Source organism: Camellia sinensis, chromosome 11, assembly GCF_055761805.1.
Source record: "Camellia sinensis isolate YWXY chromosome 11, ASM5576180v1, whole genome shotgun sequence".
Taxonomy (NCBI): Eukaryota; Viridiplantae; Streptophyta; class Magnoliopsida; order Ericales; family Theaceae; genus Camellia; species Camellia sinensis.
Window position 1 is genome coordinate 47,548,308 of NC_138971.1, and position 72,089 is coordinate 47,620,396.

At 40.0% G+C, this 72,089-nt stretch overlaps 2 protein-coding genes across 2 annotated transcripts; both read left to right on the forward strand.

Moving 5' to 3' along the window:
* Positions 1 to 26,753: 26,753 nt before the first annotated feature.
* Positions 26,754 to 30,175, forward strand: LOC145802312 (uncharacterized). The gene is made up of 2 exons (XM_082895002.1): positions 26,754 to 26,772; positions 29,892 to 30,175. Exons 1-2 carry the CDS (start codon positions 26,754 to 26,756, stop codon positions 30,173 to 30,175), a joined length of 303 nt encoding a protein of 100 aa, XP_082751128.1.
* Positions 30,176 to 33,367: 3,192 nt separating this feature from the next.
* Positions 33,368 to 35,210, forward strand: LOC114312617 (putative late blight resistance protein homolog R1B-16). Its single transcript, XM_082895003.1, has 2 exons — positions 33,368 to 34,625; positions 34,747 to 35,210. The coding sequence occupies exons 1-2, from the start codon at positions 33,368 to 33,370 to the stop codon at positions 35,208 to 35,210; spliced, it is 1,722 nt and encodes a 573-aa protein (XP_082751129.1).
* The last annotated feature ends 36,879 nt before the right edge of the window (positions 35,211 to 72,089 follow it).

Sequence of the window (72,089 nt, forward strand, 5' to 3'; positions counted from 1 at the left end):
GCTAAAGAAGGGAAGTGGTACCTTGATAGTGGATGTTCCAGATACATGACCAGAAATAAATCATTCTTTACTAAATTATCATCGAAAGATGAAGGATTTGTTACTTTGGAGACAACAAGAAAGGAAAAATCATCGGTATTGGTAGCATCGGTATTTCTCTTAACCCATCTATTGAAAATGTTTTACTTGTTGATGGACTTAAGCATAACCTACTTAGTATTAGTCAATTATGTGATAAAGGTAATTGAGTTATTTTTGATAAATCACATTGCACAATTGAAAGCACAAATGATCATAAAGCTTTATTCGTTGGTAATCGCCATGATAATGTTTATGTTTTTCATGTTAATGATCTCTATGCTAGTAATGTTAAATGTTTATATGTTAATAATGAAAATAGTTGGTTATGGCATAGAAGACTTGATCATGCTCATATGGATTTAATTGCTAAACTTTTGAGAAAGGATTTGGTCATTGGACTTAGAAAAATTAAATTTGAAAAAGATCATCTTTGTAGTGCTTGTCAACAAGAAAAACAAACTAAAACATCATTTAAATCAAAATCTTATATTTCTACAACTAGACCTTTACAATTATTGCATATGGATTTATTTGGTCCCTCAAGGACATCTAGTCTAGGTGGTAAACATTATTGTCTTGTTATTGTTGATGATTATTCAAGATTTACATGAGTTATGTTTTTAGCACACAAAGATGAAACATTTTCTTCTTTCACAAAACTCTGTCGCTGAATTCAAAATGAAAAATGCTTTCTTATTACTAATATTCGAACCGACCATAGTAGAGAACTTGAAAATGAGAAATTTGATTTTTTTTGTGATGAGCATGGTATTAGACATAATTTTTCAGCACCTACAACCCCTCAACAAAATGTTGTAGTAGAAAGGAAGAATAGAACTTTAGAAGAGATGAGTAGAACAATACTTTGTGAAAATAATCTTCTTAAATATTTTTGGGGCGAAGCCGTTCACACCGCATGCTATATTTTAAATTGTGCATTAATTAAACCTATTCTCAAAATGACTCCTTATGAACTTTGGCATGATAGAAAACCCAACATTAGTCACTTGCATGTTTTTTGTTGTAAATGTTTTGTGCATAATAATGATAAGAATAACTTAGGTAAATTTGATTCAAAATCTGATGAAACAATTTTTCTTGGCTATTTCTTTACTAGCAAACCTTATCGTGTTTTTAATAAAAGAACTCTTGTTCTGGAAGAATCTATACATGTGGCATTTGATGAAACTAATATCTTTACTCAAAAGAAAATTGTTAGTGATAATATAGATTTGGAACCAAATGTGAAAGATTCAAGTATCTACAAAGAAGAGAACCAACCATGTAAGTTGAACAAAGAGATTGAATAACCTATTTTCCCACCTCAAGAAGAAGGAGGAAACAATGATGATTTGCCAAGAGAATGGAAGTTTGTTCATAATCACCCTAAGGATTTAATCCTAGGTGACCCTACAAAAGGTATTGAAACTCGTTCTTCACTTAGAAATATTTGTAGCAACTTGGCTTTTCTCTCACAGATTGAGCCTAAAAACTTTCAAGAAGCTAAATTCGATGAGCATTGGATGATAGCTATGCATGAAGAGCTTAACCAATTTGAGAGAAACAAAGTGTGAGAACTTGTGCCAAAACCTAAAGATCATACCATTATCGGTACCAAATGGATCTTTCGAAACAAGCTTGATGAATCCGGCACAATTATAAGAAACAAGGCTAGACTTGTTGCACAAGGATACAATCAAGAAGAAGGTATTGATTTCGATGAAACCTTTGCTCCGGTTGCTAGATTCAAAGCCATTCGCATGTTACTTGCATTTGCATGTTTTAGAGATTTCAAACTTTATCAAATGGACATAAAAAGTGCCTTTCTAAATGGTTTTATAAATGAGGAAGTTTATGTTAAACAACCCCCAGGTTTTGAAGATCATGCTTTTCCAAACAATGTTTTTAAACTATCAAAAGCTTTATATGGTTTGAAACAAGCACCTCGTGCATGGTATGAATGATTGAGTAAATTTTTGATTGAAAATAATTTTTCTAGAGGAACGATTGACACAACACTTTTTGTTAAAACTAAAATTGATAATTTACTTATTGTGCAAATATATGTGGATGCCATTATATTTGGTGGTACTAATGAAACCTTGTGTAAGGAATTTGCTAAGTGTATGCAAGGTGAGTTTGAGATGAGCATGATGGGGGAATTAAATTATTTTCTTGGGCTTCAAATCAAACAATGTAAGGAAGGAATTTTTATCAACCAAGTTAAGTAAACCAAAGAACTACTCAAAAAGTTTGGTATGTATGACTCAAAAATAGCTAGAACACCTATGAGCACATCCATTAAGCTAGACAAGGATAAAAAAGGTAAATCCATTGATCAAACCAAATATCGAGGTATGATCGGCTCACTTCTTTATTTAACTGCAAGTAGACCCGATATTATGTTTAGTGTTTGTATGTGTGCTAGATATCAATCAAATCCTAAGGAATCACATCTCAGTGCTGTTAAAAGAATTTTTAGATATCTTGTTGGCACTCAAAATTTGGGACTGTTTTATCCTAGAGGTGTTGCATTTGATTTAATTAGTTACTCGGATGTCGGCTTTGCCGGATGCAAACTTGATAGAAAAAGCACCAGTGGCACTTGTCACTTTTTTGATAACTCATTAGTATCTTAGTTTAGCAAAAAGCAAAATTCTGTTACTTTATCAACAGTCGAAGCTGAATATATAGCTTCCAGAAGTTATTGTGCCCAAATACTTTGGATGAAACAACAATTGGAGGACTTTGATTTGCATTATGATCATATCCCTATTAAATGTGATAATACTAGTGCTATCAATTTAAGCAAAAATTCGATTCAACACTCACGAACAAAACATATTGAAATTTGACATCATTTTTTAAGAGATCAAGTTCAAAAAGGAGATACTATACTTGAATTTGTAAACATCGACAACCAATTGACGGATATTTTCACAAAATCCCTAAGCGATGATCGCTTCAATTTTGTTCGTGGTGAGCTTGGAATGTCGATTTCTACTTAAAAAGTTTTGTTATGACTGTGAAACTTGAATTTTTATTAAAATGATATATGTGTATTGCTACATTGATATGGAAACATTTATATCAATTGCATGCTCTCGAGTCCTTCATATATTTATTCTCCTTAACAGTTTGCTATTCTCAACTGTGTAATTTTTCTTTGAGTTCTGCATCTTGAGGTAAAATTAACTTTGCATACATTGATTTTTTTAAACTCTCATGGTATTTTTTTTATTACCATTCCAGCAACACCAACGTCCCATTAAATTTAATTTCTATTGGTATTATTTTATTTTAATTTATTTTATTTATTTTATTTTGCTATTTGGCTTAATTTCTTTTATTTTTATTTTTTTCTCATTATTATTTTTTGTTTGGGCTTAATTTTCTTTTTTTTTTCTTTTTTCATTTTTCAGTATTTAAACATAAAAACAAAAACAAAAACAAATCAAAATACAAATATTTACATAAAAAAAAACACCCTTCATTTTTTTTACAGCTACACGCCGATCAAAATAAACATAAAAAAAAAAAAAACCTTCATTTTTCTACGGCCATACGCCGATCTTACTTACTCGCCTCTTCCATCGTTTTCTTCTTCTTTTTATCACCTTGGGGGACCCTTGACGCCCCTGCCCCTATGCTTTCGTCGAGAGCAACGACTCCCTGCTGATTATCAATGGCCAAGAACGACGTTGCTCCAAATCGGGCCATGGAGGTGGTCTTCCGTTTAAGCTATTTATTTTCGGCCTTTAGTGCGCCTATTTCTGCTCGCGCATCCTTGTACATGCGCTGGAGCAAAGAGAGTTGGGCGTTGACCTGATAGAGCTCACTCGTCCTGTTCTACAGTTGGTGAGCCAATTTTGTGACTGCAGTCATCGTCTCCATACAGGACGTCAGTGTGAAATGATTGGCCTCAATGTCTGATTGAGCTTCCATTATTTGCTCAATCGACATCATAGGAAGGTTGGGAAGAGTAGAAGCCGGGGCACTCGGCCCAGTAACGCTTACCGGATCATTCAAGTCTGGAAAGAAAGTAAGGGGACGGGACGAGGCCATATAGTAAGAGAGAGAGAGATGTAATCGAAAGGAGGGTCGTTTTTTGGTAGCCTTTCTGTTCTGCTCAGTCTCTCTGTTTTGTCTCTCGATGAGGAAGAAAAAATTAAAGAGAGTGATGAAGAAGAGATAGAAGCTATAGCAACCCCGACTTACCTTTCCTTTGTTTATTGTATTCCGGACTTGGTTCTGTGGTTGTGTTGTTGTCTCATTCTCATTTTCATTCTTTACTCTTTGTATTTGAGTCTTGGGTTGTATTGGGCAGGTTTGAAACAGGTTGGCTGTGCATTGAAACCAAAAGTTGATGTCCAGAATTTGGCCTTCACACTCGAGCAGGGCTTTTGACGCTCGAGCGGGCCCTTTGTTGTTACTTCTCTGCTCGAGCGGGCGTTTTGACGCTCGAGCGTAATTTTCCATCTCCCAGTATTTTCTCCGTAGGTCTTCGTACGCTCGAGCGGGAGTTTTGATGCTCGAGCGTGACCCTTTGATTTTGGTTCCTTCGATCGAGCGGGGAGTTGGATGCTCGAGCGAGGACCATGTTTGCAAAACTTCTGGAAGAGTGTAATCGACGCTCGAGCGACGCTTTTCACGCTCGAGCATGAGTCTGTGTCTGACGCTCAAACGGGTGTTTCCACGCTCGAGCGGGGAGACGTGTATATCAATCTGTATTTTGCTTTTTGGATCACTTTTTCAACTCTCTTTCTCTCTCTTACTTTCCCAAACTCAAATTTGAGAGCTCCTCTCTAAAACCTTACCTTCTCTCTAGGGATTAATCTAGTATGAGTGATTTCCTCACCTTGGGCCTTTGTAAAAGTTGTGGGGATTGTTGAGGGCTACACTTTGATCCGAAAATCTTGGGTTTTGGAGCATCTTCGATTTCTTTATCTCCTTCATTTGGGTTCCGAATTTAAGGTAGGGATTCCTACTCATCTTTATGAGCTTTGACATGAATATTGAGCTTTTGTATAAATGGATTGGATTTTGGAAGTTAGGGTTTTAAAATGTGTAAATTTTGAAAAGGGGGTTTTGTTTCCTTTGAACCATAAACGTGTATTTGGGTTCCAAAATGAGTATATTGATGTTATTGATAATATTTGGACCATTGGGGTTAATATTGAGAAAAAGGGAGAAAAATGCCATGTTTGGGTATAATGGGATCATTTAAACGTAAATAATGACATTTGTTGGGAATTATGAAATTGAGTTGAATATAATGGAATTGGCTCATAATAAGATGGAACGGTGGAGTTGGATTTTATTAATCACTCACTTTTGAAAGTATTGATTATATATCTGTTGATGCATTTATTATCTGTTTAGAAATAATTGCTTTGGGCTATCGGTGGAAGATAGTCTTGATTGTTGTAGACAATGCATGATGATTAGGCAAACTAAAACTAATCAAATGAGTATGCCATCGAATATGGCGGTTGAGATAATACATGAATTTTATGTATTGATTTGATTATGTATATGATATATGTTAATATACATTATGTTGTGTGGGAGGAGATAGGGGATGTACTCCACGGTTTAGAGGAAGATAGGGGATGGACCTCTAAACCGGATTTTTGTTTGATATTGATACAGCACCAAAATGTGTATCATTTGTGAAGTATAGAAGTGTTTCGTTTGATATTGATACAGCATCAAAATGTGTATCATTTGTGAAGTATGGAAGTGTTTTGTTCTGAGATTGATACAGCAATTATGTGTATCTAATGTGAAGTACGAAATGTTTAATTTGAGTTATTATCTCAATTGAAATGGAAGTATTAATGATATGAGATGTAATCTCATTCAAAGTATATGGCCAGGTTCTGAGCCAGAGTTATGAATTTGGAAGTTGGTTAAGAAATGGAAAATGGAATAAAACATGGACACATTTGTCATGTAATCGAAATGGACTATGAATTGTTTTGTATGAGTTAAACATTTATCAAATGCTAATTTTTTAGTTATTGCTCATACTATGTTTACCATATCTCTATTGGGCGTTGGCTCACCCTATATGGGACATTATTTTCAGGTACAGGTAGCATGCCACCTCTAAGGACGTAGCTTAGGAGGCTTAGTGGCGGGGACACCTTTTGTTGTCCCTTTCTGTTGTATTACATGTATATCAAGCCAAGGGCTTATTTTTTGTAGAGTTAGTACTCTCTTTTGTAACTAAGTGTTGACTTGGAAAGTTGTAAGCCTATAGGGCATTTACTTTTGTTGTCAACATGTAATACTTTTTGTAATGAATACTCTGATGGAATGTAATTATGTTTATTTCTCTTATGTCTAAGCATGTGTTGAATGTTGGATTATGGGTTTATTTTGAGGGCGTTACAGAAGCAGAGATAGAAAAGAGTGAGGTGAAGAAGAAGAAGCAGACGAGTGTGATTAAGAAGAAAGCTGAAGGGAAGAGGCTGAAGAGAAGAACACAAGGAGGGAACGATAGACAAGGCAAGCGGTAATCGAGGAGAGCTGCTTTTGTCAGCCAATGAAGCAAAAGCTAGGTCGTGTGGCAACCGCGTTTTGCGAAAAAAAAGAGAGACGCAGGAGAGTTGTATGTGTGTGCATATATGTCTATATTGTATAGCTATGTTTTGATTATCTATTTTTTGATGTCATTTATCCCTATCATTTTCCTCCTCCTCCTTCTCCTCCCGATTCTGAGCTATGGTTTCCTTTTTGATAAAGTCACAGGGGGAGAAAACTTATGATGTTATGATATTATGTATTATGGTATTATTTTCAAACTAATTTGATGTTATGTATTTATAGTTTGATATCTTAGTCTCATATCATGTTTCTAATTAAAGCTTATTTATTACACATGTGCTAACCTATGTATTTAGAAATGAATTCAGGGAGTATGACTTGAGGGGGAGCTTTTCTTACTCCCAAATCAAATCAAAACATCATTGTGTGCCATCATCAAAAAGGGGAAGATTTTTAGACTTATTTATTTTGATGATTTATTTAATTATGTTTTAATTTATTTGGAAGCGAAAAATAGAATCAAAATTTATTTTGATGATTTATTTGAAAGAGAAAAATAGAATCAACATTTATTTTGATGATTTTATGTTTTAATAAAATCAAAATTTATTTTGTCCCATTATTTCTCACCTAAACATTTGTCCTAAATATTGTTAGAATGTATCTAATATTTAATTAAATCAGGAGTTCAAATAGCCCAAAAACAGCGGTTCAAACAGCCTAGCACACCAGCGGTTCAAAAGGTTCAAAAGGTTCAAGTGGAAGATATTCAAATTTGTAATAATGGAGTGGAAGATATTCAAATTAGTAATGATAGAGTACAACAACTATAAACAGCTATAAATTCAAATGACTACAACGGCTATGAATTCAAATGAATACAATGGCTATAAACGACTACAATTTTCATTATATATATCAAAGCCTCTAATGTAAACAAGTGACAAAAAACTTGAAAATATTCTTTGATCTATAATCACTTACATCCTTTCTCAGAAATTATACACTGAGTCTTATAGCATTAAGCTCATCTTTCTTGTGTGAGATTTACAGAAAAATCAAAGCTTCATTTTTTATATCTATCTTTGAGAGATAATTATTGTAGCTTTCTGTAAAAGCAAAAACACATTCTTTTCAACCTTGTAAGAGTGTAGTACACTCAGTATTCTTGACTTAGAAAGTCTGTGTAAAATCCGTGGAGGATTGCTCCATTTGTAAAGAGGTTGCTAGCACTCTCGTGAAGCTAGAGCATAATGGAAAATCTCAAGTGAAACTTGAGGAGTGGACGCAGGCCGAGTTGAAGCTGAACCACTATAAATTTGTTTGCCTCTCTCTCCCTTATCTCTTTATTTTATTTAAATTGTTGTAACTATATTTCACATTTTCACTGTGCTAAAATCATTAACTGACATAGTTATTAGAACACTTGTTTTAATTATTTTTATTTCATTAACTATATTTATCTATTGCGCTAGTCATAATTTTTATTAGGGTATTATTAATTTTTAATTGTAAAAATCTAATTCACCCCCCTCTTAGGTTGTCTTTTGGGTAACATGCGTGTCTCCGATGCTCTAATCTGGAGTTATAGTACCGAGAGTGAGGCACATACAACTCAATGGGCCGCATAGATATGAAATATGTATAAACCCACAGCTGCAAAAGGAAAACAAGTTTATGAATCAAGTAGACAAGTGAAGCAGATATAAACAAAAAAATGCAAAATTGAAAGCATGGTTTGTAGCAGAACAGAAAAGGAAGTGTAAGGTGTACCTCCCAGACTCTCCAATATCTACCGAGTGAATCTGCCTTTCGGTGGGATGCCGACCTCATATAATAGCAGAGGGTGGCCAGGCTGGCGCCACCCCAATCATACTCCCCCACCTGTGGGAGGTGCACCAACGCTCCCAAAAATTATAACCCTACGGTATTCTCTTTGTTCGCAAACAGGGTAGTACCGAGGAGATACATAAGGAATCCACGGGCATACTGTGCAATCTCATTTGGAGTAATTGGCTCGAGAGCAGAGAAATGGTCTAGGAACCAGCTATAGCGCACCATCCCTTGTTTGACGACATCTGGGATCGCTCTAAGAAGGTAAAGCTGCGCAGCTCTCCACTGAATCATGTAAGGATAAAAAGGGATCGAGTTGCCAACTCCTACCCACAAGCCGAAGAGCATCGACAAGTCATAGGGAGTCATGGTCAACTCCCAGTCGAAGAGAAGTAGAAGGAGTTAGTGGTGTCCCACCACCGCTCCACTAGAGCACCGTATAGCAGCGGCTTGGCCTTTATCTATATGAGCCCTAAGCAGAAAGGTTCGAAGCTAACATCATCAATCAAAGTGCGGACCTCATGAGAGAGCCTTTCATACCAGCCTTGCGGTCCAATAACAGTCCTATATCTGCTCATCTTCTGGGCCATAACTTGTGGTGAGAAATGTTGTTAGCATTTTGAACAAAGGAACTATAATGCAATTCAGGTAAAATATGCTTGAAAGGATAGATTTCTTACCGTGTAGGCGTCGGCATATAAGTGCTCCATCGGCTCTCGCAGTAGGATGTCCTCATCAATCCCAAGAATGAGGCCCTCGAACCTCAGAATGCCACTAGGAGTCAAGGCATGTGAGCACATCTAGTAGGTAGTTGGGTCAAATGGTCTAAATGCAAGAGGGAGCAACTCAGGCTCTGACGCTAGAGGAGGAATGTCCTCGGCCACCAAATCCTCATTAAGAATGACCCCGATGTTTGCGGTAGGCTCTAGAATGGGCATGGAAACGTCAGCCAAAAGCACACCACCTTGTGGAACCTCATCATTAGCCATGGGGATTGTAAAAGTGAGCAAATGTAAGGGGGTAGTGAGAGAAAAGCAAGGAAAGTGAGAAAAATTGATGAAAAAACCCCAAATCCAAGCCCTAGGAGAGAAAAAATGAAGAAAAAGTTGAAAATCAAGAGGGGGTAGAGGAAATCACAAGAAAATCGTGAGAATGAGCCAAAAAACCAAGAGAAACCCAAAACTCAACCAAATTAAAATCCAATCAGTCCAACATGTAGAGGATTAGAAGGGTTTTCAAAAGATATTTCGCAAAAACCATTGGGTAAGGCAAATGAAGAGAAAATCTAGAGAGATAGAATGCCTAGAGAGGGGGGGGAGAGGATTTTCGCATGGTGTGGGTATGGAATAAGAGCCCAAAAGTGTGTTTTAAATGGCATGGGTCGTGAAATGACGAAGCTGCCCCGAGCTACTATTATGATCCGGCTGTGTCCTTTTGGGTCCGGTCGTGTTTTTTTAGATCTAGTCAGATCTAAATGTTGTTCTGCTTTCAAAATGCTATTCTGCGTCAGTTTAGCCGTGTGCATGGGTAAGCCCTCCTAGCTGAAATAAGGTGTTCACCGCATCAGAGTCTGTCCCAGATTGCAAAAAATTATTATTATGGATCCATGGTTCAAAGTACATTTCTATGTGTCTCGTTATTTTCCCAAGACGTGTTAACCATGGATCTAGGCCCATTTTCAAGAGTAAAAATTAGCAAACTTGTTTCTATTTTATATATGTGTCACTCTCCTACAGTGTGGTACGCACAAGTCCAATTTTGGTTCACATGTGAAACGAGGTAATCTCTGTGAGCATCACTCCTTGGCACATTTTCTAAAAATGTTGCTTCTCGGAACAGTTTAGTCCCATGCATCAAGTTCCAAAAACTCGTTTACCCCTTTAATGTTCGAAGAGCATGAATCCCAGCGTAGCTTTCACCCTTTTCGCAGTAAAACGCATCTAGGCTAGTTTCATAACCATTGCATCTTTCACCCTTATCACACGAGTGTGATTTGGCTTGTATCTTTTACCCTTTCTATGTAATGCGTAGTTTGGCTTTTCTCTTTCACCCTCGTTATGTAATGCATAGTTTGGCTTGAACCTTTCACCTTTATAACACGAGTGTGATTTAGCTTGCACCTTCACCCTTTTCGCATTTCCTGCATTTAGGCTTGTAATTTCACCCTTATCACACAAGTGTGATTTGACTTGTATCTTTTACCCTTTCTACATGATGTGTAGTTTGGCTTGTATCTTTTACCCTTTCTACGTGATGCGTAGTGTGGCTTGTATCTTTTATGCTTTCTGCACGAAGCGTAGTTTGGCTTGCATCTATCCACCCATTCTACGTGATAGGTAGTTTCGTTTGTCCTTCATCTCATCTTTATAATTTTCGATTGGTATGCTTGTTTGTAGTTTTGATTGATCATTGCATTAAATGTCATTTGTATCCTGCCCCTGAACTACGCTGGTTTGATTCCTTGTAAAGGGATACGTAAGCAACTTATGAGTTCAACCAACTGCATTTACATTTTTGATTGCTTGCCTAAGTCTTACAACCTTTTCAAATGGGTCATCTTCGGGTTTTGACATTCACTTACGTCATTTCATGACTTTGAGCTCTGTCAAAAAGGGGCAACTGTAGACACCCCATTTTGACCGCCCTTAAGATTTGGGCACCTCACTCTGAACACTCGATGATGAAACGTTACGATGTACAATTGTTCGAATCTTCATCACAAGAATTTAGTTTTGAGCTTCAAACCCAAACCTTGCACCCTATTTGGACCAAAACCTATTTTAGACCATGAAAAAAATCCTCTTTTCCAAAATTAGAACCCGACCGTGCCTATATTGGACCCGATCGTGCGTATTTAGGGCTGGCCAGCTCTAAGTGGCAATAAAACCAAAAAATGGCAAGCCACTTTTGTGGATCGATCGTACAATTCATTGGTCGGCCGGCCATGTGTGTCGACAACAAATATTTTCTAACAGCCAACTGTCCCCATGCCTATGCTTTGGACCCGCTGTCTCTTTATAGATATTTCCGACGTGAGAAGTTGTTTGTCTATAAATGCAACACCCCCTTCATGGTTTGGGGTTAGAAAAAGTCTCCAAGTGCCTATAGTTTGTCCAACACACTTCCCTCTCTTCTTACAATATATATACACATTGTGCCCGTTTCGTAGAGCTGTAGGAAAGTGATTATAGATTATAGCTTAACGAATTATAGCTTATAACTGTGAACATAAGCTGTTAATCTGTTTGGTACAGCTGTGGGATTATGAATTTAAGCAACAGAGTAGTGTTTGGTTGATAAGGTATAAAATAACTTTTTACTGTGTAATTATCATTTTTACCCTTATATGATATAAAAATGATAATTTTGCCATTTTTTTTTGTTTTAATTTAAAAAAATTATTTCATTAATAAAAGTTAATATAATTAGTATCAACTAATATAAAAATTAATGCATTTGATAAAATTGTAATGGAAGTAATATTGTAACAATTTTTTTCCATTATAAAATTAATTAGTATCAATTAATTGCTTAATTAATATCAATTAATAATAAAATTATTAATTAGTATCAATTTCTTAATCAGTCTCAATTAATTAGTATCAATTATTAATAATTAATTTTTATTAGTATCAATTAATATTAATAATCAACAATTGTTATCAATTAATAATTAATTCATTACAAAGATATATAATATTAATTTATTAATAATTAATACCAATTGATATTGATTTTTTTAATTAATATTAATATTAATATTGATTTTTTTTTATTTTTCTTCAAATTTTTTTTCTAGGGTTTGAATGCCACTGGCAAACAATCGCTGGTGGCTAGGGTTTCAACGCAAATCGCGATCGCGACGGCGACGGCCTTCATTCTTCTAGATCAAGGAAAGATCAAATTTCTTCGAGATCTTTCAGATCTAGAGCTTAACAGAGTTGGATAAGAGAGAGAAGTGCTAGATCGATCTTCGCTCAATTTCCAAGAACAGAGAGAAGATAAAGATGAGAGAAAATAGGAGAAAGTAATGGTTCTAGTGGCAGTGGGCGGAGGAGATCTGATTCACTTAGATCCGTAGGGTGAATCACAGATCTGGTGGTGATGAATGGTGGTTTTGGTTTTGAGGGAAGCATAGATCTGGTTCTGGTGGCAGTAGACGGTGGTTCTGGTTCTGAAAATGTGGTGGCGACACCGCTAGCAAGTGGGGAAAGGAGGCGGTGGTTTTGGTGGCAATGGATGGAGAAGAGGTATCATTGGAGTTAATTTGGAAGAGAGAGAGAGAGAGTTGAGAATAGTGTTGAGAGCTCAAAATCGCCCACGCCGGAAATTGCCCTCGTTGGAAATCGCCTCTGTCTCTCTCTCTCAAGTGAACAGTGCTTGAGAACAAAGCTTATATAAGTGGATTTTTGGTAATAATTGAAATATCTGAGGGGCATCTAAGTCATTACGAATGGGGCCAAATAGCTTCCCGCATAATCCATTTTGAAAAGCACCCCAGAACCAACTTAATAGATTATTGCTGAAATGGCATAAGTTAAGCTATAATTCATCCCTCATAATTTTTTCCAAGCACTCCACCATGGCTTATTTTAAGATATTAGTGGCTTTAAGCTACAAACAAGTTTTACCAAACGGGGCAATTAGATACAACATCTAAGCTTAAACTTGAAGCTTTTGCTGAGGTTCTTGAGCCTTATTTCAAATAGTTGAGAGTGTTGAGAGTGAGGTTTGTTAACTAAGAAGCTTTTCCTCTCTTTCAAGAGGTAAACTTTTTTTCTCTTTTACCATCTTTTCTCTCTCGTTTCTTTACTTTTTCATACTGATTTCAGAGTTATTTTAAGTTTTAAAATGTGATTAAAACTTGGTTACAAATGAGTGAACTATCCACCATTTCATTGGTTAGCTCACTAGTTGTGCACCCCTTTGTTTTTTATCCTTTTTTTTTTTTGCTTTCTTTTCATTTTATTTGGTTAAATTTCAGTCCCTTTTAGCACTGTTTTAGGCTTGTTTTGTGTGATATTAAATGAATATGGGCTTATAAAGGGTCCTAGTCCTCCTCACTACCTGTGCTCTTACTTCCTATGCTTTAAATATCATATTTGTGTTGTTGTAAATCCTTTTAGATATGGCGTGTTTAGGATATAGTAGCCAATCCGTTGAGTTGATCATCTTCACCTTGTTATAGCTTTATTTGGAACCTTGTGGTCATGGGAGAATTATAGCTTAGGCATAACCACCCCGCCACAAGTTTGCTTAACTAGTGTAAATTTTTTGCTTTCATATTCTTGTTGTCCACCTTGAAGCTAGGTAGTAGTTTCTGTGTTCAAAGTGTTGAAAAACTGTATTTTTGATCTCTTTTCGTAGCATGGAAATGGATGTCTCATTCTTGTTCCATGAAAAAGAGGAGTTGTCAACAACTTTGGCAAGTTGTGTGTTTAAACTTTGATAGATAACTTCTTTTTTTTTTTGTCTTTTTTGTCTTCTTCTTCTTCTTCTTATTCTTCTTCTTCTTCTTCTTCTTTTTGTTTGTTTTTTTTGTTTTTTATTTTGTTACTTGCTTTGATGCTCCAAGAGAGCTGTTTCTTGAGAAGTGTTGAAAACTCTCACCTAGTTCCAATTTGTAGCATGGAAATGGATGTTTCACCCTTATTCCATGAGTAGGGAGATGAGTTGACAACAATTTTTGAGTTGTTACTTTGTTCCCCTTTGGTTTCTCTATAATCATCATGTACTATCTTGTGACTTGATGATTTGTGAGTTAAGCATGCCTATTTCTTCCTTGAACAATTTCATGATCGGAAGGAGGTAAGGAGAATAACTTTATTTTCTGTTTAGTTAAGTCTTTCCTATTTGCTTTCAAAGATCATCATGCAACAACCTTGCTATGGTTGATTATTTGGGAAGCAAACCTACTCCCTCCTAGAAAATCCTCATGACAGGACAGAGTTAGGAGGGAGCAGGAAGGATGAACAGCTTTTGAAAACCCTCTGTTCTGCTCTGTTCCAGTTCTGCTGCATCAGAGGATCCTTAAAAACGGTGGTCGGCCGGACATTACTCTGTACGACCGACCATCTCATCAGGCCGGCGGCCAAGCATCTTGTACGTCAATGATGGTTTTACAACAAAACAAAACAGGTTTTTTTTGGCCAAACAGAGACACTACTGTGTTTAATTGGATCCGGTAGGGCCTTATTGTGGGCTGGTCAGGCCTCAAAGTGTACAAAATAGAGGACTGCTGTCAGCAAAACAAAGCAGATCCTGAGGCCAAAACAGAACAATTTTCTGACTGTAAACAGAACAGGTTCTGACAACAAACAATGAGGTTTCCGGAGGATGTTCTCAATTGTGCGCATACAGTTCCTCGCCTCCTGCTCGAGTCCATTAGATTAATAGCTCTTTAAAATTCATATTTGTAATAATTTGTAATTAATTAGTTGTTTTTCTTTCATTTGAATTTGTGATAGTTAATTAGTTCATTCAATTTGGTATTGTAATAATTAGTAAATTAGGAAATTTATTCGGACCTTCTTGTGCGAGGGCAAACTTGTAATATTTGTATGTCTTCCAACCCCCATTTCTTTCTTCCTTTTACTTATATGCTTACCGTGGTAGCATCATATTTTTTTGTTTCATATCATTGCCATACTTTGTATCCATTTTTCCATGCACAGGTTCGGTTCGTCATTTTTTAATATCATTGTCATTTCCTACTTACTTGAATATGTGTGTTGCCGCATGTTTTGAATTGATCAATCTGACATGTTAATAAGCCGAACCTAGTAGTTGCATTTTGTATGCGTTGCATTAGCCACTTGCATATTTAGAAGGTAAGCATTTTTTGCTTTAGCATATTACATGTGTGTTTGTGTTGCCATACTTAACATCTTACCATGAGGCTATATGCTTACTCGAAATAAACTGTTTGAATGTTCATGGATGAAGGTTGTTTTATTTGCATTTGGGGATGATTTTGATCAAAATGTATGTATGAGCTCATTACTTTCCTTTTGAGTTGTGTACACTCGAAACTCTTTCAAAATCACATAAAATCAAGTCATTTCCAAAGCAAGTGAAATAGTCTATACTTGCATGCCTCACATAGTAAGTGAGCACAATAATCAAAACATGAGCATATACTATAAATAAAAATCACATCATTATTAGTAGAGACCGATCTTTGATCGAGTGAGTGGGGTGCTTAATTCATGATCTTCTCCTCTCATACCTAAGTTCCCGAGCCGAGACACTTTGGTTATGATGGACAAGTAGCATTTGGTACAAATCACGGGTTTCCTAAATTTTCAAAAATATTTAGGTGGCAATTCTGAAATCTGAAAATGTAGTCCATGTTTGGCATCTCTGATGATTAATGGATTTTTAAGATTTGTCGAATTTGGACTCTCATTTGTGTTTTTCTATTTCACATTGCACTTGTGAAATCAGATTCAGAACCACGGGAGTCTGAACTGTAGGGCTATCATATTCGAGGAGACTAAACCCCTCCGAAGAGCACGAAAAATCAGCTACAGGCTCTCAGTGGCAACAAAACCAAAAAATGACCGGTGGCCAATTTTTTAGGCCGGTCGTACAATCGATTGGCCGGCCGACCATGTTTAGCGAAGCAGATATTTTGTAGCGGCCACCTGCTCCCATCCACATGCTTTGGACCAACTGTCTTTGTTGCAAATATTTCCAATGTGAGAAGCTGTTTGTCTATAAATACAACACCCCCTCATGGTTTGGGGTTAGAAAAAAATCTCCAAAAGCCTATAGCTTGTTTAATACACTTCTCTCCTCTCTTGCAATATGCATACACAGTAGATACACCATACAAGCTTAAACTTGAAGCTTTTGCTGATGTTCTTGAACAAAATTTCAACTCCTTGAGAGTGCTTAGTTTGTGGTTTGTGAACTAGGAAGCTTTTCCTCTCTTTCAAGAGGTAAACTTTGACGTTTTTCACCATTTTTTCTCTCACTTTTCTTTGTATTTGCATAGTGATTTCAGAATTATTCTTGAGCTTAAAATGTGATTCTCCTTAAAAGTGGGTAGGCTAGCCATTTTTCTATTAGCTAGCTCACTAGCTGTATATCATTTGGTTTCTTTGTTCTTCTTTTTTTTTCACTTTCTTTTCACTTTATTTAGTTAAATTTTAGTACCTTTTAGCACTGTTTATAGACTTGTTTTGTGTGATATGACTTGAATATGGGCTTATAAAAGGGTCCTAGTCCTCCCCGCTACATGTGCTCTTACTTCCTATGCTTTGAATATTATATTTGTGTTGTTGTAAGTCCTCTTGGATTTGGCGTGTTTAGGATATAGCGGCCAATCCGTTGAGTTGATCATCTTTACATTGTTATAGCTTTACTTGGAACCTTGTGGTCATGGGAGGATTAGAGCTTAGGCTTAGCCACCCCACCACAAGTTTGCTTATCTAGCGGTAAATTTCTTGCTTTCATATTCTTGTTGTCCACCTTGAAGCTAGGTAGTAACTTTCGTGTTCAAAGTGTTGAAAAACTCTCTTATCAGTCATTTTCAAAACATGAAAATGGATGTTTCATTCTTGTTCCATGAAAAAGAGGAGTTGTCAACAACTTTGGCAAGTTGTGTGTTTAAGCTTTGATTGATAGCTTGCTTTGTGTCTTTTTTTCCTTACTTGTTTTGTTGCTCCTAGAGAGCTCTTTCTCAAGAAGTGTTGAAAACTCTCTCCTAGTTCCACTTTGTAGCATGGAAATGGATGTTTTATCCTTATTCCATGAGTAGAGAGATGAGTTGATAACAATTCTTGAGTTTTTACTTTTTTTCATTTTAATTGCTATATGATCATCACATACTATCTAGTGATGTTTGATGATTTGTGGAGCATTTCTACCTCTTCCTTGAATGATTTCGTGATATGAAGGAAGTAAAGAGAATATCATTTTTAATGTCTAGCTAAGCCTTTTCCTTTTGCTCTTAAGATCATCATGCAAGCAAACTTGCCATGGTTGATGATTTGGGAAGCAAACCCTCTTTGAAAATTTTCATGACATAAGGGAGTAGGAAGGATGAACAGCTTTTGGAAACACTCTTTTTGATCTGTTCCAGTTTTGTTGTAGCAGGGTTTTCCTCAGAAACAGTGGCCGGCCGGCCATTATTATGTACAGTCGACCACCTGATTAGGCCGGCCAGCCAAGCATGTTGTACGATAGTGGTAATTTCTCAGCAAAACAAAACAGGTTTTTTGGGCCAAATTGAGGCACGACCGTATTTCATTAGATCTGGCCAATCCTCATTATGGTCTGGCCGGGCTTCAAAGTGTGCACACAGAGGACCGTTGTTTGGAAAAACAGAGCAGCTTTTGGTAGCAAATAGAGAGGTTTTCAGAGGATGTTCGCGCTTGTGTGCGCAAGCGACTCATCGCTCATTTAAGCCCATTAGATTAGTATCTTTGATATTTGTATTTTGTAATAATTTGTAATTAATTAGTTGCTTTCAGTCGAATTTGTAATAATTAATTAAGTAGTTAATTCATTTGGTGTTGTAATAATTAGTTGATTAGGACATTCAGACCCTCTTGTGCGAGGGCAAATTTGTAATATTTGTATGTTTTCCAATCCCAATTTCTTTCTCCCTTTTATTTATATGCTTACCGTGGTTGCATATAGGATCATGTTTTCATTTCATATCGTTGCCATGCTTTGCACCCATTTTTGCCTACATTAAGGTTCAGTTCATCATTCTTGAATATCATTGTTGTTTTCTACTTACTTGAATATGTACATTACCACATGTTTTGAGTTAATCCATATGACATGTTAATAAGCTGAACCTAGTAGTTGCATTCTTGTATGTGTTGCATTAACCATTTTGCATATAGGTTCATGCATTTTTCTAACTATATTATTTTTCTTTCGCTTACCTCGGAGTACTAGGTGAGCAATTTTTGGCTTTAGCATATTCATGTGTGTGATTGTTGCCAGGTCAAACATATTACCATGAGGATACATGCTTATTTAAAATACATCTTTGAATGTATGTGGATGAAGGCTATTTCGCTTAAGTTGGAATGACTTTGATTAGTGTACATATGAGCTCGTTTTTCATTGAAGTAGCACACATTCAAAACTCTTTTTAAACAAGAATGAAATCAAAGTATTCCAAAGCAAGCGAAACAGACTATACTTGTGTGCCTCACATAGTAAGTTAGCATAATAAAATCAGAACAAGAGCATATAATGTTGATAAAATTCACATCATAATTAGTAGAAGCCAGTCTTTAATTAGGTGAAGGGGGTGATTAATTCATGGCCTTCCCCTTTTATACCTAAAGTTCCTGAATCGAGACAACTTTGGTTACGACAAACAAGTAACCTTTGGCAGGAGTCACAAGTTTTCTAAATTTCCCAAAAATATTTAGGGGGGGACTCTGAAATCTAGCAATGCAATCTATTTTTGGCATCTCTGATGATTAATGGATTTTCTAGGATTTTTCGGATTTGGACTCTCATTCATTTTCTGTTTCACATTGCACTTGTGAAACCAAATTTAGAACCACGGGAGTCTGAACTATAGGGCTATCATACCCGAAGAGACAAACTCCTCTAAGAAGCGTGAAAAACAAGCTATAGCGTGCCACTGACTGGCTTTGGTGAGGCCTCAAATCTAGTAAGTAATGCGAATGCCACCTCTGACTAGATATTTGGGGCAATTAATGACGCAGCCATTAGAGATGTCTCTTGATTTGGGGAGGGCGAACTAATGAGAGCGTTTGGTTATGCTCAAATAGAGGCTTTGACCCTGGTGGTTGCCCTGCTGGGCAAGGGGTTGATGGCAAGGCTAGACGTAGAGCACACCATAGCTTAAGTCGAACAAGCCAATGTTAAGCTGCAAATGGCCAAGGCTAACATCAAACGCCTACTTAAGATGGCAGGGAGCGCCTGCGGAAAAGGAATTTTGCATGCTCAGAACGGTAAAAGGTTTGAAGTGCTAGCCCTTGTACAAAGCCACGTAGTTGATTGTGCCAAAGTTGAGATGGCTGAGGCTGTTACTGAACTAGCGGATGTTAGGGCTCGGCTTGGTCAATCCACTTCTGACTTAGAGGTCGCTCACCGCAGAACAGTGGCTTTGGAGTTTGAGGTGGCGACCGAGCGAAAGAAGACCGTCGAAGCCCAACAGGCTTGCTCTACTGCCAAAGAACAACTAGAAGAAGCCATCATCAACAATGAAGAGTTGCATGAGGGCCCTAGTTTCTGAGAGAAGAGCTCTAGAAGTAGAAATGGGCAAAAGTGCAAAATTTACCAAGACTTTGGCCTTTGAGCGAGCCGCTTACCCTGACCTCTATGCAGCAGCTGTTGAGCAATTCAAGCAATCTACTGAATTCCAAATAACGGTAAATGCAGCTATGGAAACAAGCTTGGCTAAAAAGGGAGGGGATGAGGCTGGGCCATCTAGCTCAAGGGCTGCCGAATTGGTAGAGGGTTAGACCAAGGCACAAATCATTGAAAACTTCCAACAATCAGACTATTTCAAGCACTTGCTGAGCAATTATTGGGATAGTGACTGAGTGAAGTTCAAGCAGAGGGCTGAGGCAACCTTTCTCGACATTGACTTTGACCTCATTCAACTAGGAGATGGAGACATTATCTGCACTCTGCTGGATAAGGGGGTAGACGAAGAAGACCTGGTCTCCAGTGATAAAGAGGGAGATGGAGGGGGGAAACATGAGCCTTGCCTTGTATTTTATTTTATGTGATTTGCTTTGTAAAAATTGTACATTTTGTAATAAACTTGGAAATGTTTGCAATATAAGTTTTTCCATCTAAAGAATGTTGAAATGTAAATAATACAAAGTTTTGCTGTTCCACATGTTGCAATTTATACTTGTATTTGAATGATCTTTAAGTTGAAATCGAAATAAAGTGACAACTTGTCACGACCCAAACTCGCCCCTATGGGTTTAGTATCGTAACCGGCCAGTAATCCTTGAATTACCAAAGGCCTCTTGACAAATTAACATATAGTTAGAGGCTGCAGAAGCAAATATACAAAATATACGTAGTCCATTGAGCTGTGGAAACATACATGAAACGCATGTTTTAAAACTTTTATAAACTTACAAGTGAAGTCAAAAGATATAACATTTACATATCACTCCTAGAAGTATAATATCAGAAATCTTGTCTAAAAACTTAACAAAACAAACAAAGTATAATATGATTACAAAAACAGCCACAAAACTTGACTCTAGGCCTATAATATGATTATAGGCCGTCAACTCTAGGCCTGGTCACATGCCTGCTCACCTACACACATAATATAAATAATGAGCTAAAGCCCAGTAAATAATAACAAAGTAAAGAATTTTAATGAATGATGCCCAAAACAGATTTCAAATCTCATAGGAAATCAGAATCATAATCAGGTAGCAGAAATAGAGTCATAGTCTTATTCATATTCAAATCATGTGTGGTACATCCATTAGCATAAACATGTCTCTTTGGTCAAGCATATCAAGTTCCATAAAGGAACCTCCGGTACCGGGTAACATATCTCATACATCGGCCACGGTATTGTTTCCCTCGGGCTAGGGCCTCATGACCATAAGCCACAGTATTATGTCCCCTGGGCGAAGGCCTCTGCTAAGGATACCACAATTACGTTTCAAAGAAAATTGGACAATCATTCATTCATACAAAACATAGCATTTCAGAAAACGAATCATTTCATATCATCAGAAAATAATTAAAGTTAAACATAACTTTACAGAGTTATTACTCACAGATAACCGGTAGCTCCAAATAGACGAGTAGAGTAGGTAATTCACTTATCTTGAGGTGTGTGACCTACATAACAGGATAGATTCATACGTTGAATACACATGCTCGGGTTGAACATAACTTATTTCATTTGTTCTTAGTGTGTTTCTAGCCTTTAACCCCATTATGGTGTCTTAATCATGGTCTAGAAATGCCTAGGATGGAAGAAGGTTGCAAAATTGCACTTGAAAATGTTTTTCAAAACTTGCTGAAAACAGGGGTCTCGCTTGAGCGTAGCTTTCTTCGCTCGAGTGGACACACTGAATGTGAGTGGTCGCTCAAGTGCACACTTCTTCGCTCGAGCGGTCTACAAAATGTGAAAAAGTTCTGGTTGCATGCAATTTCCGCTTGACGGTCGCTCGATGGTCGCTCGAGCGTAAGACACAAGTCTTTACTCGAGCGCAAGTCTTGTCACTCTAGTGTGCTTCGAAACACGCAAACTTCTGAGAGCATGCAATTTATGCTCGAGCCAACCTTTTGTTGCTCGAGCGAAAGTACAAAAATAACGTGGTCGATCGAGCGTGGAAGCAAAATTCTGGGTTTTCTAGATTTGCTTCCAAAGTTCAAAACATGGATTCAACACTCCAAAACTCATCCTCTTGGGCCAAAATTCTGAAAAACATTTAGAAACTCACAAAACATCATGATTTAAAGATCATTTCATAAAATCAAGGCTCAAAAGCATACCAATTGTTCACAATTTCAACTTAAACTTTATGGATGTTCCAAAAACATGACATGCATGAAATTATTTGAGTTTCAAGTCTCGAAATCATGATCAAATGAAATGAGAGGATGTAAAATATGATGAATTCTCAAAACATAGGTGAGATGAAGACATGCACGAAAGAATTCTTTGAAATCATGCCCAATTTGTGAAGAAATGAACATACATGCTGCTATGGCTCAATTCTCCTCAATTCTAGTACAATTCCCTCATGAATTCACCTAATTCACTTGAAGTCTTGTAGAGTCTAACTCAATTACACAATTAATAGTTTGATTCCTTACCTAGAGACTTGAATCTACAAGAGTTGAAGTTGAAACTCTCAAATCTTCTTCAAATGTCAACAATTCCTAGCAATTCCTTGGTTTGAGTTCAATTTTTCTTCCCTCTCTCTCTCTCCCTCACGTTTGGTTCTTGAAGGTGGGAAGTAAAAGTGTCAAAAACATGTATAAAAGTGTAGAAGTAGTCTTGCATAAGCCCACTTAGTGGCATTTAAGTAATTGGCTTAAGCTAAGTTAAGTAGCATTAGTTATTCTAATTTAATTGTTCTAAATCAAATTTTAATTAAACTTACCATAAAATCCTATAAATCTTAATTAACATATAAATCAAGTCAATTTCTGAATCGAATGCCGATAAGCCCTTCAATTCGCAAATCGAAACTAAAATATGAACAGATCTTTCTACGTCAAACAGATATAACCACAAAATGATGCAATGCACATATAATTAACTCAGGATTTCTTCTTAATTACTTATTTGGCATACTTAAACATGAATTAGCGTTAATCACGGGTCGGGGTTGTTACATTCTTCCCCCCTTAAAGAGTTTGGTCCTCCAAACTCGATTTGCCTTCATTTTAGAAGAACATCGGATTCAAAGGGAACAATTTAGGATATCTTTTCATCATGTCTTCTTCCGTTTCCTAGGTTGCATAGGTTCCCCCATGATTCTGCCAATCAACCTTCACTAATGGGATTTCTTTGTTCTTTAGTCTTTTGATTCTTCGGTTAACAATTTGAATTGGTTGTTCTTCGTATGTATAATTATCTTTTAAAAGCACGTGAGTTGGCTTAATCACATGTAGCGAATCTCTCAAATACTCCCGAAGCATAGAGACATAAAAAACATTGTGCATATGCTCTATTATCTCAAGGCCACTCGATACATCACTGGGTTGATCTTCTCTAGAACTTCATATGCCCCAACATATCAAAGTGTAGTCGTGCTGAGCACTAAGGACTTAATTTGCACTCAAATTGAAACTAAAATTAAATTTTCATGGTTAGCATTGACAAATTGCACTTGACTGACCATCAATCAAGCAAATTGAACTGATCAAATTTTTAACAGCATCAGTTGTGAAAAGTTTGTTTAAGAAGGAAAATTGAACCTTGCAAAAAGGATTCTAGTTGAAGAGGTTAATCCTTCATTTTGTCACACTGTTACAATGGCGACCTGGACAGACCACATACAGGCTTGTTTGATGACCTTGCTCGGTTGATGGGCTGACCGGTTCTAGACTTAAGCCTGCCGAATGCCCTCATCGATCGTCTTGGTCTGAACTTATTGTTGCTGAGACTTTTGGACTCAATCTAGCTGAGATCTTTAGGCTCAGTCTTGCGGAGGCCTCTAGACTCTGTCTTGCTGAGATCTTTGGGCTCAATCTTGCTAAGGCGTCTGGACTCAGTCTTGTTGAGATCTTTGGGCTCAATCTTGCTAAGGCTTCTAGACTTAGTCTTGCTGAGATTTCTGGACTCAATCTTTAGATTTAGTCTTGCTAAGGCCTCTGGACTTAGTCTAGCTGAGATCTTTAGGCTCAGTCTTACTGAGGCTTCTGGACGCAATCATGCTGAGATTTCTGGACTTAGTCTATCTGAGATCTTTGGGCTTAATCATGTTAAAGTGATCGGATGGTTTGATTTAGAATATTTGAGATTTACAACATAGATAAAGGAGGTGAAGACTTTTCTCATTAATGTTTAGTCCTGCCAAAGTTAACTTGTAAAATGCTTTGAAAAGAATGGCAAAATACAATAATAATTTGGGCCAAATATGACAATGAAATAAAGGAAGACATGAGGAAAAGACTTCACATTTTATTGAAAATACCGCATGAGTTGTTTAGCATTCCATGGGTGAAAGAGATGTCTGTCCTCTATGTCTTGCAAGCGGTAAGTGCCTGGGCGTGGTCTAGACTTGACGATGTATGGCCCCTTCTATTTGGTTATTAATTTGCCCTCGGCTGGGTTCTTGGTTGCTACAGTTGCTTTCTTCAAAACTAGGTCGCCTACAGCGAATTCTCTAGGTCTAACTCTGATATTATAATGCTTCCTCATCCTCTGCTGGTATGTGGCCAGTCTAACGGCGGCTAACTCCCGTAGTTCCTTAATATGGTCTAGTTCAACCTATTGCAGTTCTTCATTCAGTTCTAGGTTTGGATGCATTACCCAAGGGGTTAACAGGCCGATCTCTAGAGGGATGACTGCCTCAGTGCCATATGTCAAGTGAAAAGGGGTCTCCTTCGTGGGGGTTCGTGCTGTTGTCCTATATGCCCAAAGTACGGTCGGTAATTCCTCTGCCCAGAGTCCCTTAGTAGCCTTCAACTTGGTCTTAATAATCTTCAACAGAGTCCAGTTGGTACTTCGACTTGTATATTAGCTTGGCAGTGGCCTGGAGAGGAGAAACATGTCTTGATGTTGAGTTCCTCACAGAACTCCCTAAACTTAGCATTGTCAAACTGCTTCCCATTATCTGACGCAATGGCCTGAGGTATTTCAAACCTACATACGATGCATTGCGAGATGAACTTAGTAGTATTTTGCTTAATAATCTTGACGAGAGGCCTTGCTTCCACCCATTTAGTAGAGTAATCGATGGCAACAACGACGAACTTAAATTATCCTTTAACAGTCGGCAGAGGGCCTATGAGATCGATCCCTTACTTAGCAAAGGGACAGGAGCTGCTAAATGTGATCGATTCAAATGGAGGAGCATGAGGTATGTTGACAAAGCTCTGGCACTTATCGCATTTTAACACAAAATCATTAGCATCTTGGCTAAGTGTAGGCCATAATTAGCCCGTGCGGAGGATCTTATGAGCCAATGATCGTCTCCCAAAATGGTTTCCACAAACTCCTTCACGGATTTCCCTCATAACATAGGTTGTTTGGTCTGCATTAATACACCTGAGATATGGTCGTTAAAACCCTCGCTTATATAAGATTCCTTCAACGATGACATAGTTAACCGACCAAGCTCTGGTCTTGTCTGCCGCTTTTCTATCTTCTGGCAGTATCCTATTTTCCAAGAATTAAACTATGTCCTGCGCCCATGGGATGTGTTTGTTTTCGAGTAGATAACCTTCTTGCTGGTTCTGGAAAATCACTGGGTGTTGCAGATATTCAACTCTGACCCTACGACTAAGGTCGGATTGGTCAGCTGAGGTTAGTTGGGCCATCTCATTTGCTTGGAAATTCTCTGACCTTAGGATATGCTTGATGTGAAAGCTGTTGAATAGATGTGTGAAGAGTAAAGCAATGGTCCTATACGATCTCATTTGCTCCTCCTTTATGTCAAATTCTCCGCTGATCAGACCAACTACCAGCTATGAATCACTGAACACCTGAATTTGATCTACCCCAATATCTTTAGGCAACCAGAGGCCTGCTATTAAAGCTTCATATTCCGCCTCGTTGTTACTTGCCTCAAGCTGGAATAGGAGGGCACATATGAAGTCCTCACCCTCTGGGGTGGTAAGGATTAGTACCGCCCCACTTCCTTCCCTCCTGGAAGAGCCATCAACATTTAGAGTCCAGGAGTGGGGGTTGGTCTCCTCAAGTGTTGTGCTGACTGGTGGGGGAAGTATATCTAGAGTGTCATTTGTGAACTCGAGGATGAAATCTGCTGTAGCTTGGCCTTTAATAACTGTCTGAGGTCGATAAGAAATTTCATACTGACTTAACTCAACAGACCATTGCATAAGCTTGGTAAATGACTCAGGTTGTTGCATAGAATTTTTCAGGGGTTGGTCCGTGAGGGCCACAATGAAATGGGCTTAAGAAGTATGATTGGAGTTGTCTGGAGGTGGTAACAAGAGCTAATGCCAATTTTTCCAACAAGACATAGTTCTATTATGCTCCCTTGAGTGCTTGGCTGATGTAGTAGATAGGCGTTGGACTGAATTTTCCTCTATGATTAAGGCTACACTGACTGTCGTGTTGGAGACGACCAGGTAGAGAAAAAGTGCTTCCCCTGGAACTGTTTGAGAGAGGAGAGGAAGGTTGGCCATACATTGCTTCAACTGTTGACATGCCTCCTCAAATTCATCATTCCCAGTAAAAGCCTTCCTGAGAACCTAGAAAAACGGAAGACACTTGTCCGTTGCCCTGGAAATGAATTGATTGAGGGTAGCCACTCTGCCCGTGAGCCGTTGAACCTCTTTTACAGTGCTGGGAGACTTCATTTCTACCAATGCCTTGATCTTCTTTGAATTGGCCTCGATTCCTCTATGGCTAACCATAACAATCAAAAGCTTGCTAGACCCTACGCCATAGGCACACTTCCTTAGATTCAAATTCAACTTCATTTTGTACTTGCATAAGGTCTGGAAGGTCTCTCGGATGTCAGATAGGTGATTTGAAGCAAGCTTGCTTTTAACCAACATATCATCTACATAGACTTCCATATTTCTACTGATTTGATTCTTAAACATTTCATTGACCAGCCGTTAATAAGTGGCCTCTGCATTCTTCAAGCCGAATGACATTACTGGGTAATGGTAAGTCCCCCGATCAATGGTGAAAGATGTGTGCGATTGATCTGCTGCATGCATAAAGATCTTATTGTAGCCTGAAAAACCATCCATGAAACTAAGCATCTAATGACCTGCAGTTGCATCAACCAGTAGGTTATTCTAGGGAGAGGGCAGCTATCCTTTAGACATGCTCTATTAAGGTCTGAGTAGTCGCAAAGTCTCCACTTTCCATTACTTTTATAGACCAAGACCATGTTAAATAACCATCTAGGATAGTCTACATTTTTTATAAACTTGGCTTTTAACAGCTTGTCCACTTCTTCAGTGATAAGACCGTTATGCTTGAATTGAAAAATGCACTGCTTTTGGCGAACTGGTCTAAGAGTTTTTTTATAAACTAATTAGTCCCATTAATTTTAAAAAGATAAATTTAATATATTATTTAAAAATTAGATTTATGGTTATACCCTCATTTCTATTATGTTTTCTTTCTTTTTTTTTTCCTTCTTTTGTGTTAGAAAAGTAAGATACACAACATATGAAAATCAAATTTATGATCAATTTTTATATAAGAATCTTTTTTATTTGGAATGACTTGAAATGTAAGATTTTTCAAACATTTGATAAGGAGTAAAAAATATGACTTGAAATATGAGATTGTTCAAACATTCTAAAATGATGTAAAATTCTTTAAATATTTCAAAAGGAGTATAAAAACTCCTTAGTAAGTTTTGAGCAAATGTAAAATTTTAATCTGTAACACTCCAATATGACACTCAAACATAACAGTCCAAAAAATTCATTATTATATACTTTTTCCAAACATAACACTTCAATGTAACACTTTAAAAAAAATTCCTTAGTGTAACACACAAAAATTTCTTAGTGTACTTTTTTCCAAATATAATGTTCCAATGTAACACTCTAAAAAAAAGATGTGGGATTCTTCAAACTATTTCAAACTGAGTACATAAATTCCTTAGTAAATTTTGGGTAAATGTATAATTTTAAGTTGTGAGTGTTATGTTTGAAAAAAGTACACTAAGTAGTTTTTTAATGTTTTTATGGATGTTATATTGGAGTATTACGTTTGAAATTACATTGAATGGAGTGTTACGTTTGGAAAAAAGTAGAATAAGTAGTTTTATTGTGTGTTACATTAGAGTATGTTACATTAGAGTGTTACGTATGCAAAAAGTTTTGAGTGTTACATTGTAAAGTTCACTAAAGAGTTTTTTAGTGCGTTACATTAGAGTGGTACATTGAAGTAATGCATTCTTGTTCGTAACGTGAGATTTGTTTTAGAAAGACAGAAAATTCAAAACTTCTATAGTGTGATTGTCCAAATGTGTAATTTTACATTTGAAAAAATCAATTTTTATCCCTAAAAAACTAAACCAAAGTGTGTAATGACTATTATTTTGTGTAATTTTTACTTTAATAAGATTTTTTAGTTCATAAAAAAAATAAATAAATAAACAATTCATAAAATTAAATTTTGAGATTTATTAATATTTTACCTTAAAAAAAATATTATTATATTGCGTAAGTCAAAGACAGCGAAGCTTACGGATGGACGATTCGGTTGTCGGATGGAACTGCTCATGTGCGGACCACCCCAATTATAAAAATGTTTGAGAGTTCTAAATTATGAGTTCTAAAGGAGTTTTAGGGGGGTGGACTTCACTCATTGATGTGATATGAAAAGTGTTTGGGACCCTACAAAAGATGACTCCCATGACCCCCACTGATATATTGATTATTGATGTGTTTGAATTTTTTTTTGGAGAGTTGTGTCTGACAGTGACATGAATGGTTTAAATCATTTTAAGGGTTGTGGGGGTTATATTTTGTGTGGGTCTCTATCATTGTTGGATGTGATATTATGACCTTAGATTTTATTTTTTTTATTTTTTATTTTTAAAATTTTCACCTCATTAGTGTTCAATTAATACTTCCAAATTAGGAGAATAAATCATTATTAACCCCAATTATCAGGAATTGGGGCGGCTGATGTGAACAATCCACAGCTGCTTCCTGTGGTGTTCTGAGATGTTCTGGGAGAGGAATTCTTTGATTTTTTTTTTAAATTTAAATTATACATATTATAAGATTTGTTAATTAGATCATTTATATATATATAAAAATTAAATTAATTGAATATCTATAATTTCAGAATAAGAGTATATTTATTTATTTTATAAAATAAATGGTTAACAAAAATAATTAGATTAACTTCATAGGGTTATGAATTTTGATTAACTTTATTTTTTACATAAATAATATTCAATAAATTCTATAATATATACAATTTAAATTATTAAAAAAACAAAACTCACAAAAAAGCCCTCTAGCATCATAAGAGGCCGCTGCGATTTGCACATAACAGGATCGCCAAATCTCAATTATTATATAGGGTAAATTATAAATAGATTTTTAAGTTTTACTTAAAATATAGATTAGTTCTTCTGATTTAAAAATTATAAATATCCTTTTTATTAGAATTTTTTATTTAATAGAATTAATTAAAAAATAAAATTCATAATTACTCTCTTATATAATAATAAAATTACCTAAATTATTAATTAAAACACATTTTAATATCATTAAAAATTATTAATTGACTTGATGATTTATTAATTAAAGAGGGGATTTGTATGAAATTAAAAATCTCAAGAGGTAGAATGTAATTTTCAAAATTACAAAAAACAATTCATATTTAATCAAATATCAGAAAGTATATTTGTAATTTAGCCTATTATATAGGGAAAATTGGTCTAGGGTGCCTCTCCCACTTTTCGTAATGGAAGAGATCCACAAAATTATTTTTTGATGTCTAAGGTCCCTAAACATATATCAGAGAAATTTCAATCCTTTATACAATCTTCATCATCTGACCCATTTTATTTCTCAACCAGAGAATAGCCCTAGCTTGCTCGCAAAGCGTCTTGATCTCAGCTTTCGTTAGAGGCCTGAACTCCATCAAGTGCTCGATCTGCCGATCCAAATCCGCGTGCGAAGGCATTCTCTCTCTCTCTCTCTCCGATCTGAAACACCGAATGGGCAACTTACGCACCTGTGTTGCAGAAACTGGAGGAAAGCCAGAATCAGAAAGGTTAAAAGATGAATACGATCTGCTCTAGATTTTGATGAAGCGAAGTACAGTGCATTTAAGGATATATCAGGAGAATATCGACAGGGCTTGATGGATGCAGAGACTTATGTAGGTTATGTGAATCAGTTTGGCTTGTCACATCTTGTTATTGAGTTGGCTGGACTCTGTCCTGATGCTGAGAAGCAGAGAGCACTTGTTGAGACCTATGATGCAACTTTGCGAAACAATGGCCTACAAGAAAAGTTTTGGAGCAAGGACAGCTCACATATGAAAGATGGTAATGGTTCCAAGAAGGTAAAGGGAAGTGCTTAGATGCTGAAGACACTCAATATTGGTGAAATCAATTTTCTTTGGCTTGGAAAGTCCGGAATTTATCAATTTTTTCTGATTTGAAAATTGGTCAAACTTTTCTCTGGGTTGAACCCTGAGAAATTCTTTGGAAGTCTAGAATTTCTCTGGACTAATTTTCTCTGGATCAATATTCTCTGACCTGAAGAAAGCTTCATTATTGTTATTTATTTATTTGACCTGAAAAAAAGCTATATGATTGAAAATATAGCTTTTATATCCAGTTCAATTCTTAAAAAATACTTATTTGTATTTATGTTTGCTTAGAAAAGAGCCTTCTAGCTATGACTTTGAAGCAACATAGAATTTTTGCTCACTCAATACCTGCATGTATGTATCCTACACTTGCCATAATTTAAGTGTGTATGTAAGGGTATGTGTATGCTTGTGTATAAATGTAGTGCCATGAAAATATTCTTCTGCTTATTACCTTTAAAAAAATAGTTAATATTTTAATGGTAAAAAACACACTGCTTCATCAAAAAAAAAAAAAAAAAAAATTTCGAACTGTCAGTAGCAACAATGGTGGAGGATCAAACCCACGACAGAAAAATTTGAAATTTCTCTGGAGTCCATGAAAGGCTAAGGAGGCAGAGAAATTTTGAATTTCTCTGGACCAATTTTCTCTGAGTTAAATTTTCTCTAGACCAATTTTCTCTGGACTAATTTTCTCTAGATTGATATTGAGGGACCTTAGATATCATGAAAATATTTGATATACTTTATACTATAAAATCATAATATCCGCGACCTTAAAAAAAATACCCTCTATTATATATTACTTGGAATAAAAAAATAATAATAATAAAATAAATATTATAATGCGTGGGTCAAAGGCAGCGAAGCTTACGGATGGAGGATACCCCTCTTAATGTTTCAAAAATTAAACTACTTATTGATTTTTATTTTTAATATATATTTTTAAAATTTTAAATAATTTTTTTTTATTTTTTTAAATATACCTTACTTAGATATATCTAAAAAATAAAATATTTGTAAAAATATATTTTAAAAAATTAATACATATACAAGAATATGAAAATATACTAATTTTTATTTATTTTTTTATATTTTCGGTATTTAATAAATTTTTTTAAAAGAAAATTCAGAAATATTATACTTTTTAAATATATTTATGTTAAGTGTATGTAAAAATTAAAAAATTACTTAAAATAATAAAAAAAAATTAATAAAAAATATATATATAATTTTTTTTAATTTTTAAAAAAGTAAATTCAGAATATTAGAGCTATTTTTGAAGCAACATTTCTTTTGCCTTGGAACATCAAATGGTGAAAAATATCACCACTGGGATGCTCTTATAATTTATTTAACAATAATTTATCTAACTGACACCTCTCATAATTTATTTTACAAAATAAAATATATAATTATTCAATGTAGGTGCATCTAAATTTTTTTATTTAGAAAGATACACAACTCCATACTTTATGTGTAATAATTAAAGTTATAAAAAAAAGTCATAACTAAATATTATATAAGATATAATTAAAATTTTTAAAATAATATCATAATTAAAAACAAATTAATTATAACTAAAAAAAAAATGACAAAATAATACATCTAGCTAGGGTGTACGATAGAATTCCCCAAAACGTTGAGTGAAAAAACAACACCAGTTTTCAGATGTCTCCCTTACCTCACTCTCCAGCTTAATAAATTAAAGGAATAACAATAACCATTCACTCTGCTTGTTCCTATTTTCATAATTCACTTTTTAAAAAATTTTATTTATTTTTTATTTTTCATATTTTTTTGAATTTTTTTTAATATGTCAAGTATTTTTTTTTTAATTTTTAAATACACTTAACATAAATAAATTTAAAAAGTATAATATTTTTGAAAAAAATGTTTAAAAATTTCACTAAACACCTAAAATTGAAAAAAAAAAATTGAAAATTTAATACATTTTTTTTTAAAAAAAATTTGTATTTATTAATTTTTTAAAATAATTTTTCACAAATATTTTACTATTTAGATATATATAAATAAAGTGAATCTAAAAAAATATAAAAAAATACTTTAAATTTTGAAAATATTTTCTAAAAATAAAAATATAAAAAATTAAAAAACTAAATTTGAAAAAATTAAATTCAAAAAATTGAAACTAACAGCAATGAATAAGAAAAATGCTTCATACCACTAATTTAGCACCACTAATGCACCACTAATGATGTGGTATCATGTGGATCCCACCATTGATGTGATAATTTGACTTTTTTTTTTTTTTTACATTATCACCATGTTTTTAAAGTTCCAAATTTAATGCTCTGAATCACCGCTCAATGAATAATAACAGCAGCAAAGCTCCTATCTTTTCTCAAGGAAACATTAGAGAGAGAAATGGCTGAGGCTGAAAGTGCAATCAGTTTTCTGATGGAGAACTTGGAGGAGTTAATGATCTCTAAAAGAGATATGATTTCAGAAGTAAAGGATCAAATTGAAAGGCTTTACAAAGATCTCCGATTCTTCCATGAAGTTCTGCTTGAGTTTTCTGAGCTTGACGAAGTGCAAAATCTGAAGGCAAGAATAGGAAATTTGGCGTACGATGCAGAATATACGGTTGACTTGTTTGTAGTTGATTCTATCTTGAGCAAGAAGAATATGATGATGATGCCAAAGAAGGATCGCTCCTTAAATCTTGACCATGTCAAAAAAGAGATTGCGGCCATCAAAACAGAGGTGAAGGAAATTTATGACAAAAATATTTATGAGAAAGGGAAGGGGAAGGGGAAGGGAAAGGGGATGGCGAACATACAAGTTGGAAGTTCAAGAGCAAACACAATCACTTGTACATGGGATGAAGAAATAATGGTGGGCTTTAAGGATGAAGCAATGAGCTTAAAAGAGCAACTTACCAGAGGACCAAATCAACTAGAGGTTATTTCGATTGTCGGCATGGCTGGACTAGGTAAGACCACTTTGGCCAAAAATTTGTATAATGATCCTCTAGTGGTATACCACTTCCATATTCGTGGGTGGATATTTGTTTCTCAAGAGTACCGAAAGAGGGATTTGTTACTTGGCCTTCTAAGTTTTATGCAGCATAAAAATGAGATTAATCAAATGAAAGATGATGATAAATTATGTGAGCAATAGTATAAAGGCTTAAAGGGAAGGAGATACTTCATTGTGATGGATGATATATGGAATGGTAAGGCTTGGGATGATTTGAAAATTTTATTTCCAAATGATAACAATGGAAGCAGAATTATGTTCACTAGCCGGCACAGAGAGGTTGCTTTGCATGCCAAATCTAGTATTCCTATTTCTCTACGCTTTTTAAGAGATGATGAAAGTTGGGATTTGTTCAGACAGAAAGTGTTTGGAAGAGGAGAGAGTTGCCCTCCAGAGTTCACCGAGATTGGAAAGCAAATAGTCAAAAGGTGTCAGGGTTTACCATTAGCCATTGTTGTGGTGGCTGGGATGCTAGTAAATGAAGGGAAGAGCCTAGAAGTTTGGAACCATGCAAAGGAAACCTTAAATTCACAGATGGATGTCGATCCACAACTATGGATGAAAACACTATCATTGGGATACAACCAGTTGCCTCATCACTTGAAACCATGTTTTCTATATTTCGGGACATTCCCAGAGGATTTTGACATTCCAGTGCGGAAGTTGATTTGGTTATGGATTGCTGAGGGATTTATCCGAAAGACTGCAGGAAAATGTTTGGAGGATGTAGCAGAGGAATACTTGATGGATTTAATTGATAGAAGTCTTGTATTAGTTTCAAGAAGAGGGTACAATGGTAAAATCAAAGCGTGTTCTATCCATGATTTGTTGCATGATTATTGCCTAAGAAAAGTTGACGAAGAGTATTTCCTCCAACGGATTTCGAATATCCAACATCTTCTCTCTTCATCAAAGATCTGTTTCGAGCGCATGCGTCGTATAGGCGTTGATACAGACAATTTGAAGGCTATGTCTGAAATCAATTCTTTTTCAGGCATCCGATCTTTGTTGAGCTTTAAAAGACACCACTATACAGAATGCCATCTTGAGTCCCTTCCTTTACGCTTTCAACTTCTTAGGGTGTTTGAAGATGTAATTCCCATCTCCATTTGCAGTCAATACCATTGGGTGAATGATCTAGTTCTCTTGAGGTACTTATCTCTTCATAATTTTCAGCCATACTCACTTTTTATCCCAATTTCAATATCCAACCTCTCGAATTTAGAAACGCTTATTCTTAGTTCAGAATCATCTATTACTCTACCACAGAGTATTAGGAAGATGGAAAAGTTGAGGCATCTCCATTTTGTTGGAGGGGGAAGGTATGTAATTGAAAGTCAAGATCCTTATGATTGCTATCCCTTCTCATTGGATAACCTACAAACTCTCTCCTTGGTAGATCCACAGTCTTGTGGTGATTTCTTGGGTGGGACTCGTAATCTCAAAAGGCTAGGATTTCAGGGACATGTAGAATGTGGAGGATGTTTGACATTTCCTCGTTTAGACTCTCTGAACAATCTCCGAGAGTTAAGATTTTAATACTATATGGTATTTAGATACTGGAATAAGGTCAAACAACCTTGGAGGAATTAAGTTCCCATCAAATCTTAATAAGCTGACTTTGAAGAAAACCTATCTAGGTTGGGATGAGATATCAACCCTCAGCAAGTTATTACCCAACCTAGAATGTCTAAAGTTATTAGAAAAGGCTTGCAATGGACAGAGTTGGGAAACGAGTAGGGATTTCTCTGGACTGAAGTTCTTGAAGCTTGCATCTCTTAACATTGTGTGGTGGAATGCTTCTAGTAATCACTTTCCTAGTCTTCTGCACTTAGTGATAAGTAAGTGTCATTGCCTTGCAAAAATCCCATCTGAAATAGGGTATATACCCACACTACAAGTGATTGAGGTCGATTTGTGCAACTCTTCCCTTGCCAATTCTGCTAGAGAAATTAAAGAAGAACAAGAAAGCTTGGGAAACAATTGGTTGCAGATTATTCAGTCCTACAACCAGTTTTAAAGTAAGTGCTTAACTTGATCAAATCATACTTCTTGTTTACATGTATTAGTTTTTTGTTTGTCCATTTCATTTTATGTTTATTATAGTTGTTATTGTTTTTTTTCCCCCTCCGTAAGCACTTGATCTAGCAAAAATAACATTGTTTCAATAATTCAAATTATTAAAAGCATCCAAGTGACGACCCCGAACATGCATATTATTTTGGGGTTATAGCTATTCTGGTTTTGACCCGACCCTTGTTATATTCCGGGTCGAGTTTCATGATTCTGTATTGTTGTTCTTGTCTCTTTTTCCTTATTCCTCATTGAAATTGAGTTTTGGAGTGTCTTGGTTGTGTTTGGAACATGTTAGTTGCTAGTTGGTTTAAATTGTTGTTGTCCAAATTTTGCCCTCTTCGTTCGAGCGAGGCTTCTTGCGCTCGAGCGAGCTTTGTGAGCTCCTAGTACTTTTGCAGGCCTACAAATATACTGAGAGGGTAGTATTCTTCGCTCGAGCAAGGACTCTTGCACTCGAGCGATGGTTTTCTATCTGTAAAACTTCTGGGAGTGTGTATTCTACGCTCGAGCGAGGTGACTTATTTGTGTCCGGTCGCTCAAGCGACAACTCTTGCGCTCGAGTGAGCTGCGCGTATATCAATTCACAGCAACACCATTTTACTTAACTTTTTCATACCTTTTGTTCCAAAAACCCTAGATCGGGACCTCCTCTCTCTAAAACTCTCTCCCTACATTTTTTACCTAGATCTAGTGGGTTCTCTACTCGTGTCCCTTTGTTAAAAAGTAGTACGTCTCAAGAACTACCTTTTGATCCGATTAAAGCTTGGTTTCGGCGTTCTTGAAGATCCTCCATCTTTTCCTTTGGTCTTCTAAGTTTGAGGTGGGATTTTCTATGCTTTCATTTGTATTTTAACTTAGTTATGAGTTGTTGTGTAACAATGGTGAAATTTGTGTGTACTATGAACAAACCTAGGGTTCGGATATTAAATCAAAAAGGGGGTTTCCAAATGAATGAGTCATGAATGGTTATGGGGTTGAATATTGCGACAAAATAGTTGATTTTTGGCATTTGGGTTGATACATGGGAATGAGGGAGTTTGCCCTAAAATGAGTCAAATATTTATTTCTTATAAATAAATCGAATTAGTATTGAAAATATGAAACTTAATAGATGTTGATATATATGATGAAGAAGAATATGTATTATCACTCACTTATGAAATTTTGAATAAACTATCTGTCTTGAGATTGAATATCTGTTTAGAAATATCTATATTGTACTATCGGTGGAAGATAGCTATGATTGTTGTAGAAATTGCATGATAATTAGGTGAATTGAAACTAATTTCTTGTTGGCTGTCATTGAATATGATGGTGTTTTAAATACATTGTATATGTATGATGTTTGGGAGGAGAAAGATGATGGACTCCATTGAATTAAGTTGGCATGTGTGTCCAGGGTGAAATCTCGAAACCGCACGTATACATGGGTGTTGATTCCTGCGAACGAAATTTCCGTAAAATGGCAACTTAAAGTATTTGCGTGATTGTTGTGTTGATTAGAGAACCACTGAGTTGTAGTCTCAGTTAGGCGTTTGGAAAGTAGTGAAATTGGCTCATGACTTGAGATGAAATGAAATGATTTGAATTGAATTGAAGAACAATGCATGGAAATATAAAATTTGTTACTTTACAATCTTGTGGAATATGAATGACTTGTCACAGGCATTGTGTATGCACGTTGTCCTTATACCTTTGTTAAGACTCATATATTGTGATAGATTATTTCTACTAGGTTTTAGCTCACCCTACTTGGGATAAAACCATTTTTCAGGTGTTGGTGACATGCCTCCGCCAAGGCAATAGCTTGAGGGGAATAGAGGCTGAAGGCTTCTCTTTTTGTATTGTGCTAATCGTTTTAAATTCTAGCCAAGGACTTTATATGTATTGGATTTGTATCCTTTTTGTTGTAACCAAGCACGACCTTGAAAAGATGTAAGCCATTAGGGCATGAGAATATCCGTTGACTTTTATTTCGTAATCACTTGTAACACATACTGTAGATTCAGGATGAGTCATTCCCTTAATTTAAATTGTATGAATTCTATTATCTTAAATTCATAGTCATAGGCCTTATCAATCTCGTTGTGTAATATTTTTTAAAAAATAAAAATGAAAGGCACCACTACATATAGCATGATGAGAGCAAAATTTCACCACACTAATTGGAATCTTTACTGAGAGGGAGATTTATGATCTGGTTTGGGCCGTGATAATGGCCAGATAGATTTGGGGCGGACGGATTTGGCCGAACAAGGTTAGGCCGCGGTAACACGGCCCCATCCTTAGAGGTTTTGCTCGGATAAGGGAAGGCATGGTTGGATCGGGCTGTTTGGCTTCACGATTTAGAAGCCGGTCAAGCGGGATGTCTAGCGCCAGGCGACGCGTGGTTGTTCCACGGTTCAAGAGTTAGCTCGGTAGGAAGGCCGATGGTAAACCAACATGAGCTGTCCCGAGCTTGGCAATGCCAGGATGCAACCGAGCTCGGTCGAAACGGAGCGCGGCGAACGGAGCGCTCTGGCCAACTGCACAACACGGTCGTTGACAGCCGAGATGCTGCAGCCCGACTGCCGAGCTCCCAGTAGAGTGGGCTGGCAGTCGGGTTAGGTGATGTTCAGCAAGATTTGTGCTGACAGATGGGATAACAGTACCACGTGTCAAGAGATCACTGTGAGTAGATTTGCGGCGCAGAAGGTATATAAGCATGTCTGCGCCCCCCATGCTTGGCAGATGACACAATTTGGTAAGAAAAACACTAAGCACAACTCAGTCCTCTCTCTCTCTCTCTATCCCTGTGTGTGTGTCTAACTTGATCGTCGGAGGGGTTTTCCGGCCACACACCACCGGGTAGCTCTCTGCCGTTGTGCTCGCAGGTCGATCGGACAGGCAGGAGCTTGGAAGAAATGAGTGTGAGTCTGCCTGAATATTTGCTCCCCGCACAATTGGCACCGTCTGTAGGAAGCTTTGAAAGAAAAAACCTTGTCTTCTAAGCTCATCTGATCGCCGTCCATGGCGAACAACGACGAGATTCTATTGTCTGCCATCGACGGAGTGACCCTGCAGTCAGGCAGACGGAGAGAAGAGCATCCCACCATCGTTCCTCCACTGGCGGACCTGGAGACTTCTCCAGGAGGACATTTAAGAGATGCGCGGGTGTAGACACCCCATTTTTGACCGTCCTCAAGACTTGGACGTCACCATTGGAACACTTGGTGATTACCCTTGTTTGTGTTCGTTTGGAGTTCCCGGAGGTCTCGGCTACGCGCCTTGCCTCAGGATCTCCGAACTCGACTGTTTGGTGTCTGGTTTTGCACCAAACACTTGTGTTTTGCCTTGGAGGGGCAGGGAATGCCTTGTGAGGCATCCCCACACATCACCGGCCATGGCCAGAGGCCACCGGCTAGTGTTTTGCTGCCATCGGCAATCTATATTGCCAGCCGGCATTCTTTGTTGCCGGTCGGCACTCCCTTTTGCCAAAATGGCATTTTTGGGCAGCCGACTACTGTTCATCTGCTTTTGCAGATATTTTAATATAGTTGTCTTGCATTTGGCTCCCCTTCATACTCGTGTATGGAGGGATCTCTCTCTTAAGAAGCTTGTCTTGTAAGCTTTACAAGACAAAAAGCTCTATAAGAGGAGCCCTTCTCTCCCTTGCTTAGGGTTAGACACTTTAGAGATTTTAGACAGCCATATTAGGGTTTTGAGTTCTAGGGTTAGGATTGATACACATTCTATCTCTATACCTCTCTCTTTTTACCTTTGTGTGTGTTTAAGTGTGTTTGTGTCTTACTATTGCACACAAACACATAGTGTTTCACCTTCACTTAGCTACTAAGGTTCTAAGAGGTTGTTTTTGAGGTTTTGGAGCTGGTTTCAACCTAAAAGAGGCTGCTGGTCCACCATTGTTGAAGGGGTCTTCAAGGATAAGAAACTAGTCCCTTTATTTCCTATTTTTGCATTGTATTTTTACCTATCTTAAAATTGTTTTTGAGCTTGGTGTATAATATAAAAAAGTTCTGTTTTTAGGCCCTCTAAATAGTTTGTTTAGAGTGTTTTGTGGTTTGGAGGTGTTTGACCCCTCTTAGGCCTTGAGAGGCCCCATTTTGTGCTATTTTGAGTGAGCTCCGAGACCTTGATGTTTGGGCCTCCTCACCACTGAAATCTTGAGGGATTTCAGAGGTGAGGATGGTGCCTTGAGGTCCCAAGAAGGAGAGGGCCACCCCCTCTCCTTATTGTCCTTGAAATGGACCATTTTTTGCCTCTTGAGGGAGCATCTAGCTAAGCTTCATGTTGACCATGCCTTGGCTATTTTTTGTGCCTATTATATCATAATATGCCTCTGTTTATTATTGGTTTTGGTACACCATGCATTCTTAGCATACCTACCTTGTAATGCCATGTTTAGGCCTTAACATGCCTTAGGTTGTAAACCTTTGTTCAAACTTGTTTTAGGTCTAGTTTTGTGAAGCTTCTATGCTTATTTTACCATGCTGGAGGTCTGTCCATAGTTGTTTGGGTCGGCCATGACATGCATTGTATAGCCCCTTTGCATTTTTGGCTTGTCGGCCTTAAGTGTGTGAATGTATAGCATGCATCATTGCCTTAATTTAGTGGGTTGGGACCATTTGTCATGTAATTTCAGTCCCTTTGACATGCTTGTATGCTTGCCTTGGACACCTCTTTAATGCTTTGAAAGCTTGTGTAGCATGTTCCATGTTTTGGCCATTGTATATGCCTTTGAATTTGAGCCACTTAGATGCCATCTAGGGGGTCCCCTTTGCATAGTCTAGGTCTGCCTTGAACCTATTTTAAGTCCTCTTAGACTTGTGAGGCTTGGTTGACTTGGTCATGGTTCAAGCCCCTTTGACTTGCTTCAAGTACTTGGGCCATTTATTGCATGCTTAGTATATTTTGTTTGCTTGGTTTGGCACCATCCTTACATGATTTTCAATGCTTACCTTGCATGCCATATGTCCATGATTACCCTCTTTCAAATGTGTTTGAGAGTTGTCCCATTTGTGCCAAGTGTTGGCCCCTTTAACATGTGCATGTGTGTATGTGTTTAGTCCTTTATTTTGGTCACTTTGGCCACTGTTTTGGGCCTTATTAGAGTTGCCCAAATCATGTTTAAGTCCATTATTTGTTTTCTCGCATGCTTACCTTGTATGTTTGTTTGCATGCTTGCATGTGCATCTTGCATTTCCACGTTGCATCCTTAGCTTGTATGCCTAGGTTGCATTACATTTGGCATGCATGCCTTACTCCTTGATCTAGTGATAGGAATTGGACTTTGGTTTGATTGGTTTGCATTGCATTTGACATCAAAACGTGCACACTTGGTCTTTTGGGCCATCACGCATGGAAATGCGCGATTGATGGTCCGAGAACCAAGGAGCATGTCCCTTTGAGTCACTAACATGATAAGGGACATGATTGGTGCATATATGCCTTGAATTGCATTGCTATGCTCTGCCTTGCCCTCTGTTGCTGTCAATTGCAGATTCTGCAAGAGCTTTCTGCCGACCGGCAGTGCTAAGTGCCGACCGGCAATCCTATCTCTGCCGATAGCTTCACCAATGGCCGGTGATCACATACCACTGCCGGTGAGCATTCTACCCAGCCGATGGCATTCTCCAGTATCCAGAAAAGCAATCCTGAGGTTTTGGCAGCCTCCAGAGGAGTAAAGAAAGGAAAACAGAGGCAGCCTATGCATGGCGATGCACTTCCGATCAAGACCCGAGCACACATTGCATTGGGTTCTTTTCCCGAGGTAGTTTACTGTTTTTCTTAGCTTAGATAGTTTGTTAATTAATTAGGTAATTTGTAATATTTAATTAGCTCGTAGGTTAATTATTTGTATTATTCTTTTGGTCCCTCCGAGCGAGGACGAATCTGTAATAAGTGTGGGTGAGTGTGTGAATGTCTTCCAACCCCCACTTCTTTCTTCCCTTTTATTTACCTGCTTATGATGGTAGATTAGGGCATGTTTAAATTAGCATACCTTATGCTATGCATGCGTGCACCCATACATTTGTCTTGCATGCACCGGGCTCGGTACATCATGCTAACTACATTTGTACTTCAATTCCAAATTGAATACGTGCATCAATTGATTACATTTCACATGTCATCCTTAGATTGGCCGAGCCTATTCTAGTAACATTTTGTATGCGATGCATTAGGCACTTAACATGGACTTGGATCATGCACTGATCACTAACATGTTCTTGTTTCGGCACGGAGTACGATGTAAGTATTTATGCTTTAGCATATCGCATGCGTGTGAGTGCTATCATAACAGCATGCTTACCATGTGGCTAGATGCTTATGTGATAAACTGTTTGAATGCCTGTGGGTGAAGGTTGGGTTGCTCGAGTTGGAATAACTCGTTGAAATCCGTATTTTAGCCTACTTGCGAGTAGCAAATTCCAAAACATTCTCCAAAACAAACGGATATGCAATGTTTCTTTCCAAATTAGGCAATCTAGTCTATACTTGTTTGCTGTGCGCATAACATAGTAATTCTAGGCTAACAAATGGAATAAGAACACATAATGTTTTCAAAAACGGATATCACGGTTAGTAGAGGCCGATCTTCGGATCGAGCGAGAGGGGGTGCTCATAGCTGACCTTCCCCAATCGTACCCTAGCTCCCGAGCCGAGACAACTCCGGTGATGACGGACATGTGGCCTTCGGCACCGAGTCAGGGTTTCCTAAATTCCCCCATAAAAAATATTTAGGTGGCGACTCTGTATCTGGCAAAGCAGTCCATGTTTGGCACTTCTTTTCAAAAATCTGTTTCTCAAAACGATTTGCCAGATTTGGACTCTTTGGTTCAAGATTAAGAACCGTGACACAAATCGAGTCCGAGCTGTAGTGACCCCAAATGAACAGAATGGGACTCACCCTCCCGGGGCGTTCGGGGACGATCTCACTATTAGAGGAGGAATTCCTTGTATTTTATTAACAAATGGGGACAGTAGTTGGTTAGATGCAATGTTCCCATTAATGAGAGAATGGTTTGATGTTAATGTAACCATTGTTATGATTAATGAAAAATTTTATTAATTTTATTCACTAGCCGGGGGGGGCGCTATATATAATATTACTAGCGCCCCCCTGTTGAAATTGTACCCGATAGGCAATTTCATCCGTCGATGGACGTACGGACGGTGACGTGTAAGGTGGAGATTAAAACCGTAATCACACCAAATAGTAGTCACTATTTGGTGTGAGTGGTGTGAGTAGACGTGGCCGGATCCTGTCCACCCACGTGTCACGATCGTAGTGGTTTTGCTTGGAGATAAAGCAAAGGTGCACAGAATTCCGCTTGACTGAACAGTAATGGAGAAAGTGGTTCAGTCATTCATGAACGCAGAGGTCGTCTGAGTTTGTCAGAGATTGATGTACACAGAGGTGGTGATGAATCTAGTGATGTTGATCCTGGTCCATCGATTTCAGAGGTTGGTGAACGCAAAGAGGAAGTTGATCGTAGATGATCAGTTGTTATGGATGCAGCAGAATTTTCTAATGTTTTACGAAATGTAATCATCAGTGTAAAAAATAGTGATGTGACTCAAGATGTAATAATGGATGATAAGGGAAATGTAGTAAGTAAATAAAACTTTGAGCGGTTTCATAAATAAAATTAATAAAATTTTTCATTAATCATAACAGTGGTTACATTAACATCAAACCATTCTCTCATTAATGGGGACATTGCATCTAACCAACTACTGTCCCCATTTGTTAATAAAATACAAGGAATTCCTCCTCTAATAGTGAGATCTGGTTGGAACTTAACAAATACATGGAAATCTCTCTGGCAGCCTACTAAATTCTTCATTAATTCGGTAGGGACTGTTGAGTATTTGATGTCGTCTATGACGTTGTAGACGGCGTCTTGGTCGTAGTCCTTGAAGCTTATTCTGTCAGAGAAGTAATTGTGTCGTCCGAGGCTTCTGGCCCAGGCGGTTTTGCCTGTTCTTGAGGGTCCTTCGAGGTAGAGAGAGATTGGGCGGATGGGCCTCCGCTTTGGTTCCTGTTATCAGAGGAGGAGGAGAGTTCTTCGTCAGTATATAAGTTGTTTATATTATTTTTGTGTATCCCTAATCTAAGGAAATCGTCTTCCCTCCAAACGGAGAGATAGCAATTTTGACATAACTCGTACTGAACGCAATTTCGACTTACAAACAAAATATTATTTTCTGCCCATTTTTTTACTTCTTCATTTAAAAAAGGAAATGAATTAAAAGGGCTAGTATATGGGGGCCTCTCTTTTTTGTAATGATCCCTGGAAAATGTTTTTAATTGGGGGTATTTTGTGACGTAATCGGTGGGACATCTTTCTTTGCAGAGAGCAAAGAATTGTTCCTCCGTTTCTGCTTCGCCAAGTATTCCCTTCCAGAGTTCGTCTCTGTTTTTCGAAGGACTTCTCCCCTTAGATGAAAATTCTCCCCATTCAACGAACTCGCCCCCTTTCTGTATATACTGTCGACTTGTTGTTGGCGAGTGGAGTTTTTCTATATTTGGATGGTAGATCCTCCCATTGGTTCCACTAAGATCGAAAAATCTCGGGTTGGAGGTTTGGATCTTCTTCGTGCATTGGACCATGGCATGAAGGTGTGGGTTTCCATCATCATGGAGCTCCTTTGCGACAAGTATGTAGTATGGCTGACAGGCTAGTTGGAGGAGAGACTGGAGGAGTTCTAAGAGTTGTTCTTTTGGGCATGGGCATTGTGGGTAGGTGAGGAAGACATTCTTGGCATAAAAACGGAAAGAGGCTTGGCGAGGCATTATTTAGCTTATTTAGTGATTAACACTTAACTTACACCGGTGCGAATGTTGTTAGTCGAGGCTTTATATAAAGGGAGGTCACACCAGCCGGGGGGGGGCTATATATAATATTACTAGCGGCCCCCTGTTGAAATTGTACCCGATCGGCAATTTCATCCGTCGATGGACATACGGACGGTGACGTGTAAGGTGGAGATTAAATCCGTACTCACACCAAATAGTAGTCACTATTTGGTGTGAGTGGTGTGAGTAGACGTGGCCGGATCCTGTCCACCCACGTGTCACGATCGTAGTGGTTTTGCTTGGAGATAAAGCAAAGGTGCACAGAATTCCGCGTGACTGAACAGTAATGGGGAAAGTGGTTCAGTCATTCATGAACGCAGAGGTCGTCTGAGTTTGTCAGAGATTGATGTACGCAGAGGTGGTGATGAATCTAGTGATGTTGATCCTGGTCCGTCGATTTCAGAGGTTGGTGAACGCAAAGAGGAAGTTGATCGTAGAGGATCAGTTGTTATGGATGCAGCAGAATTTTCTAATGTTTTACGAAATGTAATCATCAGTGTAAAAAATAGTGATGTGACTCAAGATGTAATAATGGATGATAAGGGAAATGTAGTAAGTAAATAAAACTTTGAGCGGTTTCATAAATAAAATTAATAAAATTTTTCATTAATCATAACAGTGGTTACATTAACATCAAACCATTCTCTCATTAATTGGGACATTGCATCTAACCAACTACTGTCCCCATTTGTTAATAAAATACAAGGAATTCCTCCTCTAATAGTGAGATCTGGTTGGAACTTAACAAATACATGGAAATCTCTCTGGCAACCTACTAAATTCTTCATTAATTCGGTAGGGACTGTCGAGTATTTGATGTCGTCTATGACGTTGTAGACGGCGTCTTGGTCGTAGTCCTTGAAGCTTATTCTGCCGGAGAAGTAATTGTGTCGTCCGAGGCTTCTGGCCCAGGCGGTTTTGCCTGTTCTTGAGGGTCCTTCGAGGTAGAGAGAGATTGGGCGGATGGGCCTCCGCTCTGGTTCCTATTATCAGAGGAGGAGGAGAGTTCTTCGTCAGTATATAAATTGTTTATATTATTTTTGTGTATCCCAAATCTAAGGAAATCGTCTTCCCTCCAAACGGAGAGACAGCAATTTTGACATAACTCGTACTGAACGCAATTTCGACTTACAAACAAAATATTATTTTCTGCCCATTTTTTTACTTCTTCATTTAAAAAAGAAATGAATTAAAAGGGCTAGTATATGGGGGCTTCTCTCTTTTGTAATGATCCCTGGAAAATGTTTTTTATTGGGGGTATTTTGTGACGTAATCGGTGGGACATCTTTCTTTGCAGAGAGCAAAGAATTGTTCCTCCGTTTCTACTTCGCCAAGTATTCCCTTCCAGAGTTCGTCTCTTTTTTTCGAAGGACTTCTCCACTTAGATGAAAATTCTCCCCATTCGACAAACTCGCCCCCTTTCTGTATATACTGTCGACTTGCTGTTGGCGAGTGGAGTTTTTCTATATTTGGATGGTAGATCCTCCCATTGGTTCCACTGAGATCGAAAAATCTCGGGTTGGAGGTTTGGATCTTCTTCGTGCATTGGACCATGGCATGAAGGTGTGGGTTTCCATCTTCATGGAGCTCCCTTGCGACAAGTATGTAGTATGGCTGACAGGCTAGTTGGAGGAGAGACTGGAGGAGTTCTAAGAGTTTTCTTTTGGGCATGGGCGTTGTGGGTAGGTGAGGAAGACATTCTTGGCATAAAAACGGAAAGAGGCTTGGCGAGGCATTATTTAGCTTATTTAGTGATTAACACTTAACTTACACCGGTGTGAATGTTGTTAGTCGAGGCTTTATATAGAGGGAGGTCACACCAGCCGGGAGGGGGGGCGCTATATATAATATTACTAGCGCCCCCCTGTTGAAATTGTACCTGATAGGCAATTTCAACCGTCGATGGACGTACGGATGGTGACGTGTAAGGTGGAGATTAAATCCGTACTCACACCAAATAGTAATTACTATTTGGTGTGAGTGGTGTGAGTAGACGTGGCCGGATCCTGTCCACCCACGTGTCACGATCGTGGTGCTATTTAGTGATTGACACTTAACTTACACCGGTGTGAATGTTGTTAGTCGAGGCTTTATATAGAGGGAGGTCACACCAGCCGGGGGGGGGGGCGCTATATATAATATTACTAGCGCCCCCCCTGTTGAAATTGTACCCGATAGGCAATTTCATCCGTCGATGGACGTACGGACGGTGACGTGTAAGGTGGAGATTAAAACCGTACCCACACCAAATAGTAATCACTATTTGGTGTGAGTGGTGTGAGTAGACGTGGCCGGATCCTGTCCACCCACGTGTCACGATCGTAGTGGTTTTGCTTGGAGATAAAGCAAAGGTGCACAGAATTCCGCGTGAATGAACAGTAATGGGCGAGAATTCAAATTTTAAATTCCGAATCTCCGTATTTACAGCTGTCTATATATCTGGGTCCAGCCTCAGATATTTGTCGGTGGAGAGAGATATGCGAGATATGCTTTTGCAGTTGGAGAGTTATTACACTGAGGTGATTTTCTGGTACCTTGTTTCGTCCCTCCTTTTCTTTCTGCCATTTTTGTCGATTTATTTGGTATACAATGTTGTACTCCTTAGAAGAGTATCCCGAGAATTACGGGCAGTTCACTCAAATGTGTGTAGATCGCTTTTTGACATGGCAACTAGGACTGTGGGAAGAGAGCCGACGGAGAGCTCCGGTGAAGTTTGTTCCGGTGTACGAAGATCAGAGGGCAAAAATATCAAAGCTAAGGTGTCTGAACAGAAGGGTTAGCAGAGGTAACAGATCTTGTAAAAGTGTTCGTATAAAAGATTTGGAGTTATTTATAAAAAATGGAAGGAATAGGAAGCAGCCATTACCGGACCCCCCTTGCGTACCGGAGGTCAAGGACACCGGCAGCCAGTGGATATAGGCGTAGTTACCGTAGTCGTGCACCTTTTAAGACCCAGTATGTTCGCAGACGGTACGTTCAGAATATTCCCCGATTTATTAAGAAGACTAAGAGGGGAGTAAGGAAATTACAGCTATACGATGAACAATTAAGGGACGTTAAGTTTGATAATAAAGGCGTGGCGAGATTACTTAATGGTATTGAGTTGGGTAATAAGAGATCTGACCGTCAATCAGACAAGATCGTGGTTAAGGGTATCAAATTCATTGGTAATGTTCAATTGGGACAGGATGCTAAGGACGAAGCTGTGGTCCACCACGTGTTGTTTTTTGTCATCAGTGATAATAGTCCGTCAGACTCCGTCCCTACACCTGACAAGATATTTATTGGAGTTGGTGAGGGTAATCCTGAGACCTGGATTGTTGATCCTGACCAGTCTGACCGTTTTCGGATGCTAAAGAAAATGAGATTCAAGCTCGTTGGTGGCAAGGACAAAGAGTACGTTCGTCACGGGATAGAAGTTGTAGACCAGTTCTTCCCAGTTGATGTTTGGACGGCCTACAAAGATACACTGTTGGGAAATGTTGGAAGCATTCAAAAGGTGCCATATATTTAGTGGCTGCTACTGTTAGTGGAAAGGAATGCAAAATTACTTTAAGGAGTCAAATGTACTTTAAAACTGTTTAGAATTGTAATTTGATGTATTTTTATTTTTAATGTTCAGGTTAATGGAGGTGGACGATATAAAAACTGGGGTTGTTGAAGGTGTTTCGGCAAGTGATTTCAGTCCTTGAAGCTTATTCTGCCGGAGAAGTAATTGTGTCGTCCGAGGCTTCTGGCCCAGGCGGTTTTGCCTGTTCTTGAGGGTCCTTCGAGGTAGAGAGAGATTGGGCAGATGGACCTCTGCTCTGGTTCCTGTTATCAGAGGAGGAGGAGAGTTCTTCGTCAGTATATAAATTGTTTATATTATTTTTGTGTATCCCTAATCTAAGGAAATCGTCTTCCCTCCAAACGGAGAGACAACAATTTTGACATAACTCGTACTGAACGCAATTTCGACTTACAAACAAAATATTATTTTCTGCCCATTTTTTTACTTCTTCATTTAAAAAAGGAAATGAATTAAAAGGGCTAGTATATGGGGGCCTCTCTCTTTTGTAATGATCCCTGGAAAATGTTTTTAATTGGGGGTATTTTGTGACGTAATCGGTGGGACATCTTTCTTTGCAGAGAGCAAAGAATTGTTCCTCCGTTTCTGCTTCGCCAAGTATTCCCTTCCAGAGTTCGTCTCTGTTTTTCGAAGGACTTCTCCCCTTAGATGAAAATTCTCCCCATTCGACGAACTCGTCCCCTTTCTGTATATACTGTCGACTTGCTGTTGGCGAGTGGAGTTTTTCTATATTTGGATGGTAGATCCTCCCATTGGTTCCACTGAGATCGAAAAATCTCGGGTTGGAGGTTTGGATCTTCTTCGTGCATTGGACCATGGCATGAAGGTGTGGGTTTCCATCTTCATGGAGCTCCCTTGCGACAAGTATGTAGTATGGCTGACAGGCTAGTTGGAGGAGAGACTGGAGGAGTTCTAAGAGTTGTTCTTTTGGGCATGGGTATTGTGGGTAGGTGAGGAGACATTCTTGGCATAAAAACGGAAAGAGGCTTGGCGAGGCATTATTTAGCTTATTTAGTGATTAACACTTAACTTACACCGGTGTGAATGTTGTAAGTCGAGGCTTTATATAGAGGGAGGTCACACCAGCCGGGGGGGGCGCTATATATAATATTACTAGCGCCCCCCCTGTTGAAATTGTACCCGATAGGCAATTTCATCCGTCGATGGACGTACGGACGGTGACGTGTAAGGTGGAGATTAAAACCGTACTCACACCAAATAGTAATCACTATTTGGTGTGAGTGGTGTGAGTAGACGTGGCCGGATCCTGTCCACCCACGTGTCACGATCGTGGTGGTTTTGCTTGGAGATAAAGCAAAGGTGCACAGAATTCCGCGTGAATGAACAGTAATGGACGGGAATTCAAATTTTAAATTCCGAATCTCCGTATTTACAACTGTCTGTATATCTGGGTCCAACCTCAGATATTTGTCGGTGGAGAGAGATATGCGAGATATGCTTTTGCAGTTGGAGAGTTATTACACTGAGGTGATTTTCTGGTACCTTGTTTCGTCCCTCCTTTTCTTTCTGCCATTTTTGTCGATTTATTTGGTATACAATGTTGTACTCCTTAGAAGAGTATCCCGAGAATTACGGGCAGTTCACTCAAATGTGTGTAGATCGCTTTTTGACGTGGCAACTAGGACTGTGGGAAGAGAGCCGACGGAGAGCTCCGGTGAAGGTTGTTCTGGTGTACGAAGATCAGAGGGCAAAAATATCAAAGCTAAGGTGTCTGAACAGAAGGGTTAGCAGAGGTAACAGATCCTGTAAAAGTGTTCGTATAAAAGATTTGGAGTTATTTATAAAAAATTGAAGGAATAGGAAGCAGCCATTACCGGACCCCCCTTGCGTACCGGAGGTCAAGGACACCGGCGGCCAGTGGATATAGGCGTAGTTACCGTAGTCGTGCACCTTTTAAGACCCAATATGTTCGCAGACGGTACGTTCAGAATATTCCCCGATTTATTAAGAAGACTAAGAGGGGAGTAAGGAAATTACAGCTATACGATGAACAATTAAGGGACGTTAAGTTTGATAATAAAGGCGTGGCGAGATTACTTAATGGTATTGAGTTGGATAATAAGAGATCTGACCGTCAATCAGACAAGATCGTGGTTAAGGGTATCAAATTCATTGGCAATGTTCAATTGGGACAGGATGCTAAGGACGAAGCTGTGGTCCACCACGTGTTGTTTTTTGTCATCAGTGATAATAGTCCGTCAGACTCCGTCCCTACACCTGACAAGATATTTATTGGAGTTGACGAGGGTAATCCTGAGACCTGGATTGTTGATCCTGACCAGTTTGACCGTTTTTGGATGCTAAAGAAAATGAGATTCAAGCTCGTTGGTGGCAAGGACAAAGAATACGTTCGTCACGTGATAGAAGTTGTAGACCGGTTCTTCCCAATTGATGTTTGGACGGACTACAAAGATACGCTGTTGGGAAATGTTGGAAGCATTCAAAAGGGTGCCATATATTTAGTGGCTGCTACTGTTAGTGGAAAGGAATGCAAAATTACTTTAAGGAGTCAAATGTACTTTAAAACTGTTTAGAATTGTAATTTGATGTATTTTTATTTTTAATGTTCAGGTTAATGGAGGTGGATGATATAAAAACTGGGGTTGTTGAAGGTGTTTCGGCAAGTGATTTCAGTTGTATTGAACTTGCGTTGCCTAATTTATTTGCTCAATTGAGGTTAAGATACAAACAAAAAAGTATTAAAGTTGATAAAATATTGATAAAATATTCCCCCCTTTGCGCACCCAATGCTAGTGGGTTGGTCAGAGTAAATGTTTATGATCGGAGGTTAGACGGTAATGACAGTTTACAGGCATGGTTTATTTTCCCAGTAGATTGTCAATGTGAGTTAGTCTATTATGGGAATGGTTATTGTTCAATTAATGACAAACAGTTGCCATGGATGGTGAAGTATCGACTTGAAAATTCCAATATTAAAAGGGGGGTTACGTATTGTAAAATGAAGGGGCATCTGAAGTATTCTACAAGTGACATGCCAGAAGATTCGCAAATGAGGGCCCCCTCTATTGTTGTGTTATCTAAAAAATAATATTTAGTGGCTACTACTGTTAGTGGAAAGGAATGCAAAATTACTTTAAGGAGTCAAATGTACTTTAAAACTGTTTAGAATTGTATTTTATTAACAAATGGGGACAATAGTTGGTTAGATGCAATGTCCCCATTAATGAGAGAATGGTTTGATGTTAATGTAACCACTGTTATGATTAATGAAAAATTTTATTAATTTTATTTATGAAACCGCTCAAAGTTTTATTTACTTACTACATTTCCCTTATCATCCACTATTACATCTTGAGTCACATCACTATTTTTTACACTGATGATTACATTTCGTAAAACATTAGAAAATTCTGCTGCATCCATAACAACTGATCCTCTACGATCAACTTCCTCTTTGCGTTCACCAACCTCTGAAATCGACGGACCAAGATCAACATCACTAGATTCATCACCACCTCTGCGTACATCAATCTCTGACAAACTCAGACGACCTCTGCGTTCATGAATGACTGAACCACTTTTCCCAAAACCTCCTAACAACAAATCTCTTCACCTCTCCGGTAAACCAACAGACTTAGTCCGTGTCAGAATCGGAATGGACTTCGTTGGAGGACAATGCCAGACATCAACATTATCATTAGTATATTTTTTAGATAACACAACAATAGAGGGGGCCCTCATTTGCGAATCTTCTGGCATGTCACTTGTAGAATACTTCAGATACCCCTTCATTTTACAATACGTAACCCCCCTTTTAATATTGGAATTTTCAAGTCGATACTTCACCATCCATGGCACCTGTTTGTCGTTAATTGAACAATAACCATTCCCATAATAGACTAACTCGCATTGACAATCCACTGGGAAAATAAACCATGCCTGCAAACTGTCATTACCGTCTAACCTCCGATCATAAACATTTACTCTGACTAACCCACTAGCATTGGGTGCGCAAAGGGGGGAATATTTTATCAATATTTTATCAACCTTAATACTTTTTTGTTTGTATCTTAACCTCAATTGAGAAAATAAATTAGGCAACGCAAGTTCAATACAACTGAAATCACTTGCCGAAACACCTTCAACAACCCCAGTTTTTATATCGTCCACCTCCATTAACCTGAACATTAACAATAAAAATACATCAAATTACAATTCTAAACAGTTTTAAAGTACAATTGACTCCTTAAAGTAATTTTGCATTCCTTTCCACTAACAGTAGCAGCCACCAACTATATGGCACCCTTTTGAATGCTTCCAACATTTCCCAACAGCGTATCTTTGTAGTCCGTCCAAACATCAACTGGGAAGAACCGGTCTACAACTTCTATCCCGTGACGAACGTACTCTTTGTCCTTGCCACCAACGAGCTTGAATCTCATTTTCTTTAGCATCCGAAAACGGTCAGACTGGTCAGGATCAACAATCCAGATCTCAGGATTACCCTCGCCAACTCTAATAAATATCTTGTCAGGTGTAGGGACGGAGTCTGACGGACTATTATCACTGATGACAAAAAACAACACGTGGTGGACCACAGCTTCGTCCTTAGCATCCTGTCCCAATTGAACATTACCAATGAATTTGATACCCTTAACCACGATCTTGTCTGATTGACGGTCAGATCTCTTATTACCCAACTCAATACCATTAAGTAATCTCGCCACGCCTTTATTATCAAACTTAACGTCCCTTAATTGTTCATCGTATAGCTGTAATTTCCTTACTCCCCTCTTAGTCTTCTTAATAAATCGGGGAATATTCTGAACGTACCGTCTGCGAACATACTGGGTCTTAAAAGGTGCACGACTACGGTAACTACGCCTATATCCACTGGCCGCCGGTGTCCTTGACCTCCGGTACGCAAGGGGGGTCCGATAATGGCTGCTTCCTATTCCTTCCATTTTTTATAAATAAGTCCAAATCTTTTATACGAACACTTTTACAGGATCTGTTACCTTTGCTAACCCTTCTGTTCAGACACCTTAGCTTTGATATTTTTGCCCTCTGATTTTCGTACACCGGAACAAACTTCACCGGAGCTCTCCGCCGGCTCTCTTCCCACAGTCCTAGTTACCATGTCAAAAAGCGATCTACACACATTTGAATGAACTGTCCGTAATTCTCGGGATACTCTTCTAAGGAGTACAACATTGTATACCAAATAAATCGACAAAAATGGCAGAAAGAAAAGGAGGGACGAAACAAGGTACTAGAAAATCAGCTCGGTGTAATAACTCTCCAACTGCAAAAGCATATCTCGCATATCTCTCTCCACCGACAAATATCTGAGGCTGGACCCAGATATATAGACAGCTGTAAATACGGAGATTCGGAATTTAAAATTTGAATTCCCGCCCATTACTGTTCATTCACGCGGAATTCTGTGCACCTTTGCTTTATCTCCAAGCAAAACCACCACGATCGTGACACGTGGGTGGACAGGATCCGGCCACGTCTACTCACACCACTCACACCAAATAGTAATTACTATTTGGTGTGAGTACGGTTTTAATCTCCACCTTACACGTCACCATCCGTACGTCCATCGACGATTGAAATTGCCTATCGGGTACAATTTCAACAGGGGGGGCGCTAGTAATATTATATATAGCGCCCTCCCCTCCCGCTGGTGTGACCTCCCTCTATATAAAGCCTCGACTAACAACATTCACACCGGTGTAAGTTAAGTGTTAATCACTAAATAAGCTAAATAATGCCTCGCTAAGCCTCTTTCCGTTTTTATGCCAAGAATGTCTTCCTCACCTACCCACAATGCCCATGCCCAAAAGAACAACTCTTAGAACTCCTCCAGTCTCTCCTCCAACTAGCCTGTCAGCCATACTACATACTTGTCGCAAGGGAGCTCCATGAAGATGGAAACCCACACCTTCATGCCATGGTCCAATGCACGAAGAAGATCCAAACCTCCAACCCGAGATTTTTCGATCTCAGTGGAACCAATGGGAGGATCTACCATCCAAATATAGAAAAACTCCACTCGCCAACAGCAAGTCGACAATATATACAGAAAGGGGGCGAGTTCGTCGAATGGGGAGAATTTTCATCTAAAGGAAGAAGTCCTTCGAAAAACAGAGACGAACTCTGGAAGGGAATACTTGGCGAAGCAGAAACGGAGGAACAATTCTTTGCTCTCTGCAAAGAAAGATGTCCCACCGATTACGTCACAAAATACCCCCAATTAAAAACATTTTCCAGGGATCATTACAAAAGAGAGAGGCCCCCATATACTAGCCCTTTTAATTCATTTCCTTTTTTAAATGAAGAAGTAAAAAAATGGGCAGAAAATAATATTTGGTTTGTAAGTCGAAATTGCGTTCAGTACGAGTTATGTCAAAATTGCTGTCTCTCCGTTTGGAGGGAAGACGATTTCCTTAGATTAGGGATACACAAAAATAATATAAACAATTTATATACTGACGAAGAACTCTCCTCCTCCTCTGATAACAGGAACCAGAGCGGAGGCCCATCCGCTCAATCTCTCTCTACCTCGAAGGACCCTCAAGAACAGGCAAAATCGGGGAATATTCTGAACGTACTGTCTGCGAACATACTGGGTCTTAAAAGGTGCACGACTACGGTAACTACGCCTATATCCACTGGCCGCCGGTGTCCTTGACCTCCAGTACGCAAGGGGGGTCCGGTAATGGCTGCTTCCTATTCCTTCCATTTTTTATAAATAACTCCAAATCTTTTATACGAACACTTTTACAGGATTTGTTACCTCTGCTAACCCTTCTGTTCAGACACCTTAGCTTTGATATTTTTGCCCTCTGATCTTCGTACACCGGAACAAACTTCACCGGAGCTCTCCGTCGGCTCTCTTCCCACAGTCCTAGTTGCCACGTCAAAAAGCGATCTACACACATTTGAGTGAACTGCCCGTAATTCTCGGGATACTCTTCTAAGGAGTACAACATTGTATACCAAATAAATCGACAAAAATGGCAGAAAGAAAAGGAGGGACGAAACAAGGTACCAGAAAATCACCTCAGTGTAATAACTCTCCAACTGCAAAAGCATATCTCGCATATCTCTCTCCACCGACAAATATCTGAGGCTGGACCCAGATATATAGACAGCTGTAAATACGGAGATTCGGAATTTAAAATTTGAATTCCCGCCCATTACTGTTCATTCACGCGGAATTCTGTGCACCTTTGCTTTATCTCTAAGCAAAACCACTACGATCGTGACACGTGGGTGGACAGGATCCGGCCACGTCTACTCACACCACTCACACCAAATAGTGATTACTATTTGGTGTGAGTACGGTTTTAATCTCCACCTTACACGTCACCGTCCGTATGTCCATCGACGGATGAAATTGCCTATCGGGTACAATTTCAACAGGGGGGGCACTAGTAATATTATATATAGAGCCCCCCCCCGGCTGGTGTGACCTCCCTCTATATAAAGCCTCGACTAACAACATTCACACCGGTGTAAGTTAAGTGTTAATCACTAAATAAGCTAAATAATGCCTCGCCAAGCCTCTTTCCGTTTTTATGCCAAGAATGTCTTCCTCACCTACCCACAATGCCCATGCCCAAAAGAACAACTCTTAGAACTCCTCCAGTCTCTCCTCCAACTAGCCTGTCAGCCATACTACATACTTGTCGCAAAGGAGCTCCATGAAGATGGAAACCCACACCTTCATGCCATGGTCCAATGCACGAAGAAGATCTAAACCTCCAACCCGAGATTTTTTGATCTCAGTGGAACCAATGGGAGGATCTACCATCCAAATATAGAAAAACTCCACTCGCCAACAACAAGTCGACAGTATATACAGAAAGGGGGCGAGTTCGTCGAATGGGGAGAATTTTCATCTAAGGGGAGAAGTCCTTCGAATGGAGATTAAAACCGTACTCACAAACCCCGGTTTTACCGGGGCACCCTTTTTGACCATTCGACCTAGTGCATATTCGGATCCATAGTGACCATTCCAAGCTAGGACAGGTTGCTTACCCAATGTTAGGTTGTTTGAAAACTGCTGCGTGCATAGTGGAACCCTAGCTCCTGATAAAATAGGATAGGGAAACCCTACCCCAGCATAGGGGTGTTTTGGCTCTCTTTACTTGCTATGTGCTTTTAGAGTGTATCTCTACAGGGAAAGTACATATCAGTTTGCAAGGTTGAGTATCAGACCTGAGGACACCAGTATCAGTGTTGTTGAGAAATCAGTTATCTACGGGTATCAGGTTCAGTTTTTGGGGACAGTGATTTCTTGGGAACAGTGATCAGCAGTAGAGTGCAGTTGTTCAGCTACACCCGTGTTTGATCTGTTTGGGCTGAAATGCTGTTTGTTGTCTCTTTCAGTTCGGACAGCTGGTACAGAATAGCCAGTGTTCCCCTTGATGAGGCAGGACTTATGATGACGCAGAATTCAGAAGAGATCGTGGTTATGACAGCTGCATTAGATCAACGGATCACTCTGCAAAGTGAGGCCAACATTGATGTGTCACATCCACCCAGGTCGCCTGTTGCGCACCCGGTTTGGGCCCCCCAACTATACCAGGCTCGCGAGCCTACTACATTTGAACTAATGGGGATGATAGGTGATCTCCAGAGGTCTGTGGCGGATCTTGCCTACGGAATGTCGGCTTCACCTCCAGCCGCACCATATGCCGAGAGTTTTGTACCCCAGGAGCCCCCGCTGTTGGGGCGAATTGTGATTGAACTTAGCCAACCGGAGATGGCCTCCAGCTATGGTAATGACATATCAACATCAACTCAAATCCTCGATCATGCTGAGGCCAGAGGAAAAGACAAGATGAAGGCAGATGCCGATCCCATTGAACAGCTGCTGTGGGCAGTCGAGGCTTTGAAAGCCGCGGGGATGAACAAGCAACAGATATCCGCAGTTGTGGCAAAAACTATGGAGGATGCTTTCCCCACTCCACCTGAGGGTAGTTCAAGCCAGTTAGAAAATCGGGATAGGCCCCGTCATGCCAAAACAGTTCCTCCTGTTCCCGCCCCTGCACCCGGGAAAGATCAGAAAGCTAAGGTGGCGCCTGCCAACCCTTTCGCTTATGCGGCTAGTAAGAGCGCTCCGACTCCAAAGTACCTGCCCCGAGGGCGCAGGACCTTTCATGCTCTCTACATGCCTCTATCCAAGGCACTTCAGATCCTTGCCGAGAGGGGACACCTTAAACCCTTGGAACCTCGGCCTCTCCCGAAGAATCTCCCTGCTACGCATGATGCTGCTCAGTATTGCGCGTACCACCAGCAGACATGCCATGCTACCGACAATTGTTTCTGCCTCCATCATGAGGTGCAAGATTTGATTGACAACGAGGTTATCCTCCCGCCCACCTCAGCCAAGTCCGTTACCACCTAGTTGTTGGATTTTGAGGACACAGATACTGTAAGTATGTAATCAGAAAGTGAACCACCTGCGGGCGGCATATGGTATATTTTGAATGTGGCGTCTGGCACGCATTTTTGAGCGTCTGTGAACGCTAGCTTTGTAAATTCTGGTCCGGGTATCGAGTCAGCCTTTTGTTTTGAGTCTGTCTCTTTTTCTTGAGTCAGTCTTTTTGCTTAAGGGTCTGTCTTGTTGTAGCGAGTCAGTCCCCTTTGTATAGAATACCAGGTGATTCTGGGGTTGTTGCCTCGAACACCGTTTTGTCTTGTAATTACCCGTTTTGTTTTTTAGTCTGTTTCTGCCAAGGGGCCAGTTATACCAACAAATCTGAATGAAACAGCTGTTGCTATCTCACTTTCATGCTTGCCTTCAGTGTAAGTTAGTTGTGCCAGAGGATTTGAATGGGCCAACAGTACATCTCGTCTGCTCTCCTGCGCGCCAAACTCATTGCATTAACCTAAGTTTTTCAAAAACCTTTTGAACACTGCGGTGATAAAAACGAAGAGGAAGGAAATTCCTCGGGTTTTACAAAACTTTGATCGTTTTGAGAGAAGGAGAGGCATGCTAAGCCTTTAATGAATGAAACCATGCTTGTTAGCGTGAGTACTGAGAAGGACCCTGGCTTAATCCAGATTGGTTCCATACTATCTTCGGCACGAGCGATTTGTCGCTTTCTTAAAAACTTTCAAAAACAAATGGTTACACGACACTGTGAAGACCTGTGTGGAATCGCTCTTGAGATCGCGCAGCCCAGGATCGCTCTCAGCCTCAAAGATTCGACCTGTTTGTTCTGAACCACGGACTCATCCGGAACATTCAACGGTCAACTGTCGGAGAAGGCCCGCGTGGCCAAATCAGAAGCAGCCCTCGAACAAGAGGCAGCAAAGCCGAATCAAAAAGATTAGATCTCACCAAAAGAAGCTCGTGGAGCAACCATGATGGATTCTTCCGCAAATCAGTGCAACAGTCGTTCTCCTAGACACAGAGAGGCTTCAACTTCAAAAACCATTTGGCATGGACTTGTTACACTTTTACCCTTTGAGAGGCTCGCTGGGCCGAAAACCCGGAAGAGCGACCCAGGCAAAAGTTAGAGCAAGAGAAAAATACCAAAAAAAAAGAAGCAAAAGAAAAAAAATACAAAAGAAAAGAACAAAAAAAAAAGAAAGAAGAAAAAAGAATGAAAAGATATGAAAATTGAAAAAGAGAAATAAAAAGAAGCTCGCAAGGTCGAAAACCCGCATCGGGCACCTTGGCAAAAGTTAGAGCCTGAAAAGTGAAGGTTAAAATACCCGAGTGTACCTTAACCGGAACTACGTAAGGCTTGATTCCCATGTTTGGGATACGTAGGCAACTTCATCATGAAGTCCAGTCCCCAACGCTTTCATAGTGTCTCAGTCCATGCAATGGTTTCAATTTCATCATCCCAAAGTCCAGTCGCCAACACCCTCCAAGGTGACTGTGTCCATATATTTGTTGTGACCGTCTTCGTCATCTCTGTGTCCAAGAGCTCGACCACTGCCAATAAAGACTGTTTGCGGACTGCTGCGGCACCATCCAAACAAGGGGCAACTTTCCGTTGCCACGAGTCGCCGTGAGCCGCCATTCAAACCAGGGGCAACTTTCCGTTGCCATCTACCCCCTTTAAGCCGGGGGCAATTTTCCATTGCCTCCGATCTGAGGTTACGCATCTCAAAGAGTAAGTTCCATGCTCGTTGAGCATTGACTGTTTGCAAAATAGTTTTTGAAAATTTTTACTGAGGTTGACCATTTTCTCGAAAACTATTCCATTTTCCAAAACTGGACTATTTTCTTGGACCCAAAAAGGAAAATTTTCAGCGCTCATAGCCTGACTCGCATGATTTTCAAATCAAAAATCGAACAAGTGTGTTAATCTAACTCTCATTTTGATCAAAACTGTTTTAATAGAAAGAAAAAACAAAGAATGGTTAAAATGATGAACTAGGGGCACAGTTGAGTCAGGCATTCTGTCTCCCCCCCCCCCCCCGTCGTCAACATACTTGCCAGGAGAGCATTCTACCCACCAGAAAAAATAGCCGTGAGCTAACGATGTTGAGCATGAACCCACACCTTCCTATTTATCCATTAATCACCTTGGGGAGGGACGAAAAATGAGAGAATAAAGAATAGAGAGGTGTAAGTTGAGAGAAAAGTGAGGAAAAGGGTTTTGAGAGAAAAAACCGAGCTTGAGTGCCCGAGCGATGTGAGAATCACAAATCAGAAAGGGTGGGAAACAATACCCAGATAAACTGGCTCCTCGTGATCTGAGGTCCCCCGTTTTCGTTAACGCGTCTGTATGTCGTCTTTTGTTTTTAGTCTTTCCCGAGCGTGTCTCGTTGTGTTTAGGTCGTGTACCTTTGTCGAGTCCTTTTCCGCTATATCCAGCTGTAGGCTCGATACCCTGGATAAGAAAACCCCTTTTCCAAAAGATAATCGTTTATACTCAGAATGTTGTGTCATTCTCTATATTTGATTGTGTTTCAACCCTAGCCGGTTTCACCTTTGAAGGCCGTCTTGTCAGATTGGGCTGTTTTGTTTAAAGTTTGCCGTGTGCAGAATAAACCAAATGTTGGGTTATGGGCTGCATGCAGATTAATCCCCAGTAGAGTGAGGGTTGTGTGTCCAGAATCAGGCAGTGGGTTGCTTGGGTTATTTTGCTGCTGGCTGTTTAGTTATCTGCTTATTACAGTGCAAGTGTTCAATTTTCAGACAACTAATCATATTTCATTCACATTGAGGTGTAACATGGTGTGATGCAATGCAAAGTATGGAATGTAAAGATATACGGATGTAAACACTTTTTTAGATAAAAAGCCTGTTTCATTTCATCATCTTTTCAAATACACAAGTTTTGGAGACAAAAATCTGTCTGCGGCAGTACAAAGTATCCTAACTACCAAAGAAAGGGAAAAGTACAAGAAAGAAGAAAAACAACAAAAATCTGTATCCATGTCAAGCGACTCCGGGGGCTATCAGTCTGTCCTAGTCCTCTTCCTGGACGAAGGTCCAGGAGCATCATCAGCATCGTCATCAGAGCCCGAGCTAGAACCGCCTCTGGTCTCCTCCTCAGATGACCCGGTCTCTGTCTCTGCCTCTGCCTCGGACTCATCATCGTCATCATCGTCATCGTCATCAGGGGTCGGCGCCCGAGAACTACTCCCGACATGAGTACGCCCTCCCCCTGGTGCGGGGACGTGCAGCGTCTCCACGCCCTCCTCGAGCAGGGATAGAGGGCCCAGCCGGAGCACCACCCACCGGAGGAATCTGGAAGGGAGGCTGAAAAGCACAAAAAACAAATACATTAGAATACAGTATATGTAGTTTATCAGTGCAGAATGCAGTGTATGAGTACAATGTATGAATGCCGTGAGCAGTGTATCAGTGCAGAATGTAGTGTACAGTGTGAGAATGCCGTGAGCAGTTTATCAATGCAGAATGCAGTATACAGTGTGTGAATGCCGTGGGCAGTTTATCAGAGCAGAGTACAGTGCAGAATGCAGTGTATGCAGTGTATCAGGTGCTGTGAGATCAGTGTGTTAGGTGTTGTGTCGTGCATCAAATAATGTGAAGCAGTGTATGAGTGGTTTGAGACCGTCATCAGAAGAACATACCGGAATACTGTAGAGGGCCAGGAGATCAAAGGTCCGCTGTAGCATCCCCATCATGGAGGCATTCAGCTCCACGGACTGCCGGGTGTACTCGGAGGACGCCTGCAAGAGTATAAGATACATCAGTGTTTTGCGGAATATCAAATAAACTGAAATGAAATATGCAAGATGCAAAATGAAGTAATACATACTGGAGGCAAGTCGGGGATGCCGGCTAACTCATGACCAGCCGGGGGAGGAGTGAAGGGGATCTGATAGGTCGCCCCATCCTGCCCTCTATATGACAGTACAGTGGGTAAGGCGGGCCAGCCAGTCCCCCGTCTCCCCTGAGCTCCGCTCATGCCATGCCCTCGAGCCCTCCTCGATGTGCCCGCTCCAGCCCTAGCTCCAGCTCCAGCTGCCGACGCCGCTGGCCTCTCCCCCTCAGCTCGGCAACCACCGCTCAAGGGTCTCATGATGTAGGTCCGGACGTACTCTGCGTAGTCGCCCTCGCCTCTGTGATGCTCCTCACTCCAGCCGACGGTGAAGTCCCTCATCTGCTTAAGGGAGAACCTCTCCGTATGCCTCATATGCGTAGGAGGCGGACCCGGAACTATCTGCTCCGGTAAACCCAGGGTCTGACGCAAGAAGCGCTCGCCCAGGTACCAAGCCCGACAGACCGGGCCCTCCAACAGAATCCGGCAGCGGGCAGTCTCCTCCGCGCCCTCATAGTGATCCCTCACCACGGCCGGCAACGGAGCCCAGGGCTGCCAGGTGATCTGAAAATGAAATGCAGTTTATTATCTACCGTTATTGAAAATATACGGTGCGAAGCAAAGCCAAAATAATAATAAACTCTAAAGTTGACCATACCTCTGCGGCGGTGATAGTGTCGAAGTATCGGCGGAAGAAAATAAGAGACTCCCGTGGTCTCCGCACACATCGCACGTCGAAGCGATGAGAGAAGGGGACGCCGAGCAGGATCTCCGCATCGGGTACTGGGGCAAGCCTAGGAAAGTAGGCATACACCCATAACTGCAGAACAGATACCAGTATGACTATCAGATAAGGCAGAATACAGATTAAAGTAGAAATAGCAGAACCGTGTATTGTGCAGTGTGTTGTGCAGTGTATTGTGCAGAGTGTGCAGTGTGTGCAGTGTGCAGTCAGTGTAAAGCAGAGTATATGTGTGCCAGGTGTGCAGTGTACAGTCAGTGTAGGGCAGTGTACAGTATATGTGCAGTATACAGAATACAGAAAGCAGAAGGAAGAAATGTAAAAAGAGAAGAAGACGTACCTCCCACGCTCGCCAGTAGCTACCAAGGAGCTGTCCGCTAAGGCGGGAAGAAGAGCTCATATAACCGTATAAAGTGGCTAGAGCGACGCCACCCCAGTCGTAATGGCGGATCTGCCTGACGTCCACCAGCGCGCTCAGCAGGCATAAGGGCACGGTGTTCGCCCGATCGGCGAAGTGAGTCGTCCCAAAGAGGAACATAATGAAGCCCCGCGCGTACTGGTCTACCTCCTCCGGGGACAGCTGCATCTCCTCCGGAGACCTCTGCGCCTCCTCTGCCAAGGCCGGCTGGACCCGAAAACGGCTTTCGAACCAGGAATACCTGACGAATCCCGCTCGAGCGAGGGGAAGCTGAGCGCCAAGCAGGTACAGCTGGGCAGCATCCCACTCATCTATATCGGTGTCAAAGGGGATCGGATCACCCTCTACCCCAATGCCAGTAAGCATCGAGAAGTCGTAAGGGGTCATCGTCATATCCCCTGCGACGGAGAAGTGGAAGGAGTCGGTGGTATCCCACCACCTCTTCGCAAGAGCAGCGAGCAAGGGCCTGCAGGTAGTCAGTCGAGAGAGCCCCCCACAGAAAATGCCAAAGCCGGCCTCGTCGACGATGTCACGAACTGCACCCGGCAGCTCGTGGTACCACTCCCAAGCAACGGTGTTCCCATACCCACGGATGGTATAGGAATCCCCCTGTAAGCAAAACAACAACAAATGCAAGGCAATATTCAAAATGCAATTCTAAGAAGCATATAGGTATATAGCATGCGTGTAAGTTTTAACAAATTCGAACAGACATTGGATGCAGGTGTGCTTACAGTGAACTACAGCGTGTGATGTGTCAGCGTGTTTGAGTGGTTCAGGGCAGATACAACATGTGTGCATGTTAACAGATTCAAACAGATACCGGGTGCCGGTGTGCTTACAGTGAACTACAACGTGTGATGTGTCAGCGTGTTTGGGTAGTTCAGTACAATATAGCATGCGTGCATATTTTCAAACTCAAGCCAATACCAGGTGCCAGTGTGTATGTAGTGAAATACAGTGTGCACCGCGTGTTTGGGTGATTCAAAGCCAATGCAGTGTGTGTGCATATGTCAGTCTCAAGCAGATATCAGTTGCACGTATGTTTACAATCAACTACAGTATACAGGGTATCTGAGTTAAAGCAGTTAAAGAGCACAACCAGCTACGGCAGTTTTGTATCCTACATTGCAAAAAGTAAAGCAAAAAAGGAAAGTTACCTCAGAAGCGCCGAAGGACAGATGGGAAGTAGGCTCACGCAGTAGTAGCTCGCGTGGTACGTGCCTCTCGAAGCTCCGGAACTGGCGTAGTCCGTCAGGGAGCATCTGATGAACTGCAGGCCTGTAAGTCTCCAGATCGAACGGCCGGATATGAAGTGGCAAGGGCTCAGGCTCAGGGTCCATTTCAAGCTCTGGAGGGGTCCCGCCCTGTGGAAGATCGTCTGCCATATCAAAAATGGTGAGAAAATGGCCGGAAGGCGAAAAGTCGGGCGAGAAGGTGAAAAGTCAACAAAAAGTCAAACCCCAAGAGGGTCGGAAAAGGCCGGAAAAGCCGGAGTATGGAAAAGGTACGGATATCGAGAAAAACTCGAGGGAAACAAGCCCCGAGTGGCGAAAATCGAGAAAGAAACACCGAAACGAAGTTTGTTCGGTTAAAAATGTCCGAAACGCGAAGGAGATCGCGAATCAAACAACGAAACGGGAGCTAGAACGCAAGAAAAAGAGAGAATCAAGGGAGGAAAACACTCTAGAGAGAGAGAAAGGCGTTTTTCGACCAAGGAGAAATGAAAAAAATAGGGTTAGAAACCCTATTTTAAAAGACTTGTGCCGAAATGACAGAACTGCCCCGATACAGCAATTCTTTGCCGGTCGGCCACACTCTTTGCCGGTCGGCAAAATATTGTGCCGATGGAATTGCATGATGGCCAGTGGATGGCCGGTGATGTATTCTGATGGCCGGTGGGCATCCGGTGACCTCCTACAGTGATTTTGGAGCCTTCTACACCATTGTTTGAGTTATGTGTGGGGTTCAGGGCCTTTAGTGCTCAAAGCAGTGCAAAACAGTGCGCTTCCGACACTCAGCCAGCCTCCGTTTTGACCTCGGGTCGTGTCTTTTGTGCGTGGCGCTCGAATTCGTGCAAGGTGTATCCTTTTTGTATCCTTTCGGGCTTTTACAGAACTCAAAAGTTGCCCCATGCGTATCGCATATCATCGCACTGTTTTGTGCATTTCAAATTATCGCACTGTTTTGTGCATTGCATATCAATCGCGCTGTTTAGCGCATCGCACTGTTTTGTGCATTGCATTCAATCGCGTTGTTTAGCGCATCGCATTGTTTTGTGCATTGCATTCAATCGCGCTGTTTAGCGCATTGCACTGTTTTGTGCATTGCATATCAATCGCGCTGTTTAGCGCATCGCACTGTTTTGTGCATTGCATTCAATCGCGCTGTTTAGCGCATCACACTGTTTTGTGCATTGCATTCAATCGCGCTGTTTAGCGTATCGCACTGTTTTGTGCATTGCATTCAATCGCGTTGTTTAGCGTATCGCACTGTTTTGTGCATTGCATTCCATCGCGCTGTCTCGCTCATTGCACTGTCTTGTGTACTCGTGTTGTCTAACGCATCGCGCTGTTTTGCGCGTCTCATTGCATTTTGCATATCTATCAATTTCATTACTTGCGTAGACCGCATGTTAATTACATTACCTGCGTAGACCGCATGTTTGTAATCAAATTCATTACTCGCGTAGACCGCATGTTTTGCTTGCGTAGACCGCATGTTTGTAGTCAAATTCATTACTTGCGTAGACCACATGTTTTGCTTGCGTGCACCGCATATTAGTTACTTTACTTGCGTAGACCGCATGTTTGTAATTAATTTCATTACTTGCGTAGATCGCATGTTAATTTCATTACCTGCGTAGACTGCATGATTGTTCAAATTCATTACTTGCGTAGACCGCATGTTCAATTCCATTACTTGCGTAGACCGCGTGTATTGCTTGCGTAGACCGCATGTTCAATTCCATTACTTGCGTAGACCACATGTTTTGCTTGCGTAGACCGCATAATTGTTCAATTCCATTACTTGCGTAGACCGCATGTTTTGTTTGCGTAGACCGCATGTTCAATTCCATTACCTGCGTAGACCGCATGTTTTGCTTGCGTAGACCGCATAATTGTTCAATTCCATTACTTGCGTAGACCGCATGTTTTGCTTGCGTAGACCACATGTTCAATTCCATTACCTGCGTAGACCGCATGTTTTGCTTGCGTAGACCGCATAATTGTTCAATTCCATTACTTGCGTAGACCGCATGTTTTGTTTGCGTAGACCGCATGTTCAATTCCATTACCTGCGAAGACCGCATGTTTTGCTTGCGTAGACCGCATAATTGTTCAATTCCATTACTTGCGTAGACCGCATGTTTTGCTTGCGTAGACCGCATAATTGTTCAATTCCATTACTTGCGTAGACCGCATGTTTTGTTTGCGTAGACCGCATAATTGTTCAATTCCATTACTTGCGTAGACCGCATGTTTTGCTTGCGTAGACCGCATAATTGTTCAATTCCATTACTTGCGTAGACCGCATGTTTTGTTTGCGTAGACCGCATAATTGTTCAATTCCATTACTTGCGTAGACCGCATGTTTTGCTTGCGTAGACCGCATAATTGTTCAATTCCATTACTTGCGTAGACCGCATGTTTTGTTTGCGTAGACCGCATAATTGTTCAATTCCATTACTTGCGTAGACCGCATGTTTTGCTTGCGTAGACCGCATAATTGTTCAAATTCATTACTTGCGTAGACCACATGTATTGTTTGCGTAGACCGCATGTATTGCTTGCGTAGACCGCATGTTTGTAATCAATTTCACTACTTGCGTAGACCGCATGTATTACTTGCGTAGACCGTATGTTAATTTCATTACTTGCGTAGACCGCATATTTTGCTTGCGTAGACCGCATAATTGTCCAATTTCATTACTTGCGTAGACCGCATGTTAATTACATTACTTGCGTAGACCGCATGTTTGTAATCAATTTCACTACTTACGTAGACCGCATGTTAAATTCACTACTTGCGTAGACCGCATGTTAAATTCATTACTTGCGTAGACCGCATGTTAAATTCGTTACTTGCGTAGACCGCATGTTAATTTCATTACCTGCATAGACCGCATGATTAATTACGTTACTTGCGTAGACCGCATAATTAATTGCGTTGCTTGCGTAGACCGCATAATTGTTCTATTTCATTACCTGCGTAGACCACATGTTTTGTTTGCGTAGACCGCATAATTATTCAATTTCATTACTTGCGTAGACCGCATGTTTTGTTTGCGTAGACCGCATAATTGTTCAAATTCATTACTTGCGTAGACCGCATGTTTTGCTTGCGTAGACCGCATGTTTGTTCAAATTCATTACCTGCGTAGACCGCATGTTTTGCTTGCGTAGACTGCATGTTTGTTCAAAATTCATTACCTGCGTAGACCGCATGTTTTGTTTGCGTAGACCGCATGTTCATTCAATTCATTACCTGCGTAGACCGCATGTTTTACTTGCATAGACCGCATGTTTTTCTTGCGTAAGACCGCATATTTCGCTTGCGTAGACCGCATGCTTGAAACCAACTTCATTACCTGTGTAGACCGCATGTTCTGCTTGCGTAGACCGCATGCTCATGATCAATTTCGTTGCCTACGTAGACCGCGTGCTCCACTTACATGTCTGTGCTTTCACAGCATTGTTGTGCTTCCCATTTGCTTTGCGTTGTCACGCATTTTCAAATACATTAATACGCATATTGTTAATCACATTGTACCTGTTAAGAGTTGTTTTCTTTGCAGGCACGATATTGTATGTACGGTTCATTTAAGGCTGGTGTAACCGGACGAACCGCACAGGTATTCAGACGGTCTAGGAGACCTTAAATCCTTGGAAGGTGCAAGACCTTTGGCGCATTGATGTGCACAATTTGTTTCCATTATCGTGCATCTTAAAAGCCGCGTGTTGTCACGCATTCCATGCATGTTATACATCATTTGCATTTCAAAACAAACAAAAACATGCATTGTCATGCATCATCGTAAATAGTTACATTGTCATGCATCATTAGAACGTAGTGCATATTGCATTGTAGCTTGCATGCATCCACCGCATTACCTCCGCCTACGGCTTGCACCTTTCCATGTTGAGCTTGGTCTGGTATGTGCCCATACTTCTCGTGTCAAAGCACAGTTCAGTGGACCATTCTATGTTAGCCACGGCTTGTTTGCATACATGCCTTTCCTAGGCAAGATTTGGTTTGGCCCGCGTGCCATATCCACTGCATTATCGCTCGCATGCATTCATTGCATCACCTTCCATTTGTGGCTTGCGCCTTTCCATGATTGAGCTTGATCTGGTATGTGCCCATACTTTTCACGTCGAAACATAGTTCAGTGGACCGTTCTATGTTAGACCTGGCTTGTACGTGTACATGCCTTTCCTAGGCAAGATTTGGCTTGGCCCGCAGGCCATATCCATTATATTGCGTTTCCATTCCATTGCATATTTGTAGATATTGCATTGTAGTTTGCATGCATTCACTGCATCGCTCCCCCCCCCCCCCCGGTCTATGGCTTGCGCCTTTCCATGTTGAGCTTGGTCTGGTATGTGCCCATACTTCTCGTGTCGAAACATAGTTCAGTGGACCGTTCTATGTTAAACATGGCTTGTATGCGTACATGCCTTGCCTAGGCAAGATTTGGTTTGGCCCGCGTGCCATGTCCATTGCCATCTCCCCAGCATATCCATATATATATATTACATTGTAGTATAATTGTTGCATCCAGCATTAGGATCGTAGTCCTTTCCCCAGCGGGTCGTTTCCCCACTTATGTCATTCCACCCAATACTCGTTCTTGCGTCCGTCTACATTACTCATAGTTCAGTGGACCGTTCTATGGTAGACGGACTTGTTTCCTCCATCAATCTATTTGACATAGGCGTGGTTTTGAACTGCTCATGGTTGGACCATGATTCAATTGTTTTGTATATAGTTTGTATTGTTTCAATTACATTGCATCTTTATTTGCATTGTTTATACATTATTTTGTATATATTGCATATCATTTTGCATCCATTTTTACATTGTCATGCATGTTGCTAATAACATCGTACTTGTTGAGTTGTTTTCTTTACAAGCACGATATTGTATGTACGGTTCATTTGAGGCTGGTGCAACCAGACGAGCCGCACAGGTATTGTATCCTCCGAGTGAGATGTATCGAGAATTGCATAATTCTCTTACATCCTTTCTGCATTGTAGTGTAGTTCGGTGTATGCTAGCTTAAAACTGTCACATGTTATGCTTCGTTACAGTTCTTCTTTGCATGATCATAAGTTATGCTCGGTTTCGTGCATTGTCTTGCATTTTGCCCCTGCCTTCGAGCGCATACCTTGTTCGTCTCGCGTGTTTGTCTAAGTCTTCGGCCTTGTCAAAAATGGGTCGTCTCTGGGCTTTGACATTCACTCCCGTCATTGTTATGACTTTCGAGTTCTGTCAAAGAGGGGCAACTGTAGACACCCCATTTTTGACCGTCCTCAAGACTTGGACGTCACCATTGGAACACTTGGTGATTACCCTTGTTTGTGTTCGTTTGGAGTTCCCGGAGGTCTCGGCTACGCGCCTTGCCTCAGGATCTCCGAACTCGACTGTTTAGTGTCTGGTTTTGCACCAAACACTTGTGTTTTGCCTTGGAGGGGCAGGGAATGCCTTGTGAGGCATCCCCACACATCACCGGCCATGGCCAGAGGCCACCGGCTAGTGTTTTGCTGCCATCGGCAATCTATATTGCCGGTCGGCATTCTTTGTTGCCGGTCGGCACTCCCTTTTGCCAAAATGGCATTTTTGGGCAGCCGACTACTGTTCATCTGCTTTTGCAGATATTTTAATACAGCTGTCTTGCATTTGGCTCCCCTCCATACACGTGTATGGAGGGATCTCTCTCTTAAGAAGCTTGTCTTGTAAGCTTTACAAGACAAAAAGCTCTATAAGAGGAGCCCTTCTCTCCCTTGCTTAGGGTTAGACACTTTAGAGATTTTAGACAGCCATATTAGGGTTTTGAGTTCTAGGGTTAGGATTGATACACATTCTATCTCTATACCTCTCTCTTTTTACCTTTGTGTGTGTTTAAGTGTGTTTGTGTCTTACTATTGCACACAAACACATAGTGTTTCACCTTCACTTAGCTACTGAGGTTCTAAGAGGTTGTTTTTGAGGTTTTGGAGCTAGTTTCAACCTAAAAGAGGCTGCTGGTCCACCATTGTTGAAGGGGTCTTCAAGGGTAAGAAACTAGTCCCTTTATTTCCCATTTTCGCATTGTATTTTTACCTATCTTAAAATTGTTTTTGAGCTTGGTGTATAATATAAAAAAGTTCTGGTTTTAGGCTCTCTAAATAGTTTGTTTAGAGTGTTTTGTGGTTTGGAGGTGTTTGACCCCTCTTAGGCCTTGAGAGGCCCCATTTTGTGCTATTTTGAGTGAGCTCCGAGACCTTGATGTTTGGGCCTCCTCACCACTGAAATCTTGGGGGATTTCAAAGGTGAGGATGGTGCCTTGAGGTCCCAAGAAGGAGAGGGCCACCCCCTTTCCTTATTGTCCTTGAAATGGACCATTTTTGGCCTCTTGAGGGAGCATCTAGCTAAGCTTCATGTTGACCATGCCTTGGCTGTTTTTTGTGCCTATTATATCATAATATGCCTCTATTTATTGTTGGTTTTGGTACACCATGCATGCTTAGCATACCTACCTTGTAATGCCATGTTTAGGCCTTAACATGCCTTAGGTTGTAAACCTTTGTTCAAACTTGTTTTAGGTCTAGTTTTGTGAAGCTTCTATGCTTATTTTACCATGCTAGAGGTCTGTCCATAGTTTTTTGGGTCGGCCACGGCATGCATTGTATAGCCCCTTTGCATTTTTGGCTTGTCGGCCTTAAGTGTGTGAATGTATAGCATGCATCCTTGCCTTAATTTAGTGGGTTGGGGCCATTTGTCATATAATTTCAGTCCCTTTGACATGCTTGTATGCTTGCCTTGGACACCTCTTTAATGCTTTGAAAGCTTGTGTAGCATGTTCTATGTTTTGGCCATTGTATATGCCTTTGAATTTGAGCCACTTAGATGCCATCTAGGGGGTCCCCTTTGCATGGTCTAGGTCTGCCTTGAACCTATTTTAAGTCCTCTTAGCCTTGTGAGGCTTGGTTGACTTGGTCGTGGTTCAAGCCCCTTTGACTTGCTTCAAGTACTTGGGCCATTTATTGCATGCTTAGTCTATTTTGTTTGCTTGGTTTGGCACCATCCTTACATGATTTTCAATGCTTACCTTGCATGCCATATGTCCATGATTACCCTCTTTCAAATGTGTTTGAGAGTTGTCTCATTTGTGCCTAAGTGTTGGCCCCTTTAACATGTGCATGTGTGTATGTGTTTAGTCCTTTATTTTGGTCACTTTGGCCACTGTTTTGGGCCTTATTAGAGTTTCCCAAATCATGTTTAAGTCCATTATTTGTTTGCTCGCATGCTTACCTTGTATGTTTGTTTGCATGCTTACATGTGCATCTTGCATTTCCACATTGCATCCTTAGCTTGTATGCCTAGGTTGCATTACATTTGGCATGCATGTCTTACTCCTTGATCTAGTGATAGGAATTGGACTTTGGTTTGATTGGTTTGCATTGCATTTGACATCAAAATGTGCACACTTGGTCTTTTGGGCCATCACGCATGGAAATGTGCGATTGATGGTCCGAGAACCAAAGAGCATGTCCCTTTGAGTCACTAACATGATAATGGACATGATTGGTGCATATATGCCTTGAATTGCATTGCCATGCTCTGCCTTGCCCTCTGTTGCTGTCAATTGCAGATTCTGCAGGAGCTTTCTGCCGACCGGCAGTGCTAAGTGCCGACCGGCAATCCTATCTCTGCTGATAGCTTCACCAATGGCCGGTGATCACATACCACTGCCGGTGAGCATTCTACCCAGCCGATGGCATTCTCCAGTATCCAGAAAAGCAATCCTGAGGTTTTGGCAGCCTCTAGAGGAGTAAAGAAAGGAAAACAGAGGCAGCCTATGCATGGCGATGCACTTCCGAGCAAGACCCGAGCACACATTGCATTGGGTTCTTTTCCCGAGGCAGTTTACTGTTTTTCCTAGCTTAGATAGTTTGTTAATTAATTAGGTAATTTGTAATATTTAATTAGCTCGTAGGTTAATTATTTGTATTATTCTTTTGGTCCCTCCGAGCGAGGATGAATCTGTAATAAGCGTGGGTGAGTGCGTGAATGTCTTCCAACCCCCACTTCTTTCTTCTTTTTTATTTACTTGCTTATGATGGTAGATTAGGGCATGTTTAAATTAGCATACCTTATGCTACGCATGCGTGCACCCATACATTTGTCTTGCATGCACCGGGTTCGGTACATCATGCTAACTACATTTGTACTTCAATTCCAAATTGAATACGTGCATCAATTGATTACATTTCACATGTCATCCTTAGATTGGCCGAGCCTATTCTAGTAACATTTTGTATGCGATGCATTAGGCACTTAACATGGACTTGGATCATGCACTGATCACTAACATGTTCTTGTTTCGGCACGGAGTACGATGTAAGTATTTATGCTTTAGCATATCGCATGCGTGTGAATGCTATCATGACAGCATGCTTACCATGTGGCTAGATGCTTATGTGATAAACTGTTTGAATGCCTGTGGGTGAAGGTTGGCTTGCTCGAGTTGGAATAACTCGTTGAAATTCGTATTTTAGCCTACTTGCGAGTAGCAAATTCCAAAACAAACGAATATGCAATGTTTCTTTCCAAATTAGACAATCTAGTCTATACTTGTTTGCTGTGCGCATAACATAGTAATTCTAGGCTAACAAATGGAATAAGAACACATAATGTTTTCAAAAACGGATATCACGGTTAGTAGAGGCCGATCTTCGGATCGGGCGAGAGGGGGTGCTCATAGTTGACCTTTCCC

Coding starts and splice junctions, on each gene's coding strand:
- LOC114312617 (XM_082895003.1), top strand. CDS start 33,368: ATGGATGATATATGGAATGGTAAGGCTTGGGATGATTTGAAAATTTTA. Junction 34,626..34,746: donor TGATTTCTTGGGTGGGACTC/GTAATCTCAAAA, acceptor TATGGTATTTAG/ATACTGGAATAAGGTCAAAC.